General features: G+C 37.8%; 2 protein-coding genes across 2 annotated transcripts; one reads left to right on the top strand and one right to left on the bottom strand.

Moving 5' to 3' along the window:
- The first annotated feature begins 34,372 nt into the window (after positions 1–34,372).
- dmbx1b (diencephalon/mesencephalon homeobox 1b) lies at positions 34,373–41,740 on the top strand. The gene is made up of 5 exons (XM_084426533.1): positions 34,373–34,484; positions 37,100–37,253; positions 37,460–37,638; positions 38,408–38,780; positions 39,772–41,740. The coding sequence occupies exons 2-5, from the start codon at positions 37,100–37,102 to the stop codon at positions 40,173–40,175; spliced, it is 1,110 nt and encodes a 369-aa protein (XP_084282659.1). The 5' UTR covers positions 34,373–34,484; the 3' UTR covers positions 40,176–41,740.
- A 6,067-nt stretch (positions 41,741–47,807) lies between these two features.
- LOC311301050 (fatty-acid amide hydrolase 1-like) lies at positions 47,808–67,092 on the bottom strand. Its single transcript, XM_084425885.1, has 15 exons — positions 66,822–67,092; positions 66,021–66,134; positions 58,803–58,943; positions 58,582–58,715; positions 56,844–57,050; positions 55,819–55,859; positions 55,613–55,737; positions 55,396–55,521; positions 54,079–54,176; positions 53,860–53,959; positions 53,685–53,728; positions 53,176–53,215; positions 50,810–50,918; positions 49,519–49,664; positions 47,808–48,650 (listed from the first exon to the last, which is right to left on the bottom strand). The coding sequence occupies exons 1-15, from the start codon at positions 67,032–67,034 to the stop codon at positions 48,504–48,506; spliced, it is 1,785 nt and encodes a 594-aa protein (XP_084282011.1). The 5' UTR covers positions 67,035–67,092; the 3' UTR covers positions 47,808–48,503.
- Positions 67,093–72,089: the final 4,997 nt, after the last annotated feature.

The raw sequence follows: 72,089 nt of genomic DNA, 5'->3' as shown, positions 1-72,089 counted from the left end.
TCAGAGCAAAAACATTAATCTCGAGGTAAACTGAATGTCATATAAGAAGGCTGAATGATCCTGTATGATTGTATGCTTATGTGCCAGCAGAGGGTAGCAGAACCACGTGTTACATTTACTTTTTACACACACTTTCTCACAAACACACAAATATTATTCTTTACAATTACAAAAAAAGATGTTCAAAACAAAGTTTTCACAATAATAATATCTCAAGGATATTGAGATATTTGAGCCATTGCAAAATCTCAAGGCTATGAACAGCAGTGTTAGCCCGGATTTTATATCTAATAAATAATTTAATTACAATTTAATTAAAATATTTATTTTTGATTGCATTATTTATAAAATATAAGTATATAGGACATAATTTGAATGTGTGAATAAATTTAAGTTAGATTGACTCAAATTATGAAGTTTTTCTCCTGACCACACCTTCCACACAGTGCTTTGATGCTGTGACGAGTCAGGTAACGCCATTTTGTCGTGGTGTGTGTGAATTCACGGAGCTGTTGATGAGAAGTTGGACCATTTGTTTTAGCAAGTTCTATGGACATTTTTCCCGACATTTACCTTTTTATTGTTGTTTGTTTTCCTCGAGAGTCCGTTTGTGAGCAGTGAAAATCAGTGTGTGTTTGTTGTTTTAGCTAGTTAGATTTCTCACTTGCGTCCAGCGGACATCGTGTTTGACCGACTTTTTTTTTTTTTTTTTACTTCCTATTGTTTCTTTTTCACTCGAGGAGCTGTTGTTGAGACTGAAAGTGTAACTGTTTGAAACTCCGGCCAGAGGTAATTTTAAGTTAAATGAACTTGAATTAAGTTCCCATTACTTAATTTTTTTTAGGGCAAACAGTTTGCTCAAATTTAAAGTAGATACAACTTGTCCGGGATAACAATGTAATGCTTTTGTTTTCAAAATCCCAAATTCCCAGCATCATCTACCTGACCTATTTGCATTTAGACACATCTTTCCAAACCAACGCCTAAACATGGACAGTATGTGAAACAAGACAAAAATGGAATAAGTTGGTTATCTTTATGATTGGAAATCACTTTCTATCACAATGTTTTTAATGAGCACACAAATGAATCCATACAGAGAACTAGAGTATCTGACAAGCCTATTGAAATAACAAATGACGTCTTTTTCTTCTCCTGACAATGTTAATCTCATTCCTGAAAAGGGCTATATTAAAGACTAGGGGAGGAACTGGCGGGTTTTGATGAATTTATTAAAAGACCAACAACAAAACAGAAATCATTCATATTCTATCAGCCGATTGGTGGATTCATTTCCCCCTCACTCCCTCCCTCTCCTTATTTTAAGTAGCAAATTAATAATATTGTAGACACAAGATGACAACAGGCACTGATCAAGATGTTTTGTGGATGTATTCATACAGCCAGAAATGCTCATTTCTCACTGTCTGTTGCCTCGTCTCGATCTCCTCGAGGGTCTCGGGGGTGATGCAAGAGGGGCCACAGGCTCTCTAGCTGATGTATTAGTTGGCATATGCAAGCTATGAATTATCAAGGAAAAAGAGTCAATTATCCAGTCCTGAAAGAGAACCGAGCCGCTGTGGCCTTAGGGCTTTCTGCATTTATACAATCATTTCATGGAGAACAATGCTGAGGAGCCAAGGGACTCCAGACGGGTGGAGACGAGAGAGTGTCCGGACATATATACACACACACACACACATACATACGTTGTGTTTTCATGTTTTATGGGGACTTTCCATAGACATAATGATTTTTATACAGTACAAACTGTATATGCTGTCCCCTTACACTAACCCGACCCCTAAACGTACCCGGGTCAAAATCACCATAAAGTGCCTTTGAGACTTCACAATTTCCAAAAAAAAATCTGAGATTTTCCATTTAACTTCATATGTGTTGTATTAAGGAGACATTAGGCTGTTAGAAATGCATATTGGTCAAGCTCCAGCACTTTTTATAAATTAACTGCAAGCTGACAATATACGAGCAAACCATAAAATATGTCCACCCTGTCATGGACAAACTCATAGTAGAATAAATACATTTTCATTGCATAGTGATTATAAAATGTAGATCTGAGGAAAGAGAATGTGTCCCTTTCCCAACAAAACATTTTAGTTAATGGTAAAAGTATTTTGATAATAATGAAGTTACTGCTTAAATATGTATTGCCCAATAAAATATGCGATAGTTGCACATTCTATTCTAAATAAAATCTAACAACAAAGATATTTAGTCAAAATTTAAAACAATACTAACTGGCCCTCATTTGTTTATTAAGAAATCACACACAAGGTTTTGTTAACTTGTTAAAATAATTAGTTTATTTTCATCATAAAAGTTGAACATGACAGGGTGGACAACAAAATGACAGGGTGGACAACAAGACGACAGGGTGGACAAATGCTTTAATGGGTGAACTAGAATGGGGGAACATTTTAAAAACAACAGGACCTTCAAAAAAACCTTAACCAATATAGAAGAAGGAGGGGCCTGGCTCAGGCTGATTTTCAGGAGTTGCAAATGTCCACCCTGTCATGAACCATGTCCACCCTGTCATGTGACAGGGTGGACATTTTTTGGCTAAATTTAGTATTTAATGAGCACATGGTGTGCAGCAGTAAGCAAAGTGATTCACTGTTGAAGCTGACTGCGCACTGTTTAAAATGTATATTTAGAATTTATGAAAAGTTTTTATATTAATTAATATTTCACAATGACAGGGTGGACATGTTAAGCTTGACAACACGCAACTACAAACACAATATGATGAAAATTAGGAAATATAAGTGTAGATACTTTCTGTGTGTGTTGCAGATGTTTTAACCTCCACTGAAGAAAGACCAAATGGGGGAGGGGATGTCACTAAGTACATCAGTTGGTTTCTTAAAGGGGAGTTTACCCCATAATGACAGGGTGGACAGCAATCTCAGGGACACATGCAAACTGCTTAATATTATTATGAAAATAAAATATAAATAATCAAAATGACTTGTTTTATTAAATAACTTGCTGAGGACAATAAGTACATTAAAAAAGTATTATAATTGTATGTAATTTAACCACTTTTTACACTCACTGAAGTTAGCTGAGCAGCGTGCGGGACATGCCAAAATCACATACATCCAATCAAAGAAAATGGTATAAAATCAGAAAAACACATTTTAAGAGACGTATCATTGTACTTGTATGTGTGTAAGTGTTTGGCCATTTATAATAAAACCTCAGAATTTCATTATTTTGCATTATGTTCATGATGACTGAGCGATTCTGATGAGGACACCAAAGGCACTTTATAGTGATATTGACCCACCCATCACACAAAACTTTCTGCATTTTTACATTTTCAAAAAATGTCATTTATAAGCAGTATTCCTCATGGGGACCAAAAAATGTCCACACTAGGACAAGGATTTCGGATATTGCCATCTTTGTGGGGACATTTCGTCCCTATAAACAGGACTACACACACACACACACCTCATCATCACCACCCAGAAGGCAGAAAGCATATTTTGAACTCCTCGATAATAATCCATATTTATAAACAGTGATTCCTCATAGAGATTTAAAGAAAGCTTCGCGTCCCACTTCTTTCTTCTCTTTTTCCCATTAAAAATCGAAATGGTTTCTGATTAACAGTGGCCCGTCTTGTGTTGAGGATGATGGCAGCATATGGGACAGACCATTACGGTCTCATAAACCGAGACACGTTTCATTCCTTTTTGGTTAGATTTTTCCAGTCAAGCTGCTTGACTTTGAGCTAATGTAGATGCATAATGTGTTTTGTAAATAGAAATAAAATACATTTCCCTCGTGATTAGCCTGTGGGAGGACAAAAATTGAGAGGGGTTTAAGGTGACTGTAATTTCACAATATTAATGTTTTTATTGCAGCCTTTGTGAGCATAAGTGACCTCTTCAAAAACATAAAATTTTTAAAAAGTACCTTGCTATATCAAAATTATTGCCCTTATATATCTACACTATATCACTATATCTCCCCCAGGGGCCATTTCCCACATGCTGAGGAGCGTTTACCCAAAGTGTGAACTACAAGACCCCTGTGGCGGCCTATTTACAAGAGTTTTAAACTAAACAACCTTCTTTTGACAAATTGTGTTGCTCCATCAATATTCAGTATGCATAAATGCATTTTGATCATCATTACCAAACAAAAAAGCATATGTTCTGTGTGTGAGTAGGAACTTTATCCCTGTTGTACCCTTGCAACTTACAAAAATTGAACAGCAAAAAGAGCGTGCAATAGACCACACACACACACAGTGGTTAAACAGTTAGCGGTGCGAATCATTACAAAAGTGCATTATTATTGAAAGTGCTTTATTACTGCGGTGTTGTCATGCGGATTTACATCCTTTGTCGGAAGGTAAAAATGCTTGTCTCACAAGTCTATGTTTTATTTCTCGGTTTCATTCAGCGCATGCTTTCTTACTTATCCAAACAGCCGGTTGGTTTTGATTCTTCTAATCTGTCTCTGCCTCTCTCGGTACAGTAAGCATTTGAGAAAGCACTTATTGAGAGGGAAGGAGAAAGGCTTGAACCTCTCCTGAAGAGGTGAGCTCCATCTCCACTCGGGGCTTAAGTGACAGGTAAATTGCAAGTTAAGTGGGGAACACAGCCTTTTAACAAGAGGCTTCGAGCCGCTGCAAATCCTCCTTAGTCTCTAATCTGAATACAAAAGCTTGAGGCGGGGTGGATTAAATTTGACCCCTGAATGAGGTGTTTGTTCCAGCCGAGGAGCCACTTTAGCCGAGAGGAGCGAGCCAGGTTTACGTTTCCTTTTGTGCGACGCGGCCGCGTTTAAAAACAACAGGGCCACAATGAATTCTCTTCAGAGGCTCATTTTCCTCGGGACAAAGGAAAGAGTAGAGCCACCGGCTTCCCCCGCAGGCTCGCCTATTTAAACGACTCTAAAAGACTGTTTATTTAATTGGGGATGAAATGCCATAACGGGCTCTGCTATCGGTGGCGCAGGAAAACAAATCCAGCTTTCTTTGGCGACAGGCTGAAAGGGGAGAAGGGCTTCGGCGAGAGCAAGAAGGGGAAAAGCGCTTTTGGGTTGTCAACTTTTTAGAGGCTTAGAGTCAAACCTATCCGGGCTCAGGGAAGAGAAGTCGGGTGTTAGGGAGGCAAAATGACTCGTGATAGAAGGTGTTTGCGGCTCAAGTCGAGGGGAATCGTCTTCGCTCGCAGGATGAGGGTTGGACTAATTGATTCTCTGAAGTTTCCTGTCGTAGATTATGATTACAGGTACGACTGGATCCTTGAAAACACGCGTGCTCACACACACACACCGTCAGGAAAGCGGTCTTATGGAATCAAAGGGAAGATGAGAGCTGCCAAACATAGCGTGAAAATACTGGGATAAGAGGATGTGAGTGTGTGTGTGTGTGTGTGTGTGTGCGAATGAGAGGTGCTGTACTTGTCAAGCAGGTGCATTCAGGGGTCATATCAAACCTTTTTTAATATTATTTAGCTTTTTCTTAAGGTCCACTAACAACATTAGGAAAGTTTTTTTTGCACCTAAAACAGTTTCAAAGTAGTTTTTCATTACCATTTTTCAGCCTTCTCTCTGACCCTTAAACGTGCCCTATTTTGCTGCTATATAAAGCATATATACAGTATATATATGAAGAGTTCAGATGCAAAAGCCTCTAAGTGCCATCTGAAATTTTCTTCTAGAATGATAATTTTTATCAAGCTTGTATATTTAAGTTCAATAATTTCACTTAAATGACAATTAATAGGTAATTTGCATTGAAATTATTGAACTTAAATATACAAGCTTGATAAAAATGATCATTCTAGAAGAAAATTTCAGATGGCACTTAGAGGCTTTTGCATCTGAACTCTTCATATATATATATATATATATAGTCTGCATTCATGAGATCAAAAATACAAAAATAAAGTAAAGCAGTAATGTGAAATATTAATACAATTTAAAGTAACCGTTTTACATGTTAATATATTTTAAAATGTAATTTTATTCCTGCGAATTTTCAGCATCATTACTCCAGTCTTCAGTGTCACATGATCCTTCAGAAATCATTCTAATATGCTGATTTGCTGCTCAATAATCATTTATTATTATCTCAGGATTCTTTGATTGATTAGAAATTGAAATTGAAAACTTTTGTAACATTATAAATGTCTTAACAGTCACTTTTGATCAATTTAGATCATCTTTTCTGAGCAAAAGTATCTGTCCATCCATCCATCCATCCAGACTGTAAAATTTCATACTACTTTGTGCAATAACCAAGTAAAATGTGAGGGCAGAAGCAGAGGTGAAACAGGCCAGGCTTTACACGACCAACCAGCGTTAAGGCGTATATCCCGCTGTAAGCTGTCATATAAGAGAGTAAAAGGGCTTGCTTATTGACCAAGACTTGTGCAGGCCCTGCGAGAGCCGTAACTCAAGCTCCCAGCATTCCCCTGCAGCCTCTGATCCTGTACAGTAATAATTGTACTCATGTCACGCTGGTAATTATCATTGATCTACAGAGAGCGGGTCAGACGCACTTGGAAGTGATTCATGCCTGACATGGGACGGTCTCCCTCTTTCTCAGCCGGTAACAACAGAGATGAAGCACTGTTAGGGGACGCCTCTCCACCTGCACGTCCAGCATGAGACCGCATAATAAAGCATAGCTCCTGTTTCTCAAGCTGAGAGGTTTATTTCGGCCCCAGACACTGACATTCACTCCTCGAGGCCACACGCTATCATTATCAAAATCATTACAGGAAACTATAAGACCATAAAATCCCAACTTTTCTAATCACAGACATCATTGAGATGAAAAGTGTTCATTTTGAGCTTGTGGTTACAGTGCTCTGAAGAATAAAGCACAAAAGCGCTTGCTAGCCATAACTTCACATCGCAAGATTTATGAACAAAGTTGGTGAAACACATTAAGAGTAGCGTTTCAGTCAATGTAAAATAATATGCTTGTTATTCTAAGCAAAATATTTCATTTGGTTGATGCAGAAATATAGCAGGACTGGGTATATTTTCTGATTAATCACAAGTTGAGCAAGTTTTAAAGTGCATTATCTCATCCTGAAGATGTCCCAAATCTGGCATAAGCGACAGTCGCTCAGCACACAGTTTGGACGTGAAAATAAAGTGAAGCCAGAGCTTGTTAAATGCATGTTATACCTTGATCAAACAATTACGTAAACATTGAAACGTTGCTGCTGAAACACTGACCTGAGAGCTTGTGAATTGGCATTGAATGGATTTGGAAAACTATTAGTGAAAAGCTAATTTGACTTCTAGCACCTCTTTTAAAAATTATAACTGCAGTTAATCTAATGTAAAATCATAACAAGTGAGTGTGGGATTGCAGTCAAGCCAACCTGAGAAAACGTAAGATTTCATACGATGAGATTTGTACAAAAACATAAAACTTCAAAAATGACGGTGACTGGCAATCAAAGTTCAGCGTTAAATGTACACTCACCTGAAGGATTATTAGGAACACCACACTAATACTGTGTTTGACCCCCTTTCGCCTTCAGAACTGCCTTAATTCTACGTGGCATTGATTCAACAAGGTGCTGAAAGCATTCTTTTGAAATGTTGGCCCATATTGATAGGATAGCATCTTGCAGTTGATGGAGATTTGTGGGATGTACATCCAGGGCAGAAGCTCCCGTTCCACCACATCCCAAAGATGCTCTATTGGGTTGAGATCTGGTGGGGGCCATTTTAGTACAGTGAACTCATTGTCATGTTCAAGAAACCAATTTGAAATGATTCGAGCTTTGTGACATGGTGCATTATCCTGCTGGAAGTAGCCATCAGAGGATGGGTACATGGTGGTCATAAAGGGATGGACATGGTCAGAAACAATGCTCAGGTAGGCCGTGGCATTTAAACGATGCCCAATTGGCACTAAGGGGCCTAAAGTGTGCCAAGAAAACATCCCCCACACCATTACACAAACCACCACCAGCCTGCACAGTGGTAACAAGGCATCATGGATCCATGTTCTCATTCTGTTTACGCCAAATTCTGACTCTACCATCTGAATGTCTCAACAGAAATCGAGACTCATCAGACCAGGCAACATTTTTCCAGTCTTCAACTGTCCAATTTTGGTGAGCTCGTGCAAATTGTAGCCTCTTTTTCCTATTTGTAGTGGAGATGAGTGGTACCCGGTGGGGTCTTCTGCTGTTGTAGCCCATCCGCCTCAAGGTTGTGCGTGTTGTGGCTTCACAAATGCTTTGCTGCATACCTCGGTTGTAACGAGTGGTTATTTCAGTCAAAGTTGCTCTTCTATCAGCTTGAATCAGTCGGCCCATTCTCCTCTGACCTCTAGCATCAACAAGGCATTTTCGCCCACAGGACTGCCGCATACTGGATGTTTTTCCCTTTTCACACCATTCTTTGTAAACCCTAGAAATGGTTGTGCGTGAAAATCCCAGTAACTGAGCAGATTGTGAAATACTCAGACCGGCCTGTCTGGCACCAACAACCATGCCACGCTCAAAATTGCTTAAATCACCTTTCTTTCCCATTCTGACATTCAGTTTGGAGTTCAGGAGATTGTCTTGACCAGGACCACACCCCTAAATGCATTGAAGCAACTGCCATGTGATTGGTTGATTAGATAATTGCATTAATGAGAAATTGAACAGGTGTTCCTAATAATCCTTTAGGTGAGTGTATATTTTAAATTGTATTTTGCTTTTCATCGGCTGTTTATAAAGCCAACGTGAGTGTGACCATTTTTCTTCCATAACAGGCTAATTTTGCATAAAAGATGTGTAATCTGCACATTTTATTTCATATGAAAAATGATTGGTTTTAAGGGAAAACGGTACATTTTCACTCCATTAAGTGTCCTGAGTTATGAAAGGGCAATCACTGAGCAATACAATTTTCCTCTGGAATGAATTGAATATGAAAACAGCGCAACGTCTTAATTTCCCTATTTAATGAATCAGATGAATCTTTGCATTTCAGGCCTCCTTCTGTTGACGCGAGGGAAAAACCAATTGTGCATCTCTGTTTCTCTGTGTGTGTGTGTTTGGGAAGGGAGGAGGTGCAAGGTTGAAGGAGGTGAGATTGAGTGAGCGGGCCAGACAATCAGTTTTCTTTTTTGCGGCCATTGGAGCGAGGGGTGTGCATGTCACCATCAGACAGAACCCCATTTCCAGCGATTAAGCCCTCTAAAAATATTCCATTTGTCAGTGTCACGGCCCCGACACACTGCAGCCACTCATCCATGTCTGTTGACTATGTCGCCTTGCAATTTACATCAGCCACTGACAATATTATCTCACTGATAATGTCCTACGGCCTCCTGGCTCCATCAGATGTGTGTTCCAGCCCGTTTGCATGCATGCTCTGCTCACAAAGTCTGCTGGTAAGGTTGACTGGTGGTTTGTTGTCAAAATTGGTATAAAAAATTATATAAAAATCACTGCTTTTTATTAGGCTTTGATATGATTGTTGTTAGCAGTGTTGTAGCACGGTGTTCAACTGATTTCCCAATATAGGAATTAAAAGTGTTTACATGAAAATGTCTATTTACACTTGCAATTACTCTCCTTTCTAGTAACTGAATATCCAGGCTATGGCAGGTAACACTTACATGATGCATATATGCATATGTATACAATATCAGAATATGACCAAATTCATGTTAATACATTGAAATATTCTTGTGCGTAATAAATGGCCATGTTCATCAGATGATTAAAGCTTTATTCTTAAAAAGATGTCTCGGTTATTGGAATTTTTTTACTGTATATAGGCAATCAGCTTATTCTGAATAAACAAGGTAATTTCCATCCTCTTTTGGAAATACTAGAAAAGTAGTGAACGAGATTTGCTTAAAAAAACAACAACAACTGTTTCAACTTAAAAAAGTAAGTTTAGTCAACTCAAATATCCAAGTTGTCACTTAGTACAACTTCACATTTCAAGTTGACTAAACTTAAAATTTTAAGGCAGCACGAACACTTACTTTTTTTTAAGTTGAAACGATATTTTTTTACAGTGAAATAAAATGTAAAAAAGGAATTGTTGAGAAAACTCAACGCAACCTAATGCTTTCAGATTTTTTGATTTTTTGAACTATTTTAGTAAAACCATGCAGGGTTTTTCCAGGGTTGGAACTACATGGCCCACAAGCTTGCAAGAGACTGAAATACACTAGAGGACAGGTGAAATATATTTCCATCTTTATCTTCTGAAAATGTTAAGAAAAAAAAAAAGTGTTTCTGTATTAATAGGAGTCCATTACGATCTCCTGATGGAAAACCCTCGCTGTCCTGCTCTTGTGTTTTCTCTCTCCTGACAGGTAGCGACGTTCGCCCTGACTTGATGACTAGACTCAATCACCTGTGACAGAGTTGATTTGATGTCACTTGCCAGGTCTCTCCATTTGTTTGAGCACTTAAGAGGTAATTGTGTGACATCCTAGAACCGACGACTTGCTCCAGGAGAGCACGGTGGAGCTGATGAACCACACACGGGGTGGAAGAGTGAAGCTGTTATTAATGACATCTATTTTCTCCAATATCCACTGGGAGAGGCAGAGAAAGACAGCTATACTAGAATAATTGTCATAGTTCATAACAACTATCAAACATACATATTAAGGTCATGTTAAAGATCATGTTATTTACTAAACTTCATGTGGTTCCAAACCCACATGTTGTTAGGTTTTCTGTGGAGCACAAAAAGATGAATTTTGAAGAATCAAGGGGAGTAATTACAGTTTTTTCTCAGTCGCTTTGGTGCATTTCTCACATCACTATTTACATTTGCACAACAGTTAGTTCAGCCTCCACAACATTTAGTCATGTGTGCACATCATAGTAGCAGTTTCTCATTTCTTCCAACAAATTGCAAATGCTTTTGGACATGCATCAATTGCTTTCATACAACTCTCTGCTGTTTTATAACATTATCATTTGCTTATGTCATGTCAGTCAAAATTAACTATACTTGTGAATGCTGAATAGTCACTCCATATAAAACTAATAGTCCTCATTTCATTGCTTGAGTCATTACATACAAAAATGTTGAACTAGTTGTCAAAATCTGTCAAGCAAATTTTACACATTTTTTTAAATCTTTTTTTTCCCTGAAAATGTCTCCTAAATTGAACAATTTCTCTCAGGTGAATCTCAGCTTTCACTGATGAGAAGGGGTGCGTGAAGCATTAGTTGCAACCAATGAAAAGCCACTTCTCTACAATCACTGTCAGAGCTGAATCCCATAAACCATAAACTTTACAAGCATATATGAACCAAGCAGGACATATGTGTACCATTTCTACAATACTGTGACACAGAAATGGAAGGTTAGTCTCCTGGAAGAGGAGTGAGGGTGCGGGGAGGAAGGGGAAGGGGAAGGGGAAGGGGAAGGGGAAGGGGAAGGGGAAGGGGAAGGGGAAGGGGAAGGGGACAAAACGGGAAGAGGAAGAAGAGGCCAAGTACATAGGCGGATCCCTGATGAAATCAGGGCTACAATTGTGGATCATGTTGTCAATCACGATGGCTGAGGCTGGTCGAAGGGTGCAGCCAAATGTTGGGAGAACCACTGTAAATTTAATTATTCAAACATTTCGTCGGGAGAACAGGTGTGTATAAATGGACAGTAATTCAGCACTAAACAATCTGCACTGCACTACTGTCATTGTGTCATACACGAAGCTTGCAGTGGGACAAGAACTTGTCACTGTACATTTTACATTTAGACGTACAGATTTACTGCATCACACATTTAGTGTATTGTAGTGTTACAGTAAAGATTTGCCATATTTACTGTAATTTTACTCTGCACCACACAGGATTGCAAGACAACCTTGCAGAGGTGGAAGAGGGCCCCTTTTTACTCCGCAACAAGAGGAAGCCATTTGTGCAATGGTGATTGCAAACAATGCCATAAGGTTGAGAGAGATACAAAGTGCTGTTATAGAGGATGACAACATCTTTGGGAATATTGAATCTGTTTCAGTCGCTACAATTGACAGAGTGCTCAGGAGGAATGAAATGCGCATGAAACAATTGTACAATGTGCCATTTGAACGGAACAGCGACAGAGTGCAGGAGATCCGTCACCAGTATGTACAGGTAAAACATGTATGTGTTCTATGCATATTCTAAAGTTCAGAGCTGTAAACTGTTTACTTTGTGTAGTGTCATGTCATGCACTACACTTACATGACAGTTCTGTGTATGTGTATTCACAGTGCATACTGTACAATATGTTACACAGGAAATAGTTTTTCTCACTCCCTCTTCTGTAATAAAGCATGTACTGGAGCTGGAGGCCAGGGAACCGCTGCACACATTCATATACCTTGATGAGGCGGGTTTCAATCTGGCAAAAGGTAGAAGATGTGGAAGGAATCGCATTGGACAGAGAGCAACCATTGATGTCCCAGGCCAACGAGGAGGGAATATTACTATGTGTGCAGCCATCTCAGAAAACGGCGTCCTCACCCATATCCCCCGTCTTGGTCCATACAACACACAACATCTGCTGACTTTTTTAGACACAGGGACATAATCCCTGAGAATGAGAGGGGTCTAACTGGAGACCATCTGAGCAAGCATGTTGTTGTTTTGGATAATGTGCGTTTTCACCACTCAGATATTGTCAGACAGTGGTTTGCAGCACATGATAGGATGCTGGTGGAATATCTCCCTCCCTACTCACCATTCCTAAATCCAATAGAGGAGTTTTTCTCTTCCTGGAGGTGGAAGGTATATGACCGGCATCCACATACCCAAATGGCCCTGCTAGCGGCCATGGATGCAGCATGTGATGACACCACAGCAGAGTCCTGCAAAGGGTGGATTCGCCACTCGAGGAGATGCTTTCCTCGCTGCATTGCAAGAGATGATATTCGCTGTGATGTAGATGAAATGATGTGGCCAGACAGAGAGGAACGTCTGGATGTGCATGAATGATTACAGTACTATGTATGTTGTATGTTCAGTTGCAATATGCACTGCAATATTGTTTACAGTTGTGCACAGCTCTACCCAAAGGGAGTTTATGTTTGTTGTTTTTTCTTTTGCACAATGCTGTGAACAAATTAGAATTGCAAAGAGCATATGCAGTAAAAATGTGAAACATACATATTCAGTGTCTTGTACTCAGTTACTTCACTAAATACAGTAATGTGTAACTTTACTGTATTTTTCAAATGGCTGTGCAAATAGTATATAGTGCTGTCTTGAGCATGTTCAGGTAGTGTCACCAAGATCTGACTTTTTTGCATTGGAAAACATTTACAGAGTAAACTGTCATAATGAAAACATGACAAAGCCATTTGACTATCTTGTTCATAAACAATGGTGTCAGCACTTTTCATCTTGATGACACTGACACTTTCATTGACATGAATACTTGCTTTTGAGGAATGAGCTCTCCATTTTGAGCAAGTGACACGCTTTTGCAGGTTATCAACTGGGTTTTGCAGTTTGTACTAATTGTTTTGAGAACTGCATTAACTGTTGTGCAAATGTAAATAGTGATGTGAGAAATGCACCAAAGCGAGAAAAACTGTAAAAGGACAATATCTGTAAGAATTTTTATGTATTAATCGCTTTTTTATTGCCAATCACCTTTCCCGACTTCCTAAGTTGTCTAAAGCCTGCACTGATTTTTATTTTTTGCCGGGAAAATCAAAAGGATGTGACTAGAGTGCCTCTCTTTCAAAGACACATGAAATAAACGTATACAATGTTCAGTATGAGCAGAAAGAGCCATTCTGTAGACCGTGTGATGCAAACTTGCAAAGAAGAGGGATATAATAAACTCACATAGCCATATCTATAGTCTCAAATATATTTTAGAATCAAACTAACATAAAAGTGTAATCTTAATTAGGCCTACCTCATCTGTCCACATGATGCCGGTGAATTGCAGAGCTGCTGCAAGCGTATCGCTATAATCAGATGCTTTCTTAACTGATGTTTTCTACCGCTGTATTTTTGTTGTTTATTTAATTTGATATTGAGAGGAAAGAGCGCAGCACATATTTGCATATTCATCTAAACGCTCTCAGCATAGCAGTGTGGATGGAGTCAGGATGTACATTAACAATATATCGCTGCAAAGGTAGGCCTATTTTCAACTTCTTTTTACATCTAAACAAAGAACGGGAAAAAAACTTAGATAATGTTGTCGTTCAGAAGGGTATCATGTGCGTTGCGCGTGCACGAGCAGTAAGTTGCTGGCTGCAGTTCACTTAACGGCCACAGATGTCGCTAAAAACAATGGTTTCTGAATTCTACATTTAGCCCATTTAATGACATAATGTTCATTTTTTCTTTCAGTTTTTTACTTTCCCTAACACATTATTCCTTCACATGCTCCTTGGTTTCCAGCCATATTATATTCCAGGATGAAGAATGTTCGGATTAAACCTGCTCTTGACCCATCACCTCAATTGTTCAGCCGTTTTTTTGCCTCAGGCTAAAGAGAAACAAAACTATTTGAAAAGTCTTTGCAGTAAATCTGATGAGAATGGCCATGCACTGTTAAGATTATTCACAGACATGGTGCATTCACTGTGCTATGCTTTCAAATACCAGGTTCACATGCAATAAATTAGAATCTCCAATCAGCCTTTTTTTTGCACAATAAAATTAGTTAATTAGTGACCTGAGTTTAACTGTTGCAATGAAATCAACATATTAGACTTTGATTCATTAGTGTTCTATATAGAACCCTTGCGTTCTTCAGATCAAGGTTCCATATAAAAACAAACAAAACATTTTTAGCACAAAAGGGTTCTTTCACTTAAAAAATATTATTATTTACTTAGATAATTCTATAGTGGTTTTGAACACTACATTATACCTCACATCTCTTTCATTCCTGTGGACAATTAAACTTTTATGATGCAGCAGAGACAGGGTACTGTTGTAAGAAGTGTAAAAATTAAAACCAAAGAAAGAATATGGTTTATAATTTGATTAATGGTGTTAATGGATGTTAAAGGATAATGACTGAATCAGCTGTTTCTCCTTTAATTTAATTAAATTAAGACCAGATTAGTTGGGTACATATGACTTGTCACAAGAGCTGAAAAAAAGTCTGTTTATTGTCAGGTTTTCCTGAGGAGTATAATGATATAAATGTTCAATAAGTGGGTACATGATTTCCTATAACTAGATGCATTTCCCCTACAGATGAAATCTCAAACCAATGCCAGTTTATTTTCCCATGCACGCCAAAAGGCTTTTCCTCGAGACGCTGCTCTGATACATTTGTTTGCTATCTCAGGGAGGGATTTCAAGAGATTCAAAGCTGATCAAGACACAAAAGCATATAGCGGATAAAAGACACTTAGGTAATTGGTTTAGAGCGGCTCCTCAGTGTGCTAAAACTCATCCTCTTTCTTCTCACTTTGTTTTCTTTTTTATCACTGTGACTTAACTGTGGAGAAGAGAAAAGTGGGTGAGAAAGCAGAAGGGAAGACAAAGCTGGAAAGGGAAGAGGCTTTTAGGCTGAGAAGAAGCACTGAAGGCCTCTCTCTGCTTGGGTTTATCTGACTGAGAGCTGCGGGCACTTGCCATTTCATTAGTTGTATCATGTCTCATGTTAAGAGAATAAGAAAAAAAAAATTGGTTCAGGAACTGGAAATTGTGACATGCTTACTCTCTATATATCTATTTTAAAGGGTTAGTTCACCCAAAAATGAAAATTCTGTCAGTAATTGCTCACCCTCATGTTGTTCCAACCCCGTAAGACTTTCGTTCATCTTCAGAACACAAATTAAGATATTTTTGATGAAATCTGAGAGCTGGCTCACTCCTTCATAGACTGCTGAGTAATCGATATCTGCCAGCCCAGGAAAGTTAGTAAAGACATCGTTAAAATAGTCCGAGTGACTACAGTGGCTCAATCATAAGTTTATCAAGCATCGAGAATACTTTTGTGCGCAAAACCCCCCCAGAAATAAGGACTTTATTCAACTATTAATTTTCTTCTGTGTGGGCCTGAGTGAGTTCACGTAGTGTAACAGCGCAGCACTTCTGTGTTGTACGTCAACGTAGGCTCACTATTGGCCAGCATCACACGCATCACACACATGACCAGCGTCGGCCAATAGTGAGCCTACGTTATTATTAAGCATAATAATATGCTTAATTATTATTATTATATACGTTATTATTGAGCATCAAATCATCATATTAGAATGATTTCTGAAGGATCATGTGACACTGAAGACTGGAGTAATGATGCTGAAAATTCAGCTTTGATCACAGGAATAAATTACACTTTAATATATATTCACATAGAAAAAAGTTATTTTAAATTGTAATAATATTTCACAATTGTAAAGTTTTTACTGTATTTTTGATCAAATAAATGCAGCTTTAGTGAGCATGAGAGACTCCTTTCAAAAAAATCGTACCCAACCCAAACTTTTGAACAGTATCCTCTTTACTGTTAACTGAGAGATGCATTTTTAAAATAGAAAAAAAATCACACAAAATGTTATATATTTATTATGTTACAGTAATAGATACAATAAACAAGTGCTTATCACACGTGTGATACTTGAAGTTGGTGACATATTTGATTAGTTGACATATTGTTCAAAAAAGTTTTAATGACTTTTTATGACTACTATTACTCTAAAATATGACAGTAGATGTTTCTACCATTACACTGTAAAAAATTTCTAACCCTCCCAAATCAAAAATTTCAAGTGACCGATAACATCTAAATTTTTCAATTGGCCCAAGTGAAATTCTTGTTGCAATAGTCTGTTAACATTGGCTCAATGAGAAATAATACTAATTGAAAAATTTAGATGTTATCGGTCACTTGAAATTTTTGACTTGGGGATGTCAATTTTTTTTACAGTGTAGATAATATATACATTTTAACTTAAAAACCTGATGTTGAAAAATTATTTCAACTACTTTTTACCAAATGTATGTCTAATAAACACAACAAGACCACAAAAAAAAAGTCTCTCTTTTTTTTCCTTCTTTTTTTAAAAAGTTGTCTTTCTAAAAGGTTTTGTGCATTTGGACTGAAATCCTAATTAATAAAATTGGTGTATGGGGTCAAGGACACTGAGTGAAACACAGCAAACACGGTAGTGTCGTTCCTGACGTTCTCCATTATGGAAATAACCTGTGAGAAAGGTGCTTACCGAGGACAGATAACAGCAAAGATGAGCAGCTATGGATTAGAGACTGGAGGCGATTATGGCCAGAAGGAGGTGTGTGTGAGTGTGTGCGCGTCTGTGTGTGTGTGAGTGTGTGCATCTCTGTGTGTGTGTGTGTGTGTTGTTTGGAGGGGGGACTGATTCCACTGTGAGTGTGTAAGTGTGTGTCTGGGCTGCTGGATATAAAGGAATATTAATCTGGGTTTAGTACAAGCAGGACCCCACAAACGGCTCAAGCAAACAGAGCTTAGAGGAGGCCAAGCCTCACAGAAAGTCCTAAATCTTCACATTAGCTCCCCACGTTTCTTCTACTGAACCCATAAGCTCTTTTTCTAAAGGACATCACAAACAACTCGCAACCCCCCAGCACTACCCCTATACGCCACCCCGCACCCTCGCAGACCCACCAAATCAAGACGGATTTCAGAATCCAAGATTGCTGGGAATTTATAAATCCAAGACCCAAGTGTGGATCGCTCGAGATTAGACGAACCCCCTCCCGCCCCAGACCCGAGGAGGCAGGGAGCCTCCGAAAACTGCCTCTTCTCCCAACGCCATGTCCTACTTCTGCATCTGCTGCCGCTAGGGAGGCAGGAGACACTTAAGGAGAAAATGAAAGGCAGGTGCATTTAGACTATAACCTACATTCCCTTACTATTGCCATTTATATACCTCTGTTCTGCTTGACGGCAGTTTTAGGAGCCGATGGATGGACATCGTTTGGAAAATGATGAGTTCAGTTTTATAGCTTTATAGGAGCTCTATACTCTATATCATGGTGAATCCTGGTACTTTTGAATTCAGACTTAATAAAAAATAAAATAAAAAATGATATATATAAATAAATAAATATAAAATATAATAAAAATATTTGTCTGTTGTTTCAAGGCTGTGATGTTTTTTTAATGTTTTTCTTTCATTTAGTATTAACAGCTTTGTAATTGTTAATGAAAATGTTAATAAAGGAGTTTAATTCGGATTAAAATAGTTACAAATAAAAAGATAAAGTATGCTTGATTTGGAGCTGATTCTTTATTCCCATCATTAAAATTCAGACAAACACACAAATAAATAAATAAAATGTCTTTTTCAAGAATCTCATTTAATGTTTTTTAACTCAACAGTATTTTACTTTGAAATAAAAATGTTAATAAATTGCACTTTAATTCTGATTAAAATATTTGTATATAAGTATTTGGAGATGATGCTTTATACCCTATTCATTAAAATTCAGACTTAACAATAAACAAACAAATAAATAAATCGTATTTTTTATAACTGTGTTTCAAGGCCCTAATTTAAATTTAAGTTTTTATTATTTTATTTTTATTTTATTTTATTTAGTATTTAACATAATTTTACTTATTGTTAATATAATGCACTTTAATTCAGATTAAAATATTTTATAATATATTTAAAAGTTAAAGTAATCAGAATGCATGATTTTGAAGATGATGCTTACAGTAATACCCTATTCCCTTCATTAATCTTTGTATTTTAAATAACTATTCTATGATTTAAATAAAACTTTTAATATCATTTTCATATAGAACACCCCAGCAGCTGCATAGCAACACCCTGGCAACCACTCAGAACACGTCATCGTAAAGTTTTGCATATATAGTCAAACACACTCCCACTTTCCTAAGAAAATGTAAAAAGTCTAGCACTGATATAACGGCTCTATAAGAGTTAAAGTCGAGGAAAGTGTAATGTTTGGGCTGTGGCGGCACAGCAGTCAGCAGGTAGGCTGAGGTGAAGGTGTGGGATTTAACTAGAGATACTAAACCTTATTCTGTCACCTGCAGTTCTCCGGCAGGGTGTAAACCAGAAGAAGCTGCTGTCCTGCAGAGTTTCATTAACCTGCCTGCATGTCTCTAAAACCCTGCTTTACGCTTAATCAAACTGCAGCCGCTGCAGCTTCAGCGCTTCACACGCTTTTCCCAGCATGCACTGCAGGACACGACACAGTTTCAGTCCAATGAGGGTCATCTGTAATAGGAGAGAGACAGGTCTGCACTGTACTATTATATAACAGAGGTCAGACATTAATGGATGCCAGATTTTATTCCAATCGACAAAATAATAATTTACAGTAAAAATAAATGGTAACACTATTTAAGGTCCCATTGGTTAACGTTAATGCATTAACTAGCATGAACTAACAATGAGCAAAACATATTTATTCATATTTTCTAACGTTATTCAACAACAAAATACAACTTGTTAGTTCATGTTAGATCAGGTCTATTAAATAATATTAACAGATTCAACTTTTGATTTCAATACTGTATTGGTAGATGAAATTAATGCTTTAGAAAAAATTTTTCATTGTTAGTTCATGCAGTTAACCAGTGATAACAAATATTATTGTAACTAGAAATATTAGATGGATGGATGGATGGATGGATGGATGGATGGATGGATGGATGGATGGATGGATGGATAGATAGATAGATAGATAGATAGATAGATAGATAGATAGATAGATAGATAGATAGATAGATAGATAGATAGATAGATAGATAGATAGATAGATAGATAGATAGATAGATAGATAGATAGATAGATAGATATGCAATGCAAAATAGCTTACAAGCATGCATACTATGCTTACTATTTCTGTCTTACATACAGCAATAGCAAGTATGCTATTCCAATTCGAGCCATTTTTTTCATATTATTATTTTTTTATTATATCCACAAGAATGACAGACCTGCAATCCATCAGATGAGAACCAGAGATTCACCTGAGTCTTCTTAAGAGCAAAACTTTCAGACAACCGTCAGTCGTTCAAATATAATATCATTAAATATAATTTAGCATCCTATCAAACGGTCAAACCAACCCATGTTCTTGTTAACAAATGAAGAGGTTTCCCACATCCTCCCATCACGTTTAGCAGGTCTGCGCTCCGCTCCTTCAGTGATGCTGATGGTGTGGACCCTGAGGCACTGCAGTGGACGCTCACACAGATCAATCTTCCTCTGACACTTCATTTAGACTGCATTAATGTGGAATTAGGAGCCATTATGGCCATTGGCAGGCCTCGACAGTCCTGAAACGTGAGCAGTTATCCAGCCTCCTGGGAACCGGCGTGGATTTGAATGGCCCAGATCAAGCTGATCCAGCCCCCGCTACAAAGCTGAAGAAGTCATTTGATTATTTAGCTCCACATTTTCATTCAGCACTGTCATCACTGTTTTCAGCCGGCTAAAGGAATGTGCAAGGATTTTTTCTCTCTATTGAGTGTAAATGAAATGCTGGAATGATGTTATCCACCACACAACAGCAGTGAACTGTTTGGACAACAGTCGACATCCCAGTGCTGGTATCAATAGGTGTAATTTGCGGGTGGGACATGTCCTTGCCAGGGTCGATATTGCATTACCTCTGTAAATCTGTATCGTTACTCATTGGCCACTATGTTGGATTAAACAGCGCTGTACGCTAGATTTTGGAGTTGCTCAGAGTGCACTATCAGTGTTTTCAGACCTGATTTTCTTCATAAAAAACACTTACAAATTCACCTCTGAGACATCCAGTATCTGAGAGCTACAGAACCAGTCTGAAAAATAGCTAATGCTAGATAACAGCACTTTTTTGTTGTTGTCCCTTTCAGTGATGTTTTCGCCCCGTCACCTGGTAAATTTCTGACCTTGCTCTCCTGTCACAATTTAAGCCATGGACAGATAGTTTGGCTTCACACTGTTTTCTTGCCTCAGTGCGAATCCTTTTGATTTGTCCGCTTGTGTGCGTGGCGTCTTCAATCACACAGTAATTAGGATTAAATAAGCAAAAGCTATATGCAAGAGCAAAAGCACATTATATGTCTATGCCACGAACGTGGCCTGTGTAAAAATAGCTCGCCACCCCACATGAAAGCCATATGAATGGGCGACTCGATAATCACATCACGGCTATCTTTCAGACGTGAGTGTACGAGATGACCCTGTCCGCCTTTGCATTGGTGTGTTATTATAAATGCAGTGTGTTTCCCCCTCCTCCTCTCACTGTTAGTGACCAGGCGAGTGAGAGGCACACCGATACTCCTTAAGCAGCTTTGCTCTTGGGAGGAAACCTAATCTTCTCTTTTAACGCCATCGCAAAGCTCCTCGCAGACTCTGAAAAGAAGGGGTGGAGTCGCGTGTAGAGTATCTCTGTCCCCATGAGACAGCGTCGCCCTGGCCATCACACTCCAGGGAATTATCCCTATACGCGGGGTAAATCCATCCGGCCTGCCCCTGCAGCGCCTCCTACAGGGAGGGTGTATATTCAGCTCGCTTATTTGGTTTCTAAACAACTGCATCGAGAGAAAAGACACACAGGCTGAATCCCAATTCCCATACTATCCATAGTATAGAGTGTGCAAAGTTATGTTTAGTGCATCCCCAAAAAGGATACAAATTGCAAGCAACTTAATTATTCTAATTCCAATTAACCAGTTCCTTATTGATTCTTTTAGTACTTGAAAGGAGTATTTAACAAATCTGTTCACATGGTCAGTATTTTATATTTTTTGAAAGAAATTAATACTTTTATTCAGCAAGGACACATTAAATTGAATCCTGAAAATCCTGAGAAACTTGTATCATGGTTTCCACAAAATTCTAACAACATTGAAAATAATCAGAAATGTTTCTTGTGCAGCAAATCAGCATATCAGAATGATTTCTGAAGGATCATGTGACACTGAAGACTGGAGTAATGATGCTGAAAATTCAGCTTTGATCACAGGAATAAATTACAGTTTACAATATATTCACATAGAAAACAGTTATTTTACATTGTAAAAATATTTCACAATATTACTGATTTTACTGTATTTTTTTTTTTTTTTTAAATCAAAGCATTAAACAATCTTACTGACCCCAAAATGTTGAACGGTGGAAAACAATAGCCAGTATTTTGGCAATAAGTGTTAATGTTTCCAATTAAAGTACCGTTTATTATAAAAAACATTTGTTAATGTTTATCTTTAAGTTTCACCATTTTTTTCTTTGTATTTCTCTCATTGAATATTGTAGGTCCCTATGAAATGTGGGTTGCAAATAATTGTAAATGTTAAAGTAATTTAATTTTATGGTAATAATTATAGTTTTATGTAAACAAGTGGTCCCAAGTAAATGATGCTTTCAGTGTAAGAATGCAGCAATAGCACTAAATATTATTTTCTGATTTGGTTAAAGCGTTTTGAATGTTTTCCCTATAAAAAGATCTATTTCATATAATGCATAACTCAGTACTCTTATGGTGTTTATGCCACCTATTACCGTAAGGTTTTATTTATAGTTTTACAAACAGTACATAATGCACATGCATATTACTTTGTTTTTAATTGAAATGTTCTTTAAATGTTCTTTCTAGTCTCTTGTATTATATATGTACCCAGAGCTCCTGGAAACCACACCAAATTCCTTGTGTGTTTGCGCACGCTTGCCGAATAAAGCTCATTCTGTGATTGTGATTCAGTAAAAATAAAGACAGAAAAACAGAGACGTTCACAACACCAGCGTGTCTAAGACACGCGTACACAGTGCTGACAGATACAGACACAGCTCTCTGTACAAGAGGTCACGGTAAATATTAACTCTGACAGAGCCGTGTGACAATCTCAAGAGGTTTCATGGGAAGAAGGTGTGAGAGATTACAGATCCAGAGATTCCTGTGAGGAGAGACAAGTGACATAACTTTTCATCTCACAAACTCCTGGACTGACTCTCTGACCTTCTCTGCCAGTATTCCCAAAAACAAACGCACACTCAACTCTTGTGTACTTTACCCTTTACAGCTATTTAAGTAACTTGTTAGTTCGTCTCTTAAACATGCTGTGGTTGCTCTGAACATATGGCGTAGCGCTTTTGACCAGACATTTCTCGGCTGAAGATTAAAGTGACCATCCTTCTAGCATGTCTGCGTGAAAGAGAGCGCGCTTAGATGATGCTAGCGCAGGTCAAAGTGAAGGCAAACTGCAGGTATTTTTAATGAAGGTGTGACATTCTGACAGGACTCTGATAATACAGTCCTCACACTAGCTTAAGACAGACAGGAAGTATATAAGGAATTTAAAACCAAAAGAATTAACCCAGAGCAACAGCTCTGACAGCTCTACCACTGTACCCTGGAAGTATCAGCCCATTTATTCTATTTCAAACACTGCGTTTTATAAGCTTAATGTGTTTTATCATGCATAAGTGCTAAAGTTTCAGAAGGCATGGTTACACACTGTTTACTGACCGTCTGATGCATATAATTGTTATGGCATGGTTCAAAACAAAGCTGAGAAAAGGATCTGTGGGCAAGCAGTTTTATTAAAGAAAACAAAAACAATCCAAAACACTTGGGAGCCAAAAACCATATAATAGATGAGCACAGATAAAGGACTTGAAGAACTAAACATACATTGAGAAAACAAGGAACAGGTGCGATAAATCAATCAACAAATAAGTAATGGCTACAGAGGAAACAGAAACACATTTACTTACTATAGAGTTACAGTTAGGGGGTAACACTTTATTTTACAGTGTCATTGTTACATATGTTACATGTAATTACTGTAGTAATAACTATAAATTATGCATAATTACATGCAATTAACCCTAAACCAAACCCTCATCCTAATCCTAACCCTATAGTAAGCACATGAAGTTAATTATTATTATTCAGTACTGAAATGTACAATTACACTGTACTACTGACACCTTAAAATAAAGTGTAACCCAGTTAGGGTTTGGTTTAGGGTTAGTTACTTGTAATTATGCTTAATTTACTGCTATTACTATAGTATGTAGTTACGTGAAACTATTTCACCTTAAAATAAAGTGTTACCAAATTTATTTGTAATTTACTTTCTGTTCGTTATTTATTTGCCTTCTCAGTCTTTGATTGCCATTTCTTCTCTGTCTCCTGTGCCTCACCCTGAGACAAACACAAAATAGGACAAAACAATTATCTTTACAGTAAAAGGGTTAACCAGTCTGTTAAATGAATTAGTCCACATTAGGAGTCTCACAGCTGCTAATTTAATGGAGAGGCCGAGAACTAAGTTCATCAAGTGAGCACTAATAGCTCTCAATCTACCCAATATGAATATCAGAAGCGCTGGGGTGGGGCGAGGTTTCTCATATATTATTCTTGAGAAGTCTTAGACACACTTGTCACCAAACCAAAAGTAAAATACACACACACTGTACAGTGAATCACCCAGGATTCTATTTTGGGGGGAATAATAGTATTTTTTCCCCCTGCCGGAGCCTTTCATGCCTTTTAGAGAGGTGTTTAATAAGGATGGGCACTAAGAGGATTATGATCCCATTTGGCCATGGCCCCGTTGAGATGAGGGGTTGTGGGGGGGCATCCTTCTCACTGTCAAAACTCATTTCCCTCATAAATGATCAGCAAGATGACAATCCCATACTCTGGAAATGTGCTCCAACCCCCAGCCTCCTCTCCTCACTGGGTTAATGAAGAGCGAGAGCGAGCCGTCCTGATCACACCCGGTCTAAACTCACGTAAGGATGCAGAGACAGAAACCTCTTTTTGGAGATATACATTCTCAACCCTCTGGTGCTCTTTGCATGTTGGTCAAAAATGATTGAATATTTTCTTTTTTTTAATGAAATGTATTATATTGAACTTTTTTTTGTTTTAAACAACAAAACTACATTGAGCATTGTTTTGGTTGTGCTTCCGCTCTGCGTGACTCTGGATGAATATAACCCTTCACAATAGATAATGCTTCACAATGAACTCTGTTAAGAGAGATATGGCAATTTATCTGTTCAATAAAATACCTTAATCACCTGTTGAGTAATAAAAACACCATCATTTACAACATTTCAAATCCTTCAGTTCTCACCATCTCCGAAAAGCCAAGCCAATGTTGATTCTTGTTTTATTACGAGCTCTTTCTCTTTTCTGCTCTTTCTCTCCTCTGCTCAGTGTTTGTTTAAAACGAGTGAATCCTCTGAGGTTGGAGATTTAGCTGCTCCATGTCAACCTTTCTCACTCGTTGTAACAACTAACCTACGCCGTTCATGCGTGAAAGTAGCCGGAGCAACTCTATTTACGTATATGACGAGACACACACGGGCGATGTGACGCATGTACACAGTTTCCTGCGAAAACCAGGTCTAAACACTTATAATAGGAGTACCATAGTGAATCAGGGTCAGACAAAAACACCTTTTGGAAGAACGATTGGCACATTATGTTAATTTTGAAGAAGAAAAAAGTTACATTGTGTACCTTTATTCCTCTGGCCTAAGACATTTCACCATTTATCTGTTTACTTTTCTTTGCTTTGTTTGACCAGTTCAGGTAACACTTGATCGCATGGGTGATGATGTAGAGTCTGAATTAAAGACCCAAATCAAGCAGGAGCGTACCATCACTTCCTGCCCTGTGTCAGTGACCTCATGATATCTTCGCCTCTTGCTTTCTTAAGAAAAGACGCAAGCTTCATTTCCCACAGCATAAGAGTCGAGCTCTTGACTGGCTTCCCTATTCCATCCCTCCCTCTCCCTCTTTCTCTTCTCTTTTCTGCCTGCTCTGGCTATTAAATGCATCTTCAATTCAGCAACTTTGAAGTGGCACTCCAGGAAATGCACTCAATCAATTATAAATGAAATAATCTCCTTATAATATTAGAGATTTTAAAAGTGTAAGAAATGCCGCCAGATTAAGGAACCCAAATCAGTTTTAACAGTATCTAAAGTGACAGCAGGAGAATCATGGGAAGGAATGGGGAGAAAGTTAAAATGATTATGTAGATCTGTGTCACGGGCGAATGTTTCTGTAAATCCCTGCAGGATCTCGCAGCACAGTGGAAACAGATTATTCCCAGCCTTATTTAAAGAGCTGTGGCTTTTTTTCGAATGGGAAGCATTTATATAAATTTAAATGTACTGCTCTTCCTATACTTTCTCTTTCTCTGTTTGAACCAGTGTCTCACCACAGAGTTATTGTGGACAACTGGCTGTTGCACATGTTGCAAATTATTAAAATAAATGAATGTAATTTAATTGACCAAGTAAAACGTTCAAACCTTTGAATAATAATCAACATTTGATTGATGATTTATATGCAAACACTGAGTTCATTTGTACTAACAGTATGATTCACTTTTGTAGCTTTAAGTCAATGCCTGTTAACTTTGTCATCATCTATATGGTCATTTTTTAGCAAGTTTTAGCAGATAAACATTTAATATCAACCAAACAGTTGACAGGCCCCATTGACTTCCATAGTATGGAAAAAAATATGATGGAATTCAATGGCTAACGTGTTTGGTTTCCAACATTCTTCAAAATATCTTCTTTTGTGTTCAGCAGAAGAAATAAATTCATACAGTTTTGACAGAATTTCCATTTTTGGGTGAACTCTCCCTTTAATAGGGTCTTTAAATGGCCCCATATTTAAAATGTATTGTACAATAATTATAAAAAATTATTTGCAGATTGATGTTTAAAATAGTTTTAGATAATATATAACACACGGCAGGACTGTGAAAAGGCTCAGTTATAGTTTAGATAAACTTAACTGATTTTTCCAGGTGCTCCCAGAAAAAAGAGGACTCCCTTGTAAATAATGAGCGCTATTATGTGGAGCGGTGAACTTGCATGCTGTGCTTGTCCCGAACAACTGCGTCCATCAAAAATGATTTTGAAACTTTTGGATGGACAAAAAAATAACAGTGCATGGAAGCATTACATGTGGAAATAATTTGGACTGACCTCAGCTGGGTTTCACTACCACCGTATCGGTCAAAAGCTGGACTGTGCAGCTGTCCCGGGGCAGCAAATCAATTGATCATTAGGGGAAGATAAGTAGGCAAACACATCCATCACTGCTCAGTTCACTAGCACCCCGCTGCTACAGTGAGCTACAGGGATTATCTGTGTTTAGGCAAGCGTCTGAGCGGTGTGTGTGTGTTCCCCGGTCAGTCCCTCTTCTAACAGGTTGCTCTCACTCATTACATGGTTAGTTGAGCCCAATGAGGGCTCTTTCAGCTAAGTGAGAGGCAGGCTGGAGGGTTCATTCGGTGTTTGCATCTGTGAAGGAGTTAGACACACTTGGTCAGCGGTTTGACAGCCTTGACTCCACTGAAGCAGCTACTATCCCTGTGGGTGCGTGCACACACACACACAGAGAGAGAGAGAGAGAGTTTTCAAAAGAAAATGTGACTTTTTACTATAAAAAAAAATAAAATCTTTTACTTTTTACCAATTTTACTATTAAAACAACAAACTAATGCTTCGAACTAAGGATGTCTACCACATTTCTGTAATAAAAAAGGCATAAAAAGCCTTAAAATAGCCAGTTGGCCATTGCAACAAAACACTGACAAGTGTATGACTTGAATTTAAGTGAAATTTAAGTTTAAAAAAAGAAGAGAGACAGTGTTGGGTGTATATATATATATATATATATATATAAAGTAATTACCTGTGAAAATTATTCAAGCAAAAAGCAGCACAGAAATGTTTCAGTTTCAATGCATTTAGGTCTACATTGAGAAATTGTAAATATTGATGAGATTATATAATGTTTTGTTTATGTTTATCACCCTCTTTCACTATTTCAATAGTTCACTTTAGACATCTCAGAGGGTTTGGGTTAGTAGAAAAAGACATGTCGTTGCAAAGTTACTTATAGTCAGTAGAATGTCTGTTGGTGGAGCATCAAAATAAAGTATTAGCAGATATTAAGCAGACAGTCTAATGAGAGTTAGTTAACATTTAGCAAAGTTACTTACAGTTAGTATGTCTAAAATGCCTCTTAAGTGGAACACAAAAGCAGAGGTTTAGTTAGTTTAGGTTTAGCAAAAGTACCATTTATATTTTCTGTGCCAAATTAGTTTTCAGGAGATCTTTTTGTGAGGAACTGATATTCACTGATAACCTTGCGCTGTGACAGCAACACACACATCATATACATATATTGACATATTTTTTTGAATATGAAAATGACTCCAAATATCTGTTTCTTACCAAAAGCTTTTGAATGGCTAAAATTCATTAGTCATTTCAGTTTAGAGCAATATTAAAGTGAGTAAATAAAGACAGAATTAAAATTTGGGGTGAACTATTCATTTAAATTCCTCTACCTTTACTCAGATCTCCATTGTGGTGAACCTGATTTCACCAAGTGCAACATGATCCTGGATCAACATCTTTGTTGATCTTGGAACAACATCAACCAATCAGATTTGAGGGACAAGTTTAAAGTTTATTTTTCAAGTTTAGCCTTAGATCCAGGGTTAGGTGCTTCTACATCAGTGTTATTCACACATCATTTCCTTCTGATTTTAGGGATGTTTTTAGGGGTAGGAACTACTTTTTTTGGACGAGAATGTTGTTCCAGGATCAACAAAATATGTCCATATTTTCTTCTCAGACTGAAGTCTGAATTCTGGGGGAATTCTCTGAATTTGAATCCTCAGTCACACACAAACTGGAAAAATTACATTCTCACTATGTCTTAAGGAAGTGCTATTGAGGCGTAAAACACTTAAATGATTGTTTAACAATCCCATCAAGTGCTTCAAACACTCATTTGGATTAGCTTCTGAGTGCACTGATAAGGTTTTTTATTCATCAGACTGGTCTGTCTTAAGATACTTAGAAAACAAAGAGGTCAGTAGAAGCAGTTTGCTCGAGGCGTTGGTGTGTGTGTGGCTGTGTTTAGACTCCAGAGAGTCATTGCATGGCTTGAGTCAGACTCCATCAGCTCATTCTTTACCTCAATATCCTTCTGAAGGAAAGAATCAGGACTACAACGACTCTCTCGTGGAATGTTTAGTGTGAGGGAGAAAATGGAAGACTTCATCGCTAGACTCATAAAGTGGCCACTGAGGGTGAGATTTAGGAGGAAATCGTATTTAAGATTTATACCAGTTGCAGAAATCAGTCAATGCAACCACTTTTGCAACTCAATGCAACAGATTTCAAGGCCCAATCCAAACCTATTCATGCTCCAATGGAGAAGATCACTGAGCTGATCACTCAACTGGTTTTGAGGACACCAACAAACCTGTATCCCATATTTAACGTAGTCTATAGGTGGTATTTCCTTTTATGTTAAGGCCAGTTCACCTCAAGGACAATAACTATAAAGATAACGATAAAGGTATAGTTCTAAAAATAATTCTCAATATTAAAGAATATGATTTTGCTGCATTTTATAAATTGCCCTCTTGTTGATGATGATCAGCGCAATTTTTGTTGAAGAAAAACGATTTTTACAAATACAATGATTTTATTAATCATTCTGGGCTTGTAAAAGCAGATTAGATCGGCTACATACATATACACACATACTGTACACACACACACATCACTGTAAAAAAGTAAGTGTTCGTGCTGCCTTGGATATTTGAGTTGACTACACTTAAAATTTTAAAGCAGCACGAACACTTTTTTAAGTTGAAACGACTTTAAAAGTCTTTTTTTTTTTTTACAGTGATATATATACTTTTTACTTAAGAAGGGGAAAAATAGAAGAAAAAAGAGGTCATGTTAAGATACTTTCTAGAAACAAAACTAACATATTTATTGAAATAAATCCTAAAATTAAATTCTGTGAAAGTTTGAAAATGATAGTGCTTTGTTATTGAAAGAGTCAGATATCTAATGTGTGGAACTTTCTCTATGACTTGGTACTTTGTGTCACTAGAAGCCGTGAAAGCCTGTCAGAAATGCTTAGTTTCTCCAGGAAAATGGTTTGTAAGGATCTTTGCTCCGGGTCTTGCCCTGTTTCTGCACAATTTCTCTCCACCCTCTTGTTTTTTTTCCCTCCTTTTGTTTAGGTAAAGCTAGGATTAGGGAAGATTTTCCCCCTAAAGTAGTGGTTTGATGGTGCTTTTATCCCCTAGAGTTGCGAAGACGGTGGAGCCCCAGGATTAGACCAACACAAAAGGTGTTGTTGTGTCCGGCCACAGGCTGGAGGGAAGAAACTCAACTGCCAGTTTCAATATGTCAATGTTCTCAGGATGGGAAGTTGGCCAAATCAATTGAGGAGAGCTCTGGTGTCCAAATACTCACGGTTCAGACGCAGTTCAGATTTTGGGCTACCAAAGTTACAACTCTTCAAAATCCTTCTTTCAGGAAAGAATCCAAAGAATGTCCCATGTGTTATATCTAGAAAAACAAATCTTAAACAGTTCGAGTACACTTAAACATCTCTATAGGTCATCTATAAGTGCACTCCTAAAAGTTGACCAAATTCCCTTTTAGCAGATAATACGTATTTAAAGTGTACAGACTTTTTTATCTAAGAAAACGGATAGCGGTTGCACTTTATTTTACAATATGTGCACTTATGTGTATTTACAGTGTACTTACCTTTGAAATGACTGGTTAATATATAGGTAACTACACAGGTTAAGGTTAGGTTTAGGAGTATGTTCAGGGTTAGTTATAACCCAATTATTGTAATTACTATAATAAGTACATAGTATATACATATATGACTGTAAAATAAAGTGCTACCCAAATGGCCAAGAATGAGAATGTCCATACCCAAAAACCACTTTCACAAGCAAATTATACGCATAATCTATAACCTATTATTATTCACTTTAATATGCACCCAAACTTCCTGCTTCTGAAATATTCCAACACTTAAAACAAAACTGTGTTCGTTGAGCCATTTCATGGATTTTTACAGACAAACACTAGTTTCTGTAACTAAAAATCTTTTCAAAGCCATCGCTATGCCTGAGGAGAAAACATTGCCAGACAATCCCTGTCTCAACAGTAACATCATACTGTGCGTTAACATCACACAAAAAAACATCTCAACCTTCAGCTCAAAGTGCACGTTAAAGAAGAAAAATTCCAGTGCTGGTTAGCATTATTGAGGAAGGATTGATTGATGGCAAGTGTTATTTTGGCTCCTTTTAATCAGATTCAGCAGAAGCGAAAAGAAAACATTTTAACCAAATGCCTTAATAATAACACTTTTAACGGATTGCTTCTGGCAAGTTGTTTTGCTATTCTTGTCACAAGAGTCCCCAGGAAGCAGTCAACTTAGATCCATTAATCAAAATTATTAATATTGCCTATATCAGCACATGCAATACCCTTGACAAGAAACAGAGGTTCAACCCTCTACCAATGGCAAAGTAGGTTGTTTACATTCGAAACACAATAAGAGATAATTTTGCTAGCATTCCCATATATGTCTCTCAAAGGAAGACTTGTTCGAATTCCGGCCAAAAACCTTGGATGCATCCATATCCTAAACATGAAATTCGAGTAGGCTAACTAAAACCTTGCGTATTGCATTTGGCTCATTGGTTTAAAGTTGGTTTTACACCTCATTGAGTAAGCTTGCACATTTTGGCTGGTCGGTTGAGCTTTAAGAGAGGATAAAGTTTTGTTCTGAAGATCTGGCATGCGTAGAGCATCATCTCCAAGAGGAAAGACGTTAAATCATCTAAAGAGGCTTTCTGTGATGGAGCCTGTTCATAGTAAAATACAGAGATATAACAGACTAAATATGTTAGCACAGATGTGGGCTATAGCATAGCAAAAGTGGTTAGAAACGGTGGCCAGTGCAAAATAACCTCAAACGGTGGTACTCAACTTTAGCCATGCAGTTCAGACACTGCCAAATTTCATATTTTAAAAACTTTTCATCTTTCAAACCTTTGTACATGTTGGAATGCGTATTGAAAACATCTTAGATTAGTGGTGTTTACGGCAAGTGTCGCTGCAAATACTCGTAATGCACTGAATGTGAATTGCAGAGAAAAAGCAAAGTCGGAGCATTATTGCTTATCATGACTTGAGTGGAAATACTACAGCCTACAAATGCTACAACTAACTACTAGAACTAAATAAGTAACTAGAATATAAAAATATATGAGAACAAAGAAAGCTCACCATCTAATAAAATGTCATACCAAACAGCTATTTTTAACTGCTGAGCCTGTTGCCATTATGGTTCTTTATCATGATGCCAGGTACAGTCAAGTGATAGAAGTTAAAAGTTATTCACCCTCAATTTGTACCAAACCTGTATGAATTTCTTCTGCTGAACACAAAATAAGTAGCCAAACAGAAACTACAGAACTCAATGGGGCCCATCAACTGTTTGGTTATTGACATTCATAACCAAGAAAAAAAATGTTTTTTTTTGTTGTTTTTTACTGCACATTTAACTGGACGTTTTTTTTTTTTTTAAACGGACTACTGAAATAATGTTCGTAACTTAATGGAAAGTTAGCAGATCTTTCTTATAGGCTAAGACAGTTAGTTCCAATTCTTGATTCTGATTGGTCAATAGCTGTGTTTTATTGGAAAACTTGGACATTTAACTGGACGTTTTAAAAAAAAAATTATAAATGAAATAGCCTAAGTCGTAACTTAATGGAACGTTAGTAAAGTCAAGTCAAGTCAAGTCAAGTTTATTTATATAGCGCTTTTCACAATACAGATTGTATCAAAGCAGCTTCACAGTATTAAAATAATACAGCTTATTAAAGCTTTCTTAAAAATTTTTTTTTTTTTGGTAGCCTGAAGTTCAGGCCTAATTATGGTAAATCACATAAACGCAGCGTAATTCTTATTGTTTGGGTAGGACTGAGAGTTGTTATTAAAAAATGTCAAAATCTGCGAGAAATTAAATAATTTTTTGGCGGGAATGTTATTTCTTTATCGACCGACAAACCCTTCAGACGTGCCGGACGCATGCGCATTAGAGTCTGTTGAGAAACTGAGGAATTCTTCTCGCTTTAATTGCTTTAAAAGCGGTCTTTACACAGAACACTACCCAGCTTTACCTCCTATTTAACTTATTATTTCCACAGATTCAAAAGTTAATCGGATTTTTCCCCTCTAGACCTTAAGCAGATGTGGACTAAACAGGCGCTACAACGAACCGGATGAACTTCGAATAAACCAAAAAAAGGTTTTACAATTTTAAATCATTTTAGATTAAGCCGTACAGAGGAACACACTAATTCCTATGATTTAGACTATCCTAATTGCAATAGATTATTTAATTAATAAAACACATAAAAAATAGGCTAACTAAATAATACAAATATATAGGCTATATATATTTTTTGTTTCATCTATAAAGACTTTAATAATTTAGCCAAGACTAAAAATATCACCCTGAATCTCCAATTTTCCCCAGCATTTCAACAAAATATTAAGCTTTACATTGAAGGGCCTCTTCTTAATTCCAGCCTAAATGTTTCCCCCCTCTGGAAGAAAAAAAAACCTTTAAAAAAAAAAATGAGAAGAGAAGGGCATTATTGTTTTAATCCTCTTACCATCCGTCATTTTAAGAGTGTTTTAAAGGCTGAGATGGCGTCTTGTCTCTAAATCCTCCGGGCCGGGAGAGATTCTGCCATCTATTAGAGATCTCATTCTCTCTCCTCCTCCTGTGCTTCGGTCCCTCTTAAAATCAGCTTGTCAGACTCAGAGGTGTAACGCAAATAATAGTTTACAATTCTTTTCCCCTCCATATTTTCATAATTAAGATTCCAGCTTGGGAATGTGTCAAAGTTGTTCTTTATAGTAGTTTAGGCTAATAGTACATTTGTCTTTGCACTTTCTTATTGGTGTAACAATAATAAATCAAATTAATTAATTCAAAATTCTACCTAATAGAAAGATGCACTCTAAAAAATGCTGGGTTGTTTCAACTCATGGTTTGGGTCAAATACGGACAAATCCAACCGTTGGGTTACATTTTTTAACCGTTACATTTTTTTTATTTAATTTTTAAACCCAATGGTTGGTTTTGTCCATTTCTGACCCAAACATGGCTTGAAACAATCCAGCCTTTTTTTGTCTTTGTATCTTTTTGACGTTTAAAACATTTTAGCTATTTTAAACATGTTTAAAGTATTATAATTTAATAATAATTTATTTATAATTCTGAACTGATTCGGTCACTCGTCATAAATTTCTAAAAAAATTATTAAAAAAAAGCATACCGTTGCACAGGTCAGCATGAACCCGTGAAAACTGGAAGAACTGAAGGTGACGAAGAACCTCTGACTGACAGCGAAATTGGCCAATCAGGTTCCGCTGTGATCTGATCGCGCTCCCCATTGGCCGATGGGCGGGAGCTTCCAGCGCTCTGACCCGCGGAGGCTGTGATATTTTTTGAGGACTAACATCAAACATTCTTCAGAACAGAGCAGTTGTAAACAGTCTCGGATACGTTTGACTTCCAACGGGATATTAAACTACAGACAGACTGGGAAAAATCACTTCTGTTCAGTTGCTAAATTGTTGTTACAATTCGGAGGGGGAAAAACTTCTCAGCGAGGTGAGTAAACACTTTAAAAATTCATACGAGCCCGTGAAAATCAGTGTTAAAAACTGCTTTCATGAGTTTATGTGTTTTAACATACACATATAGGCTTACCTAAATTTGTTTATAATGAGATTTCAAATATTATTTTAGTTATTATACCTTCTGTATCTTCTTTCAGGTCCTAAAGACTTGAAACTGACCGTTTTAAAGTCTATTGTAATAGGCTAAAATAATTTGTTAATAAATTGAATTACAAACTGTAGGTGGTGAAAGTGTGCAATTGTTGATGATATATTTATGATCGGACCCTTACAAATGAGTTTGTCTGGTGCAACCTAATGTAGCTAATTCAGTCATATTAAATAATATTTTAAATTTATAATTTAATTGGGATTTTAAACCTAATAAAAAAAATACAGTATAGCTTAATGCTTGACAGACCATTAGTTAATGTAGCCTACATTCAGAATAGTTAGAAATGACTAAACTTGGATTTATATGGAGTAGCCTATATTTTGTAAATATTAAAAATATTCAAGTATATATTTAAACTAAATGTAGGCCTATTAAGCCCTGATTTACTCAAATGCTGGGTTGTTTCAACCCATGGTTGGGTCAAATATGGACAAACCCAATTGTTGGTTTAAATTTTTAAATTAGGCCTACATTTTTAAACCACCGGTTGTCCATAGTTTACCCAAACGTGGGTTGAAACAATCCAGCATTTTTTTAGAGTTATTTTTTAGAGATAAATTTGGAAGAAAACTAAATTGAAGACACAAAAATATGTTGCAAACACAAAATTATTTTAATCAAAATGTCTCGGAAATATTGTGGCGGGTTGTCAAAAAAAAAAAAAAAAAAAAAAAGTGCACCAAGTGTCGTCAAACACAAACTACCTCGCGTCCATCAGACTGGTTATATTTGCAGCAACATTAGGCGCATTTATAAATGCACACACACATCTCCAACAGAACCAGCCCAGGGGCGACAGAAAGAGCACCGACTGAGCTCAACACCGGGAGGGACAGACACACACAGTAAATGTTTAGCAAAGCACTTTTTGTTCAGCCGAATTAAAGTATTCCCATGTGGCTGGAATATGATTACACTGGGGAATTTAGTGTCAGTGACACAAATGCCACGGGCTCTTTAGTCAGGACTAAATCCTAAACCCCCTGGCTGCTTACACTTATTCTTGCTTCAAAAAATAATTATGACTAATAAAGAGATTATTACACTGTAGCCAATTATCACCGATTAAAGGGTGATCAAACTGCAGCTTAATGATGGAAAATCCGTACAGTCTACTGAATAAATTCAAATTCAATCATCTGCTATTATCTACTATAGGCCTAATTGTTATTTATTAATGCAGTTAAAGCGATCTTTCATTTTTTGACAGATATTGTCAAATATGCCCTCGAGCAGTTCTAGAGAATGCGTAAAAATTAATACACTTTTTAAAATGTCTTCAACATACCCAAAACGAATTATTCATATCTACTATATATTTAATTTGACAGACGACCTATCAAAAGTCAATCTGTCACGGCTGCTTGCAAACTGAACGAAAACATTCATCATCGATTGTGTTATATACGCCATCATGATGAATAAAATGTTTTTGCTCAGTCAGATTGAATAAAAGAAAAGTAAACAGCTTTTCCATATTCTTTTATTTTCACGCGTTTTACAATTTAATTAAAGTGCACACAAAAGTTATAGCTTATACCTATATAAGCTAATATTAATTTGTCAAAACGTTAGTATTTGCTTAAAATGATAGAAGAAAAACAAAGAATTACCAAGCACTTTTAGCACAAAAAATGATTCGATACAAATTAAATAAAATAGCGAAAAATACGTAGCCTGTGTTAAAACTGTAGCGAGCGTTTTACAAGAAAAATATGAAGAGAAAGTTTATGAACACACAGATGGTGTTTGTTTACGACTGATACACAACTTTTGTTGTAAGACAAAGAGTGCATGCACATATTCTGTGAAAGACATTGGCCTGGAAAGAATTATTTCTTGATTTATGAGGGAACTAATTTATTTCATTTACAATTAAATACGGTATGCGAGAAATAAATTATTAATGTATTTATAGTGAATAGTGAAATATAAGATGCATGTGGAGCAGGTACATTAGCATATAAAAAAATAGAGTTGCCTACTTTCTTTAAAATTAAGTTTCCAAGTTTTTTTTTTTGTTTTGTTTTTTCGCAGTGATTCCATAGAATAACCATTTTGAACCACCTTCCAGTGAGGATTTCTTAAAAGAACCTTCTTTCTTTTTTTTTGGTGTGAAGAACATTTTATTGATCTAAAGAACCCTTTTCCTATAAAGACTCTTTTGTGCGATGGTGAGATTGCATGGATGTTCCGTGGAACCATGAATGCCAATAAATAACTTTTTTTTTAAGAGTGTATGTTCAAATTCGGTCAGTTAGGCCTATTTATTTTTCAGGTGTTGAAATTATTTCCATGATTCAGGTCTCATATGGATATAGGCCTACTTATGCGTTATGATGCGTGAGATGCACCATGAACTCGTAAACGGAGACGTTAAATAATTATTGTAATCATGCAAGTAATCTTCTGCATGTTCTGTCGTTTATCAGATGCAGCACTACGGGGTGAACGGCTACTCTCTGCACGCCATGAACTCGCTGAGCGCCATGTACAACCTGCATCAACAGGCCGCGCAGCACGCGCAGCACGCGCCCGACTACCGGCCCTCCGTGCACGCGCTCACCCTGGCGGAGAGACTGGCAGGTAAAATGCTCACCTTAAATGTCAAACTCTTTGATAGATAGATAGATAGATAGATAGATAGATAGATAGATAGATAGATAGATAGATAGATAGATAGATAGATAGATAGGTCAAATTATTTGATTGATAGATAGATGGATGAATAGATAGATCGATAGATTACCACCATAATTCTTCATCTACAATGTGTGTGTGTGTGTGTGTAGACATCATCTTAGAGGCTCGGTACGGCTCTCAGCACCGGAAGCAGCGCCGCAGCCGAACAGCCTTCACCGCGCAGCAGCTCGAGGCGCTGGAGAAGACCTTCCAGAAAACTCACTACCCTGATGTGGTCATGCGTGAACGTCTGGCCATGTGCACCAACCTCCCCGAAGCTCGAGTGCAGGTCAGTTCACAGCCGATGGGAAATCATTTCAAGATCAAAAAGCACATAAAAGATGCCAGGGCACAACCCAACTAGAGTTTGTAGTATAGGCAGAATTATACATCGCTAATGTTACATATTGTGCACCTTAATTAAATACACTACAGACAGAAATCATAGTTTTTTTCATGCACTGGTCAATTTTGAGATTGCATTTAGCTTATTTAAACTAAATGCAAAGAAAATACACAATTAATTGTATATATTTGCATATGTAGATTTTAGTTACAAATAGGCCTACATATTAGCACTTACTATACACTAAACTTTCCTGCTTTACTCCTATCTATACTCTGAAGGTTTTTACAAAGGGGTTTGTTCATGTATAATTCACCTGTTTCATAATTTTTCCCTAAAAACATGGTGAAAATAGTTTTTTTCTTGCTGTTGATAGTATTTTCTAAATTACGGAGCTAAAGAAATATCCAAAATCCCCTCTTTAAAAAATCATGAACACTACAAAAATGAAGCAAGCGATTTCTGCATTTTTCTACATTTGTGCATACTTTAGATATTGTCTCATTTGCATATTTGAACATAACATTTCAGAAATCTTGAAATACAAAACAATTTTCTTGATGTACTGTGATTACTCATTTGGGGATGTATGGCCTATATACCTATCAGTTAAAGTTTTTACCCTATATCACCAGTGGTGTCTTGCCTTAATTCAACGATTCACTCGTCAACCTTTAAAGATTCACAAACACCAATTTCTTCACACTAACAGGTGTGGTTTAAAAACCGGCGTGCGAAGTTTCGCAAGAAGCAGCGCAGCTTGCAGAAAGAGCAGCTCCAGCGGATGAAGGATGCTGGGATGGAGAGCGCGCAGGAAGAAGGAAAAGAAGAAGCCCCGCCCATTGAGGCTCAAGCCCCGCCCTCTCCTTCAGATGGGCGTGGCCCCACGTGTGCCCCTCCCTGTGAGCCAAGTGAGGAGGTCAATGTCACCTCACCGGAACAGTCAGGGGCGGAGTCAGGGGCGGAGGACATGACTGACAGAGAGGATGAATTGCTGTCAATCAAAGATGAAACAAAAGAAGCGGGGCCTCCCCTGATGACAGGCGACACTTCACCTTCTTGCAAACCAATCAGCCCTAAATTAGGTATGAATAGCTATTTATGTATGATCTTTCTTTCACAAACGCTTTCAAATAGATTAAAGAAGTGGCATCCAGAATGAAATTGCTGTCGTAATTTACTCAATCACATCATTCCAAACTCCTCCGGAGGAACACAAAAGGAGAAACACTGAAGAAATTACCAAAAAAAGCAGCTCAACAGTAAATGATGACATAATTTACACTATAGGTTAAAATCTGGGTAAGTTGATCATTATTTAGATGTAAATAAAAGCCTAAATCAAGGGGCCGTTTACACGACTTTTTAATGCATTTTGGCCGTTCATTTACACGACAATGGCCTGAAAACGCAAGTTTGTGAAAACGATAACATTATTGTCTCCATGTAAACTAAAAAAAACCCGTGAATTTGTGAAAACGGTGCGTATTACGTGTTTAGTCTATTGGTGTTGTTTTTTTACAAAGTGACATCGCCAACTACTGGCCTGGCAGCAGAATACAGTTTTTAAAATAATTTTCTGGGATCGTTTTGACAACGTTGTCGTTTTTATGCGAAAAACGCATTGTCGTCTTTCTGTTCATCTGTTCATTATATAAAGCAATCGTATCTCTTAACAAAACTTGGATTAAACCGCTAGATTAATTTTACAAAGCCTTTAAAACCTTTTTAGATCTTTTAAGTTTTGGTTACCTGGACTTTCAATGGAGAGACAGAAACCTCTCAGGTTTCATAAAATATATTTAAATTTGTCTTACGAAGATGAACCTAGAAGTCTTGTGGGTTTGGAACAACATGAGATTGAGTAATTGATGACAGAATATTAATTTTTGGGTGAATATTCCTTTTATAGGAAGCCTATGTGTTATTTGGTCAATTAAACCAAAGTCTTATTAGTTTGGAACATCAATGACGTTGAGTAAATGACAGAATGTACATTTTTGAGTGAACAGTATCTTTAAGAATGTTGAATGCAAATGGAAACAGTATTACATTGTCATCCACCCCTCTCCCCAGATGATCCGCTTGGTTCTCCGGCTCTTCCCTCCTCCAGTGGTGGAGTGGCTCAGACTAATTCCTACGCCTCGTCTCCTCTCAGTCTCTTCCGTCTGCAGGAGCAGTTTCGCCAGCACATGGCCGCCACCAACAACATCATGCACTACCCCGCCTTCGACGTGTCCACGCCCTCCTCCTTACCCTACCTGGGCGTAAACATGAACATGGCGTCTCCGCTGGGATCGCTGCCGTGCCAGCCCTACTACCAGTCCCTGTCCCAGGCCCAGCAGATGTGGAGCGGCCCTCTGATGCAGGGCTCTGGTGCCCTACCGGCCCTCAACAGCAAAACCACAAGCATCGAAAACCTGCGTCTGAGGGCGAAGCAACACGCTGCATCTCTCGGCTTGGACACGCTTCCAAACTAACCTCTCAATGTCTTGTGTCCAAGATCTAAAGCCCGGTTTGCATGTGGTATTAAGATGTGTTTTGGTCGATCGGATCACATGTAGACGAGGGAGACACATTCCTGTTTACACCTGGTGTTTAATCCGTCTCTGTTGTCCACTTTCAACCACTTCTGTCCTGATTTCTTCAAGGGGAGGGTCTATGGGTTAATGTATGTTGTTTTTTCAGATCTTTCGATCTAATGGACAAAATAAGCTCATGCAATTTACATATGAACGCGACCGGAGACGACGGAAAAACATACAGAGAGCATCAGCTTTAGTTTCTGCTCTGACACACACAAGATCAGCCGAACGCTGTTTGTGTGTGTTAGACATCAGGAATGGTGAGAGAACATTGTGCTTGGTACATTTTTCATCTTCAAACCAAACTTGGGTCTCCAGCCGACAAAGTTTAAATCCCGTCTGGCTAGAGCTCTTCCCATAATGTTTACGCATTAGTTCAGTAGACGGAGAGTAGACGGTCTTTTGAGGCTGTTTGAAGACATTCAACCACATGAGCGTTTGAATTTGTTTCTGGAAGTGTTCAAAAGTGGACAAGCTCAAAATGTTTTACACCCCGTTTACACCTGCATTTAGTGTCGTCCACTTGTGATCCAATCGACCAATCTTATTACCTGCTGTAAACAGGGACTGCACAACATTAGTGTGCAGAAATCACGTGACATCTGGCTGAGCTGGAGCCGTTTCATTATCATTTAGCATGGCGGAGTGAAGTTTGGACGACTTTGAAATGTTAAGGTCTGGCTGCATGGCAGAGGCTTTACACTTTTCCAAACACCCCTTGCTTTGCACTTTGAAATGCAATTTTTTTTTAAATTAAATTCATTTGTCTCTGTAAATAAGCGTATTCAGGTCCACAGCCTTAGTAGAAGGTAGTGAAGCCTCCCGTTTGTATATTTGAAGAAATGTTTAACTGTCTGTGGATCTTATAAAGGGACGTAAACGTATGGATGAAGCTTCTGCAAACATCAGAAAGACTTCAGCATCACCTGGACTGATGTTCTTGATGTCATGCCATGTGATTTGTCATCTTAGAGTCTAATGGAATTGTTTAAATAAATGTGAATAATTTATCAGTGAAATGAAAGGGAATAAACCACATATATGAACCGACTCTGTAACAGTAGTTTTATTGTTTGTTGAGTCTATATTTCAGATTTTTATGTTTTTTCTTTTCCATTACACCTGTATTTGACGATATTTAATGCACACTTTTTCTGCCACTGAGTCACATTCATTTCATACAGCTATTTTAAAAGTTATTATTAGAATAATCATGCATTTCTTACAGTTCCACAATTAAAAAAAAAAAATCTGTAATTTTACGAGTAATTACAACAGAATCTAAATTGATCATGAATTAGTTAAAAAAGGTAACTAACATTAGCTATAGCTCTACAACGGCAAAAATTATAATTAGAGATTTATATAAAAAATAAAAAATAGGCAATATTTATAAAGAAATTTACAAAGACACATTGATTAGATTTTTAAGCATGCTCCTGTCTCAAGTTTTTCTCTAAAATGATTTTCTTTTAAAATCCATATGCATTGCATTACTTGCACACCATTTCTAAATAAATGGATGGAATGTAATGTTTTCTACATGTTTTTTCCACTCTTTTGCGTGCATGTTCATCTTGATAACAGATCCAGTGAAAAGCTTAAAACACAGTGGCAGAAAACGAGTGGATCACCCCACATCACCCCGGCGAGGCCGTCGCCACCCTCCTGTCAGAGGTTTGGCAGCTCTGAAGCACAACTCTCTGCAGTAAGGAGATTAACACGGGTCAGGATACCAGTGGATTAAGTTGAGGAAGAACAGAGGAATGGAGTGAGAAGACATGTCATGTTCAGACACCTGTTAACAGCCCATACTTTATATGCTGGCACTCCAAGTGAATTTAAAAAAAAGATGGATTTCATTCTCACTCCAGGCAGAAAAGGGAGGAGGAAAGACAAGATCTTTAACAAAAGCATAATAATGCATTTGTTCTAAAGTGGTGTGTCACAGACAGCATTGAAAAAAAATGATAAACACAATCAAATGTTATCATAAATAGGACAAAATAAGTATGCTTATTAACTTTTAAAAAGGGAGCAGGGTTAGTTAACTGACACTAAAACCAAAAAAAATAAATAAATAAATAAAAATGTTACTTGAAATAAAATAAACGATACCTATAATAAAATATACAAAAACTTCATCAATCCTTCTTCCAAAATGGGTTTTTGTCTTACCCTGATTCACTATGGCAAGGCTATTATAGACCTGTCTGGATGGTTTTCGCGTTCATGCTTCACTCGCCCATATCCGTAAATACAGGAAAGTTGCTCTGGCTACTTTGACGTGTGTCTGGTGTGGGAGGGAGTGTGTGTGTGTGTGTGTGTGTGTGTGTGTGTGTGTGTGTGTGTGTCTGGTGTGGGAGTAGCAGGGGTTAGTTGTCACAATGAGCGAGAAAGATTGACATGGAGCCGCTAAATCTCTGAGGAATCATATATATAAAATAATATGTAATGTCATAATAATATAAAAATATATCATATGTAAAAAATATATTTTAAACAAACGCCGAACAAAGGAGAGTCTGCTGGCAAAAAGAGGAAGAGAATCAACATTGGTTTGGCTTTTCAGAGATGGCGAGAACTGAGGGATTCGAAATGTTGTACAAGTGAGGCGGAGATGATGGTGTTTTTATCACTCAACAGGTCAGTAGAGTATCCTATTGAACAGATAAATTGCCATCTGTAGATTTAAAGAGTTCATTGTAAAGCATTAAGTCATTTCATTATAGTTGCTGCTAAAAAAAATGATCAGTGAAGTATGGTGTCTATTAATGGGTAAAGCTACAGTAACGTCTTCAGCTTGTCAGCTTGAGATCCTTTTCATCTAAACTGGTTAAATCTCTTAAGCCTTTTAGTGAATGTTTTATGAGCAGTAGATAAATCTTTTTATCTCTTTCTTTAGTTATGAGAAAGAACCATATTCATCCACACACAACCAAAACAATGTTCTTAGGCAAAATGAATGCAGTTTAGTTTTGTAAGCGCTAGAGGGCCGAAAGATACATGGTGTACTTTTAACCTTATTTTTTAGCTAGGTACCAACACTTCTCATTTTAAATTCAGTTTAGCTTGATGTATTAAAATAACAAAAAAAAATATATGTATAATAATAATAATACACTCAAACAAAATCACTCAAATTAAAATGAAACTGAAAAATGTAAAAATAAAAACTAAGTGAAAGTATTACTAAAACCTAGTATCTCAGTGATGCTAAAATAACACTGAAAGGGAGAAGAAAATACTTCCAAAACTTTTTTGTTAAAGGCTGTAAAAAAAAACAACAACAAAAAAAAAAACATTTCAAACATGAAATATGCTTCACTTTTCTTTTCACAACAAAGATAAACATGGTTTGAATTCTTGGCCCTTTAGACCATTAAAAAGAGTGCATACTAGCTACTATAATGTCAATTTTCTTATTCAGTCTATGCCATGTTAATAATGTCAAATTTTTGGGTTCTGTGCAGGTCAGGATTAAAAAACGGCAACATTCGATTTTATTTAGTTACTAAATCTCTGAGATAAAATCTGCGTCCTGAAGCAAAACCAGCTGAAAACCACTGCTTCAGTGATCATTAATGTAATTCATTTTAAGACAAATACAACATGTTAAATCTCTTGTTTGACACTTTTACAACCAACATTTAGTGTGTGCTGGTAAGTGTAAAAATTAGCAGTTTTTGGGTTGGGTGTTTTTCATCTGTGTGTGTGTGTGTGTGTGTGTGTGTGTGTGTGTGTGTGTGTGTGTGTGTGTGTGTGTGTGTGTGTGTGTGTGTGTGTGTGTGTGTGTGTGCGTGTGTGTGTTAAGCTGTTGAGGTCCTCTCGAGCTCTTTGATGTGTATCAGGGTTGTGCTCTGTTATAGGGATTTTCTGAGTTGACAGCTCCTTGAATATGTGGCGGTACTGCGATGGCAGTGGGTTAAAGAATGCTGGGAACAGGATTAGGATCATATTCTGGCAGTGGCTGTCAGTTCATCAATGGGCTCAGGTTCCCCAGTGACAGCTCTCCTTTGCTGCACGGCTAAGACCTTTAGAGGAACCATAAAAGAGTGTGAAAAGGGGCTGTTTCAATGGCATGGTATGAGTTTTGTTCTAACCTTGCTGGATGTGCATAAAGTAGAGGAGTCAGGAAATATCAGTGGGGTGCGTCTGGTTTTAACACTCTGGAGGGTTGGAGACTTTGCAAGAACAAGCATTTATTTTGAAGTATTCATAAAGTTATAAGTTTAAAGGGGTGGTATAATGCCCTTTTCGCAAGATGTAAAATAAGTCTTTGATGTCCCCAGAGTGTGTATGTGAAGTTTTAGCTTAAAATACCCCACAGATATTTTTATATAGCATGTTAAAGTTGTCACTTTTTGAGGGTGAGAAAAAAAAACGCACCGTTTTTGTGTCTGTCCCTTTAAATGCAAATGAGCTGCTGCTCCCGGCACAGGGGGTGGAGTTTTTCAAAAACTTTTACTTTCAAACCGGAGTCAGATAAAGATGGAGAGACTCAAGAAGAAGTGACAACCTGTTTCAGAAGCAACAGGACATTTCTGAATGGTTAGTTGATGAATTTATGTAGCTTATGTGCTTCTAGTCATTGATTAGCATATTCTGTCATGATAATCTATAAATCGTGCTATGGGGGCGGGGTTTATGTAAATTTTAGGATTAGTGATGTCACTAACCCGGGAGGAATGTGGTGTAGTCTCTATCAGCCGTTTGTTGTAGTCCTTAAAAAGCGATTTCTTTAAAAGAAAATATCTCCCTTTGCTTTGAACTTTGAGCGTTATAACATTTGCAGATGTAGTTTATGCTCAAACAGCAACATTACACACTAACTAAAGTTAGAAAAGTGAAAATCATAATCAACCACCCCTTTAAATGTTCTCCATCTCAGTGGGTGTAGAGCTTTAAAGGGTTAGTTTAAAGTTTAACTGCTTTATTTAAATTGTTTCCCCTTTTACATGATCATTATCCTTCCACGCTCTGACTCTTAGAATTAAATGGGCTATTTTTTTATTTTTTTTTGCTACTACAAAATGTAAACAAAAGAAGGATCTGCAGAGCTGTAGGTGCTACACTCTTAGAAAAAAGTATCAGTGGGGTTCTATATAGAACTCTAGGGTTCTTGACTCAATTCTAAAGAACACTTTATGCCAAAAAGGTTCTATATAAGGAGAAATTGTGTAATAATTTAATGTTTAATGGGTTATATACATTTTTTCCAAGTGAAAATGTGTTTATGAGCTGTTTAGCCTAATAAAAATAAAAAAGTAATTAAAATTAAAGACAAATTAAAACTAAATCCATAAAATGATGCCATGATCGGAACCGCAAAGGTTCTATACAGGTAGTCAAGCAAAATGCCACACGCAACACTCGTTCTTCTGTTGTTTAGGAATAATACTAGGCTACCTGCAATATCTGCACTTCAGGTCATGGTAGGCTACACATCTTTTTTTGCTGTGAAATCTTTACAGATTTTAATGAAGTAAACAAAAATACATTTTAGATTGTTAGCATTTCAAGATGAACACTTACTGGACTGAAGCAGTTTAGTTTTTCTTGGTTATCTTTAGAAAAAAGAAAAAAAACACGTTCAAATGTTTGAATCAAATAATATGATTCAACAGGCTTTTGAGAAACCTTTATTTGTTCGTCTCTCAATCATTAATGCATTGCTTTGCAGTAGGCCCCTATATGTCTTGAGGAGACCCGTTCCATGTAAATAAACCATTTATTAGGCTCCTGATATGACAAAGTGCAGAGAAAAGAGAGAAAATGGCTGAACTGAATTCAGTGATTCGTCCAGCAGAAAACTGGACTCGGCCACTACAGCAAAGCATTCTCTATAGGAGTGACGTGAAGCATCAAACTCCTCCACGCTCTCAGAGTTAAGACAACAGAAGAAGCCGCTCAGCAGAAATCCAGAAGGTTTAACTCAGATTTCCCATAATTCCACTCGACAGGATCCTCACTTGAAAACTCTGCAGTCTTTACCCCTTCCATCTGACCCGCCCGACGACTCACTCTGCCAGCCCTGCAAAACAATACTTTCACAATACCGCCGGACTTTTATTCTTGCCATGGCGTTATATAATTCCGGGAATTACTGACAGGCAAGGATATGCTAAATCCTCTTCTGCTCTTCCTGAAAGTGGATGAGACAGACTCTGCGAGCAGCGGCTCTCTTTTCCGCCTCCTGACTTGGTCGGTAATCCCGATACGCACTGTCTGCATTTTTACTGTATGTGTTTAAGCGCATTTGCAGAGCATTTATCTCCCCAATGTAAACCAATTTGGCTATAAGGGCTTCGGGGCGAGCTCACCGCGGAAGGAAAGAAAGGAAAACTCAAACGTAGCAGAAGCGCTGTGGGGGGTGGTGTGACGTAGAGAGAGAGAGAAAAAGACACGGCGAAAGAAAAGAAGAAAAGAAGCAGAACGGCACAGGAGAAAAGAGAATCTTGTCCAGAGGCGATGCTTCCCATTTGTGCAATAAAAACCACAAAGCCGCCAAAACCTGAATCACTGAACTGTTGAATCGCAGAAATCTTTACAGTCATCGTTATCATCGTTATCCTCTAATCCAGCGGTACGTCCCTGGCCAGACATACTTTTCAAGTTTCAGTGAGGCGTCTACTGTGAAACATCTGCACTTACAGTTTTTTTTCCCACTGCTTGTAATCTAAAAACTAAATTTTCTCTTCAGAAACCACCATGATGCCCTCGACGTCGAGTTTAGCTCCAACCTTCATCAAACTCTGCCTGTGGCTTTCTAGTAACCTTCACTCTTAAAAAAAAAAAAGCAGTGGATTTGTGAATATCACAATGATAAATAACTGATAAAATCTCTGAATGTCACAAAATAAACGCTCAAATATCCACCAATTAAATTACATCAAGTATTTTCATGAAAAGAAATTAGTATAGGACATACTTGGATATTTTGATTGAAATTGAGCACAAATATTGAGAATGGAGAAAGTATACTGATCAGTTTCAATAACTACAATTGTTATTCATTCCATATCAATATTCTTCATTTTGAACCACAATTTAAAGGTATAGTTCATCCAAAAATTTTAATTATCCCATAATTTACTCACCCTCAATCCATCCTAGGTGTATATGACTTTCTTCTGAAGTGAAGCGATGCATTTTTTAAGGAAAATATCCATATTTATAACTTTAGTAATCATCTTTTGTAACACTAAATGTCTTTACTATTGCTTTTAATCAATTGAATGCATATTTGCTGAATAAAAGTATTCTTTTAAAAAAAATGTAACCTTACTGATCCCAAAAGTAGCGTATCGTATGTCTCCATGTTACATTATTAAATCAATGTTTTTTTGAATACATTTCTTTATCCAGGTCAGAATTAGAGTTAGGGTTCATTACAGCAGTGGACCCGGAAAGACAACAATATAATGAGAAAAGGACGAGTTCCCATCCTTGATGACTAATGCAAATGAAGAATGTAAAATGTGCGCAAAACCAAGGACAGACAAATATTTACATTACACTGGAGCTGATGGTGTCATGTGTCATTAAGTCCAGTTAAAGCCTTTCCAACCAAAGTCATCATTCAGGGCAGAGAAAACGAGCAGTGCTCATCTCATACCGACAGACAAGCAAGGAACACGCTTTCAGTGAACCTGTGATGTACTGATTCATTTTAGTTTAATGAATTTGTAAGGCATTCAATTATACAAAATGATACAGATATGAAGAGATGCATTCAAATCCTCATTCAGGCTTCATGAAGCTGCATTGCTTCTATACTGACTGCAAATATTCACGCTTCATTTAAACAGTGAAGAATGATTGAAAGTTATTTGTTTATTAAAGGTGAAGTGTGTAATTTTAGTGCCACTATCTTCACCAAAAGTTATTGCAAAGAATTAAGCCCAATTTCAAATAGTTTCTCGTTGTCTGCCACTGGTTGGACAAACAAATCAACCTATTAATGTCTTTTAGTCATTTTTACATGTTAATTTGATTTAAACATCAAAAATAAAGATTAACTCAACACACAATCTCAAGAACGATCAGATGTAAACATTAATGAAATACATCATACTACAGTCTTCTTGTAGACACCCAAACACCTGATGGACAATGATCAAATTCTGTGGATGTTTCTGTGGTCACAGATTCTGCGCCGGCCCGTTCATAACTCGCCTACGACTGAACCGTTTGCAGCTCAGAAACACACACAGCTGAATTTCAGTCATCGTGTTTCCTGGTGAGTTTTGGTGAGTTTTTGGCTGTGAGCCGTTCCACCTCTCTCATAAAGCGCAGACACATTTCATCCTGCCACGGCAGAGATACACACTGAACTGACACAGGGAGACCTACACCATCCTTCACTGCCTGAAAACACACACACACACACACACACACACATTTGCATCCCATGACATATTACTGATATTATACGATGGGTTTGACTTTGTAATGCAAAAGTAATGCAAATGCAAAAATGCTAAACTTTTAATTTTGCTTAACTTTTTTTTGTTATTTATTAAAATAGCAGCCAATTAAAGTAAAACAATCTACCTAATTATTGCTTCCCCCCTGCCTGGACACAAATTATTGTTGACAATAAATAATGTGGTCTGTGCAATTACATTTGTTCACTAAGGTCGTTCCTACATTGTCCATTCAACCTGCAAACATTTTAAATTAATTATTAATATTATTTCCCCATGTTATAATGTGTGATATATTTCAAAGCATACCAAAACTAACGTAAAACTACCAGAGTTATCAAATTAACTTATTCAAATTAAATGAATCCCAAACATACTGTGACAAGGTTGAAATAATGGAGTGTATAAGAGTTAGTAAGAAAAACAAAAAAACACTCTCTCAACATATATTTGGAATACTGGGAATACTGGGGGTAATAGTTTTTTAAAAATGGGCTTATTTTCTGTATTGAAATTAGACATAAAAAATAAATTCTCCATATAAGGGCAAAATGTACACAGTCCAAATAGTCCCATATATGGCTTTCCTATTGGTTACTGGAGTTAAGTAGAGCTTTACATATATCACATGTCTGTTTTATAAAAGTACTGATCCCAGTCCTGATTCTGTATTTGTAATCGTGACTATACTGCCGCCTTGTGGTTGTCAGGCATACAACTCACAATTTATCAACACTTTAAGGTTGACAAAAACAGCCTATGGATTTAATGCAACTTAACTTCAGTGGTCTTGCACTGTGAAAACCTACCTCAACGAAGAGTTTGTCCCACACGTCTCCATAGACACCCGTATACTGACTGAGCTGTGCCTCGTCCTCTTCCGTCACTGTAGACACGGTCACGGTCCCGGCTGGGAAGTTCAGCAGGTTGTACAGGGATGTGTAGCTGAGAGCACCTTCAGGAGTGGAGAAAAATTACTGCATCTAGGTGACTGTTGAAGGCCTTATGTAATGCTGAAATCATGACTGTCGAGTTAATAAGTAACTTTAAACCGCAGACACCTACTGCATAATATCAAACAGACATTGGATCACAATCTACATCAGCCTTTTTGTTAAAGTCACCATGAAATCAAAATTGACCATTCTTATTTCTAATGGAATATTGCAGTATTTGTTATAAATGATATATCTGTGCACATAATTAGGTGAAAATCAAGCTTTTAATGTTGTTTATGTGTCTATGTGGTGTTTTTAATATGCTTTAAGACCAGCCATGTGCACATTCATAAGTCAACACCATTGCTGAGTATTTTCTCCTTAAAACTGCAGTGAACCAAAGACAGCCTCAAAAACACGGCTTGAAATCACTGGTGTTTCTGACATCACAAACTACCTTGTAACCAATCAGGTCAACGAGTGGATCTCTGAGCTGGTGTGAGTGAGTGGAGGCGGGTCATTTGCATATTCATAGAACAGATACGCTGTTCTATGAATATGCAAATGACCCCGCCTTCACTCACTCTGACTTACTGAGTCAAGCTATTTTAAGACATGAAGAATTTTTTTTCAAGGAATAAAACTTTAAATATGTAATTTTGGTGATCAAAGATGAGTTTTAAGGGATACAATTACTGACTACAGGGGGACTTTAACCAAAATAACTTTCCCTTCCTCTTGCAGGATCTCTTCTCCTCTCTGAGGATGAGGGCGGGGCAACCTGTCACTCACATGAGATCCACCAATAGCAAACCACAACCATCCAATCAATTCCTCACGGAAAAAATCAAGCCCCGCCCACATTTGTTCTTGTTCCAGAAGCCGTTTCACTCGGGTATACGACACAATAGGGAAGAAAAGTCTATCAAAACTTGTTTCAGGCTGACTTTAAGTAAATCATGAAACAGGAAACACTTTTGCTAGTCACAATTAAATTAACTAGCAATAATAAGGGAATTGAAAACTAAAAGCAATGAGACATGGGATGTGGCACAGTGATTAACAACACAAATTAAATTTCACTTCATGACAAAAAGGTTGCCGACCCCAGGTTTACAGGCACAAAGATAATGTAATAGTAATGTAAATGTGAGGTAAGTACTGGTGATACGGCCGCTGTAATGTAAATTGAAGGCTGGTCCAAGCATAGGGCACAACAAAACGTCCACATTCAGTCTCCTCCACTCTGCTATCACCTCATCAATGTATTCCTACAGATGAGAAAAACGAAAAACCTCAAAATACATACAATCATGTCAGAATAAGAATCACTTTTATACACAGCATGTGCCAGGAAAATGAATTTGCTCATCTGCAGGGAGGCACTGTCAATGTTGGGGGTAACGAATTACAAGTAACGCGAGTTATGTAATCGGATTACTTTTTTCAAGTAACGAATTACTTTTAATTTTACAACAAAATATCTAAGTTACTTTTTCAAATAAGTAACAGGTTTCTTTGTTTTCCCATGTATTGACTGACAGCTCTCCTGTCCCTGGGATTATGGTGCGTTCAAGTCCTCCTGGGAAGTTCGTATTTATGAGATGGGAAGTCGTGTTTACGACGGTATGTGCGTTCAAGTCACTTTCGTCGGAGTAAGATGGCGGTGTATTTTCTCTTAATTAATTACACAAAAATACAGCAAGGTTCTTAAACTCTACTTCTAGAAAATGAAGAACAAAGAAATGTGCATCAGGTGTTTTGCTTTTTTATGTTTTTAATTAATTTATGAAGCCATTGTAAACTTTATCATTACATATTATATTGTTATATTATAATGGCATCATATTCTGTGCACTGTGCAGGCAATTAGCTTACTTCGCTGTAAATAGAAATATCACTGCTAAACACCTTTAAATATTGTGGTATTCCGTCATAAACATCACATGCGTTTCTTTTTTGTTTTTAATGCTGAAGTAAGAGTTGAACTTTCTTCTTCTTCCGGGTCCAGAATCGCAGCACAGCTGAAAGGTTTGTTTGAGTTGCTGTACAGACGTGAATTTGCATTTCCTTCAGCCTGAGGCTTATTCACTTTTGGTGGGAAAGGTCTTTTACATTTGCCAAGAATAGATTTTTTTTCATTTTTTAAATAATTTTTATTTATTTATAAAAAAACAAAGAAGCAAACCCAGCCCAGGTGTAATATTTTGTTACTCCCTAAAAAAAGTGACTAATTGCATTAACTAGATGTACCGCATAGCGGTACAAAATATGACCGCCGCTCAGGCCTGCACGGGCTTTCCACAAAAATAAATGACGTGGAGCAATTTGGCTGTATTGCGTGTTTATGTATATACCTAAAAAAAGTAGTAGTATGTGCATGTCTGTCTGTGTGTGTGTGTATGTGTGTGTGTTTGTGTGTGCGCATGTGTGTTTGTGTGTGTGTGTCTGTGCATGTGGATTTGTATGTGTGTGTATGGGTGTGTGTCTGTGCGTGTGGATGTCAGTGTGTGTGCATGCTTGCGTTTGTTTGTATTCCTGCATGTGTGTGTGTGACAGTATCATCCTAAACCAGCAACCCTTCGCTCAACAGCACCATCTACAGGCCGATGAGTGTACAGTCACTAAATGTGCACATAAATGAATTTATTTTATACCCCCCCCATGGATGAAATTCTACAAAACTTAGCATACCCCCAGAGGATGTCAAGTTAATCATACACATGAAATATGGTGCAGTTCTGAACATCTCCACTGAAGATAGGGGCGATTAAAGCAGAATAATATTGCATTTTCATTTTTTATGGGAGGGGCGCAAATCACAAATGAGTGATTATGGGCTAGGTTGATGTGGGCCCTTAAGACCAACATACCATAAAAATTTCTTCATCCTCGGTGCCACGGTTCAGGTAGTTATTTAGGAAAAACTTCATTTTTTGGGTTTGGGGGGGCCCAGCGCGGGGGGGGAGTGGCCCCCAGGGACCAAACGAAATTTTTCCGTAAAAGTCTAGTGGGGCTACATGCTCACCAAATTTCATGTTCCCCGGTGTTTCGGTGTCCCTGGTATCGTTGACGGAAAATTCAGTAGATTGACGAAAAAAAAAAAAAAAAAAAACTTTGACAATCCCTATATGACCGCTTTCGCTAGCTATGCTAGCGGCGGTCATAATTAGTTACTTTTTATAGACAGTAATGTGTTATGTTACGTAAACATTACTGTCTATAAAAAGTGACTAATTAATGCATTTAGTCACTTTTTTAGGGAGTAACACAATATTGTATTACTCTTAAAAGTCTTCTTTTCCCAAAATGAAATGAGGACACATAATAATCTTTTTTTTTTTTTTCAGGATGGCATTTAAATGTTTCCTAGCAGGGATTATAAATGATTCCAGGAATGAAAATGAACAAACAATGTGATAATTCAGTAATAGGCTTCTATTACACTGTGATAATCATCTCTACAATCTCAGTGGTGTTGATGAAAGACCACGTAATATTAATAAAATCAAAATAATAAAATTCTACCTCAACATTTACATGATGTCTCCATAATTCTGCTATAGACCTTGCAAGAGAAAAAAAAAGCTATTAAAGGAATGGTATCATTTCAATTCTGCTCAGTTCTATTGTGAAATATTATTACAATTTAAAACAGCTGTTTTCTACGTGAATATATGTTAAAATGTAATTTATTCCTGTGATCAAAGCTGAATTTTCAGCATCATTACTCCAGTCTTCAGTGTCACATGATCCTTCAGAAATCATTCTAATATGATGATTTGATGCTCAAGAAACATTTATGATTATTATCAATGTTGAAAACATTTCAGATTATTGTAGAAAACATGGTAGATTTTTGTCAGGATTCTTTAATGCATAGAAAGTTCAAAAATTCACAGTTTGTAATAATGTAGAGGTCTTTACTGTCTTTACTGTTTAATCGTAACTTAAATTACACTCAAGAACACAAGATTTATCAGCATAATTATATTCATTATGCAAATTAATATTAACAAAAAATGTCTGTAGCTTACCCAACTCCAACACTTGTTTTCAGGCTTGCAGACAACCGCGGATACTGGAGAAAGTAATCCAAACATAAAGAGTTATTATACATATAGAGTTATAAAACATATTAGCTTGAGTAAAACAGATTGCTTAATTACAGTAGATGCAAATGAGAAACAGAAACAACATTTACAAACTCACAACAGGCTTCAGAACAACAGAGAGTAACTTCTTTATGAAGCCTGGGATCCGCAACAGGGCGGCCTGATCCCGGATACACGGATCAATGGGGCCTGACTTCCTGAAATCACACACATATGAATACAAACATAATGTGTGATTACTATGAATCTACAGCGTCTTTAATGAGGCCAGAAACACTGGAATAGTGACGTGTGAATGTGCTGATACCAGACGTACAGATGACTGTAGAACGTTCTGCCTCCATCAGCCATGACCCCTTTAAAAACAAACTCAAAGAAGACTTCGTAGAGCCGTAGAGGTGGGAAAGGAACCAGCTGAAATGTGAACAACACACTCAAATTTGGAATTTCTTAAGAACTAATCCATTTAAATTATATTAAGCCTTTAAGTTCTGCATAATTAAGGGCGTGGCCACTTGAGTGACAGGTGGATTGCCGCTGTTGTCACTACTAGCCGTTTGTCTGCTGTCTGTTAGCGTCACGTCACCTCAGATAATCCGCCTCTTTGTCCATTTTTCGGTTATCCACTTTGGGCATCAAAAATGCTCTTCAGAAACCTACGGGTGACGCCATGAACACTACGTCCATATTTTTTTTACAGTCTATTTTGATAATAAAATAATCTGACGATTATTGCTTCAATTAGCAATGTTTTTTTGTTTTATTAATTTCTATTATCTGTGCAAAGTCTTGTTTTGCCTTGGACATTTGGATTTGTGGACATTTCTGAGCATTTATTTTCCCAGTTTATCATTTCTGTGTTGTGACACGCGGACTGTTAATCTGTTTATGACTGCTTGTTGACCTTCCTCTGTTTGCTGTCACTCTCTGTTCCTGATGGTTAGCTGACTGTCCTGTCCTTGGCTGGTTGCTGACCCTTGACTGTTTGTTTGATTCTACTGTCTTCAGCTGAATCATCTGGAACATGGATCTCAACCCAAGCTCGTCTGAGTCTGCGTTACAGCTTCCCATTTTTAAACAGAAATTAAAATGACTAAATTAAAAAATGATGAACAAAAGCAAAAAAAAAAGCTAACTTGTACAAGGAATTTATTAACATTTATTCTTTATTAAAAAATCTATTAATTTTAACCCATTATTTAAAATTAAAAAAATATTTCACATCCTGCCCAATGTTGTCCTCCAAACAGTGTGTGATATAATGGATATAAAAACAAATATACATACAGAAACACACTCATTTGAACATAGTTATTAATTATTACATTCATACAACAACAATAGTTCCTGCTCTCATAAAAATACAATTACTGGTGTTACATGTGGAATTTGAAAACTACATTTAAATTCACAAGATAGCTATATGTATATTTTAGTCATAATTATTATTTATTTTAGATCTTAAAAGCCATTCAGACTCACAGTCTTTGTCCAGCAAAAAATGGGTGATCTGTATTTTACAAATACATAACTATTTGTTGCGTGTTAATGGTTTGAAAAGGGCATATCCTTTGCTTGCCAACAAACTGCCGATGGCTAATATAAGAACTATTAATGTAGTGTAGTTGTGTACCGTGTGACCCGCTCTCTCCAGCAGGGCTTTAGTCTCCCTGAAGGCCCTGGCCATGCTTGGAGACGGCTGCTGGAAACCATCGTTCTCATAATAACCAATCCTCAGGGGCTCTGAGCTCTCATACACCTGTTTCATAAGAGGAAAGTATCATAGATTCTGTATTTCACCTATAATTGACCCATAAACAAGCATTTGATGTGCTATATTTATACAGGACCTTTTGGTTGAATGGTATAGGAGGAACAGTGGGATCCAATGTGAACATGTCTTGGCAAAGCAGTGCCCGCATAAACAGAGCCACGCTCTCGGCGTCTCTTGCCAAAGGGCCAATAGAGGACAACACTGTAATCCAGCACATAGATTATGTCTTATATTTATTTACAGTTCAAAACTAGACCAGCAGTTTGATAAACCTGATCTTACCTGACTTCTGGCCTTTGACAGAAGAACTGATTTCTTGACCACTAAACAAGGATGATATAAAAAATAAAGCAAATCAAAGAACAAGAAAAAACAAGTAGATTATATGCACAACATCTCAACAAAAGAGCTACAGGTGAATCTCACAAAAAAAATGTAAATCCAAAATCAAAAGAAAGAAATAAGAAATGCTATTATGACAATATTTACAGAAATTGAGCACATTTACTGTGACTTTTGTGTCCCTCATTAACATATAAACGTTTTTATTTTCAGATATGTTATTATAGGCATTTAGCCCTGTGTTACCAAATTCCCCTTTTTATATTAGTAAATACGCTCATTTTAATTATGAAAAAAAACATATGCAAGCAAATTCTAGTATTTTTTTTCTTTCTTTTTAGATTTTTTTTTAGATATTAATAGATATAATGCATTATTCAAAATACTTGAAGTTGTTTTCCTATGTTATGCATCCACCCTGTTGCCATTATAACTATCCCTTAATGACCATAATCATACTCTTGATTATGAGATTATGTGTTCTTAATCATAATTTACACACAAAAAATTATGACGACATCATCATCACTATGAAGTGACACCTGTACGCTGTAAATGTGTTAACATGTTTTTTCAAATGTTGTTAGATTTGTCTCTTAAATGATCAACTCTGTTGCCTTGATTTTCTATAGTAAACAATATGGCAAATATGGGCATTAAATTATATTTATATTAACACCTTTTAGTGTCATGACCTTGAGCACAAGGCTAGTAATGGCTCAACATCATGAAATGTTAACCCTGTTACTGTTTAAACATAGCAAAATCTCAACAACATACATTAATTTACCTTGAGGTGGCACAAGGCATTTTATAAAACACTTATTTGTCTGACAGAATCTTTAAAAGCTTTGTTGTCATTTACTGTAGCAAGAACTGCTGTGAACCCTTTGCTTTGGAAAATGAAACTTTTCCTCACCATATACAGTCTCCTCACACAAATGTGACCAAAGACACATACGAACCTTAGCCTCTTCGATGTGGGCTTAAATCCACAAATCCCACAGAAGGCTGATGGGATACGAATGCTCCCTGCAATATCAGCGCCAAAGCCCAGGATAGATCCGCCTCCTCCGATCAGAGCTCCCTCTCCTCCAGATGAACCGCCAGGCGTCTTCTTGAGGTTGCAGGGGTTCAAGGTTTGCCCATAAATGGGGTTACTGCACTCATAACTACAGTACATACAAATACAAAGGGGTTGGGTTGGTTACAATTGAATAGGGGTGTAACAATATATCGTGTCACAATATATCGCAATACAAAAATGCAACAATAGTGACAATAAGTATTGTGTATAGTTCACCCAAAATGAAAATTACTATGTGAGAAAAAATTCAAGTTTACAGCTTTTTAGTGTCAGTACTACATTAAACTACTATATATAATGTTGAATATAATGTATAATAATGCAATGGAGGATCATGTGAGGGTCCTGATAATGCCAAATGTCGTATGTTACCAGTAAAAAAGTATTATTTTTGATATCTAGTCAGTGACAGAGTGCAAGCATATTCGTCTAAAATAATTCTGTTTTTTCAGCTTCAGAATCATGAATATTTGTATTCTGGTGTCACTATTGTCCTGTGCATCGGGTTATCAGCACCAAGTCCAAGCCTATTCATTTCCACCCCCAATATACTGTATAACCAAATTTAGCATTTTATTCAACAGTAAAACATTTTTTTAAACCTTTTACCTTATGTCTTGGAGTATCGCAATAATATCGTATCCCTACAATTGAACTAATCGAAAAAATCTCAGTGGATACAAAGGTACAAAATCGCTTTCCAGAACCTTCACTCTCTCAGTTCCTCTGTGGTAGAACAAGCTTTCAGCCTCTACCTGATTTCCTGAGACCATCACAACCTTCAAGAGACAACTGAAGACACATTCTCACTTCTGCTCTAGTTTCTGTACTACTCTAGCTGACCCCTGAAACTTGACTTTTGTCTAATTTCAACTCTCATAAAATGTTTAATGATTGTGGAGCCCCAGGTGTTTATGACTGAAGATAAACCACTCTTTTACTTATTTTGCTTAAACTTATCTTGAACTTATTGAAAATCATGGTTCAGCATAAGTTAAGCCTTACATATCACACATTTCCCATGTAATTACAGCCCATAATGCCATAATACCATAATTTTAACAGATGCTAATAAGACCTGTCATTTGAAGAGCTCTTTTGTGAATTCTCTGTTATGAATACTGAGGTCTGCAGGAGAGAAATGAAGTACTAGTATATTAGACTAGTCCTTTTAGAAACAGCATACTAGCTTTTTTTTTTTTTAAAAAAGGCTGAAATAGTACCAAATAAATTGCTTTGCGAGGTGAAAAGTTCAATTTCATGAAGAAAGGTCACTGCAAAATGAAAATAAAAATGAGACATTACCTTCATTAAGAAAAAATGAAAGAATGAAAAAAAAAAAAAAAACTCATCTTTAGGAGCATTATTATTATTTTTATTTTATTTTATTTTTGCATTGTGACAATGTTGTGACATGCACACCCCGCCCCATTAATAATGTCAGAAAAATACAATTTAACTTTATTGACTAAGCTCCAGTAAAGGAGTTGCTAACTGCACGGTCTCTTCATACTCTCTCATTGGCTTAAGATTCATTCCCATGGCTCGTCTTGCTCTGCAAATCATCTGATATCAGCAGGTTTTCCCCACAGGAATGATGTGCAGTGTTTACTCACCTGTGAAGGCCTTGTGGTATGTTGGTCTTGATGAACGGGATGGCGCCCTGTTTCTTTAGCACTGTAACCACCACACTGTCCTTGTCCGCAGGCTGATCCAACTTACCCACAACACCACATGAAGAATCATGACCCTGCACACGCAAACAGGAAGTTACGTACACCACAAACAGGAAGTCACCTGTCTTCACCTGCGTAATCCTCTGTTCTCTTATATTGACCTTATATCCAACGTTGTCCTTGATGCTGATCGGCACTCCATACAGAAGACCTTTCTTCTGAGTGTTGATTTCTGTCAGTTGCTCCACAGACTCCATTAAGATCTCAGTGCTGCAGTTCAGATTCTTGTTCACTTCCAGAGCCTTTGAAGTGTGACATTACACATCTCAGTTTGTGATAACAAGTGTTTTAATTCAAACAGACCTCAACAATAAGCACTGATAATGGCTTAATGTTTGCATTATTTTTTCTGCTGCTTTTCTGCACTTTTTTCTATCATCCCAAAGTAAAAAAAATATATAATACAAAAATATATATAATTTTTTTTATTATTATTATATATATATATATATATATATATATATATATATATATATATATATATATATATATATATATATATATATATAAAAGATAATTGCAACTTTTTATCTCCCAATTGCTAGTTTACATCTCGCAATTCTGACATCTTTTCTCAAAATTGTGAGCTATAAACTCGCACATGCAAAAGTGTGATCGCAAATCACACAGCAATACAGTAAAGCATAAAATACCCACAGTCTCTGAAACACAATAGTAAAGAAATACATTTAAAACAGTTCTGGCAAATTGTTTAAAATCGAAACAGAAGTCGGGTAAGAGTTTCTGAGTCTTTTGGACCTGAATCTGGGCATGGAGTTCCAACGGCCTGAGGGAAGCATAGCTTAAACTGGCAGGACAAGGGATGGCTAGGGCCAGCTGCAATAGATTGGGCCTTCTTTGCCACTCTGTTGGAGTAGATGTGGGAGAGAGAGGGGAAGTTGATGCCTACAATCTTGCTACATTCTCACAATTCTGACTTTATAACTCATAATTGCGACTATATCACGCAATTGTGAAAAAAAAGTCGTCGTCAGAATTGTGAGATAAAAAGCCGCAATTACCTGTCACAGTGTCTGGTTGTGTTTCCCTGGGGTTTACTAGAGGTCCTCGTTCTCACGGTGTCATTCACATTAGACTACATTTCCCAGCATTCTGTTCTGTCAATTATCTGATTATTGCACTCAGCTGGTTCCCATCACCTTGTTAGTTCTGTGTGTATATATGCCCTGTCTGTGTTAGTGTTTGTTACGGAGTCCTTGTTATGTCTCACACTTCTTGGTTTGTTCCTGCTTGTTCCTTGTGTTCATCGTTCTCGTTTAGATTGCTTGTATGGTATTTGACACTTGCCTGGACTGGATTACGTTTCACGGATTACCCAATAAATATCTGACTGCACTTGGATCTACTGTCTCCCTCATGTGTGTCGTGACAGAAGGACTCCGTCACAATGAATAGATCCAGCAGTTCGGGATTCCGTAACCCTTCTCCTGTGTATGGGGAAGGAAGGGGACCACAGAGAGGGGGTTCGCAGGTCGGGGAGGAAGCGCCTCGACTAAACATTTTTCAATGTTTTGCCTTATGGGCCCAGCAGACTGAGGAAGCAGCAGCGGCTAAGGCTTCAGCGAACTCGTCCATCAGAAATGGTGAGTCGTTTCTGGGGACTCGTCTGGCGAAGTTCTCCGGAACTCGGGGAGGTTGCAGGGGAGGAGGTGGTCGACAAATTCCACAACACCGTCCTCCGCCTTGCCATTCTTCTGATCCGGAGCCGCCGGACTGGTCTAGTACAAGATCCTCGCCGCTGGTTCCGCCCAGCACAAGATCCTCACTGCTGGTTTCGTCCAGCTCAAGGTCCTCACCGCTGGTCCTGTCCAGTTCAAAGTCCTCGCCGCTGGTCTCGTCTAGTACTGAGGCTGCACCTCGCCATCAAGGACGAAGGAGGAGGAGAAGGGCCTCTTATCTCCCCAACGCCCCGGTGGTCGTCCCTGTGCAGCATGCGGTCATTTCAGAGGCCGTCCCTGTGCAGCGTGCGGTCATTTTGGAGGCCGTCCCTGTGCAGCATGCAGTCATTTCAGAGGCCGTCCCTGTGCAGCGTGCGGTCGTTTTGGAGGCCGTCCCTGTACAGCATGCGGTTGTTTCAGAAGCCGTCCCAGTGCAGTCCGCTGTTATCCCAGAGACCATCCCAGAACTACCCGTTATCTCTCCTGCCACGGTCAAGAAGGTAGTCTTTCTTTTCTACTCATTGACGGTGTTACATGCTCTGAGGAGGTTCAAGATGGCCGCCGCCAAGCCTGTTCACGTCACGCCTGCCGAGCCTGTGTCCCCTGACAAGATGGCCGCCTTCAAGCCTGTGTCTGTTCCTGAGCCGGTGGTGTCTGTTCCTGAGCCTGAGCCGGTGGTGCCAGTTCCAGTGCCTGAGCCGTTGGTGCCAGTTCCGGTAGTGCCAGTTCCGGTGGTGCCAGTTCCAGTGGTGCCAGTTCCAGTGCCTGAGCCGGTGGTTCCAGTGCCTGAGCCGGTGGTGCCAGTTCCAGTGCCTGAGCCGGTGGTGCCAGTTCCAGTGCCTGAGCCGGTGGTGCCAATTCCAGTGTCGGAGCCGGTGGTGCCAGTTCCAGTGCCAGTTCCGGTGGTGCCAGTTCCAGTGCCAGTTCCAGTGCCTGAGCCGTTGGTGCCAGTTCCAGTGCCAGTTCCGGTGGTGCCAGTTCCAGTGCCTGAGTCGGTGGTGCCAGTTCCAGTGCCTGAGTCGGTGGTGCCAGTTCCAGTGCCTGAGTCGGTGGTGCCAGTTCCAGTGCCTGAGTCGGTGGTGCCAGTTCCAGTGCCTGAGCCGGTGGTGTCTGTTCCTGAGCCGGTGGTGTCTGTTCCGGTGCCCTGGCCGCCCGAGGGGTCGTCTCCGCCCTGGCCGCCCGAGGGAAGTTCTCCGCCCTGGCCGCCCGAGGGAAGTTCTCCGCCGTGGCCGCCCGAGGGAAGTTCTCCGCCGTGGCCGCCCGAGGGAAGTTCTCCGCCGTGGCCGCCCGAGGGAAAGTCTCCGCCCTGGCCGCCCGAGGGAAGTTCTCCGCCCTGGCCGCCCGAGGGAAGGTCTCCGCCCTGGCCGCCCGAGGGAAGGTCTCCGCCCTGGCCGCCCGAGGGAAAGTCTCCGCCCTGGCCGCCCGAGGGAAAGTCTCCGCCCTGGCCGCCCGAGGGAAAGTCTCCGCCCTGGCCGCCCGAGGGAAAGTCTCCGCCCTGGCCGCCCGAGGGGTCTTCACCGCCCTGGCCGCCCGAGGGGTCTTCACCGCCGTGGCCGCCCGAGGGGTCTTCACCGCCGTGGCCGCCCGAGGGGTCTTCACCGCCGTGGCCGCCCGAATGGTCTTCACCGCCGTGGCCGCCCGAGTGGTCGTCTGCTTCGCCTGGGCCGCCCGATGAGCTGTCTGCTTCGTCCTGGCCGCCGGCTAAGCCGTCACCCCCTGTTCCTGTTCCCCTGCATGGTCCTGGCCCTCCCATCCCTCCCTCGGATTTTTCACGTTCCACCTTCCTCTTGGACTCCACTTGTATTGTCTTGTTTGCTGTCATGGAGCGTCTGGTAGCCGCTCCGTAGAGGGGAGGTTCTGTCACAGTGTCTGGTTGTGTTTCCCTGGGGTTTACTAGAGGTCCTCGTTCTCACGGTGTCATTCACATTAGACTACATTTCCCAGCATTCTGTTCTGTCAATTATCTGATTATTGCACTCAGCTGGTTCCCATCACCTTGTTAGTTCTGTGTGTATATATGCCCTGTCTGTGTTAGTGTTTGTTACGGAGTCCTTGTTATGTCTCACACTTCTTGGTTTGTTCCTGCTTGTTCCTTGTGTTCATCGTTCTCGTTTAGATTGCTTGTATGGTATTTGACACTTGCCTGGACTGGATTACGTTTCACGGATTACCCAATAAATATCTGACTGCACTTGGATCTACTGTCTCCCTCATGTGTGTCGTGACATTACCTTTATACATTTTTTATTCTGTGGTGGAAACAAGCTTCCATATATTCTATATATATATATATATATTAGGGCTGGGAAAAAATTAATCGCGATTAATCGGATCCAAAATAAAAGTTTGTGTTTGCATAATATATGTGTGTGTACTGTGTATAATTATTTTGTATATATAAATACACACATATGCATGTATATATTTAAGATTTTTATTTATTTATATATAAATTATTTATATTTATATATATAATATAAATTATGTATACATTTATATACAGTATATACATGCAAATATTTCTAAAATAAATACATGCATATGTGTGTATTTATATATACAAAATAATTATACACAGTACACACACATATAATATGCAAACACAAACTTTTATTTTGGATGCGATTAATCGCGATTAATTTTTTCCCAGCCCTAATATATATATACAGTGCAATGCATAAGTGAATACACCCATGCTAAAGTTGACTAAAAAGAGGAATAAAAAATCATATTTTGGAAATTGAACTTAATGCCTTAATTTAAAAAATTTGGAAAAATCCAACCTTTAAGGACACCAATTTTCTTTGTGAATGAATAATGTATCATAAATAAATAAATGTTCTTCCTTAAAATACATGGTGCATAAGTGAGTACACCCCTATGTTAAATTCCCATAGAGGCAGGCAGATTTTTATTTTTAAGTATTTAAAAAAAAAAAATTTTTAGGATACTATGCATCCTGATAAAGTTCCCTTGGCCTTTGGAATTAAAATAGCCCCACATCATCACATAGCCTTCACCATACCTAGAGATTGGCATGGTTTTATTTCAGTTAGCCTAAAAGCTAGTTTGATTTGCATTGAGAGATGATCTTATGGAAAGTACCCCATGCCAATCTCTAAGTATGGTGAAGGCTATGTGATGATGTGGGGCTATTTTAATTCCAAAGGCCAAGGGAACTTTATCAGGATGCATAGTATCCTAAATTTTTAAAAATAAAAATACTTAAAAATAAAAATCTGCCTGCCTCTATGGGAATTTAACATAGGGGTGTACTCACTTATGCACCATGAATTTTAAGGAAGAACATTTATTTATTTACGATACATTATTCATTCACAAAGAAAATTGGTGTCCTTAAAGGTTGGATTTTTCCAAATTTTTTAAATTAAGGCATTAAGTTCAATTTCCAAAATATGATTTTTTATTCCTCTTTTTAGTCAACTTTAGCATGGGTGTATTCACTTATGCATTGCACTGTATATATATATATATATATATATATATATATATATATATATATATATATATATATATATATATATATTCTTTGTTTTTGTGTTTTTTTTTTTACCACATAAGTATACACTACTGGTCAAAAGGTTTAGATCGGTAAGATTTTTTATGTTTTTAAAAGAAGTCTCTTCTGCTCACCAAGGCTGCATTTATTTGATAAAAAACAATAAAAAAAAAACAGTAATATTGTGAAATATTATGACAATTTAAAATGACTGTTTTCTATTTTAATATATTTTAAAATGCAATCTATTCCACAGATGAAAGCTGAATTTTCAGCATCATTACTCCAGTCTTCAGTGTCACATGATCCTTCAGAAATCATTCTAATATGCTGATTTTATGCTCTAAAAATATTCATTATTATTATCAATGTTGAAAACAGTTGTGTACAATTTTTTTTCTAAATTCTTTGATGAATAGAAAGTTCAAAAGAACAGCATTTATTTTAAAATAGAATATTTTCTAACATTATAAATGTCTTTACTGTCACTTTTGATCAGTTTAAGTCCTCCTTGATGAATAAAAGTATTGATTTATTTTTTTTCTTTCCCCCAAAAATAAAAATAAAATTCTTACTGACCCCAAACTTTTGAAGGGTAGTGTTTATTGTTACAAAAGCTTTCCATTTCAGATAAATGCTGTTCTTTTGAACTTTCTATTCATCATAGCATCAAAGTTTTCAACATTGAAAATAATCATAAAAGTTTCTTGAGCATCAAATCATCATATTAGAATGATTTCTGAAGGATCATGTGACACTGAAGACTGGAGTAATGATGCTGAAAATTCAGCTTTGATCACAGGAATAAATTACATTTTAACATATATTCACGTAGAAAACAGCTGTTTTAAATTGTACTAATATTTCACAATATGACTGTTTTTGTTTGTATTTTTAATCAAATAAATGCAGCCTTGGTGAGCAGAAGATACTTCTTTTAAAAACATTAAAAATCTTACAGATCTAAAACTTTTGACCGGTAGTGTATATGCACGCAGATATATGATTTCAATCATGAAAACTCTCTGAATAGTTTTAGCATGTTACTGAATATGGCAATGTTAATGTATTTGGTCTTGGCGGACTCGATTCTCCTGCTGATATTGCTGCTGCTGCACAGTAAGTATGGACTTGCTACTAATAATAGATACACAGACAAGCTGCTATGAGAATGTAAGATATGCTGCTGCTGCATAAGCAGACATACGCAAATCCCATAGCAGATCTGGGCAGGTGGAGCTGGGGAGGTGGAGGGGTTCAGACTAGCCTACAGCGAACACTGAACCAGGCTATTTAAATGTTGAGCAAGCAATCTCATTGGCTGCAGAATCAGCAGAGACAGAGTCCTGCACGCGGGCCACTGCTAATATTTGATGTAACAGGTAGATTAATATTTACATTGTCATTTGCAGTGCAGGTGCGGGCCGGGAATCAACAGGCACGACGGACTGCGGGTCCAATAGCTCAGACTATTTCAACTCAATCCGGTACCCTCTTATAGGCAGGAAATATAAGATCGGCACTCTATAAGGTATTATAACGGTCCCGTGCTGGTTTGTGTTCACACTCTCTGTTAGTCTGAAGAAGGCTATGTTCTTTTCATTTATAGAGACTGTAATTTACAAGCGTCTTCATAGCCTGTGATTTATGCACATTTGTTCAAAATAGCCTGTATGGGCAGATTGTTCATATGATCCAGGCAAAAGTTTAGTATTTTTTACACGACGGATAAACGCTCTTATCTTTTTTCTGTTAATTATTACTATGTTGGGCTGCATGTCTATTTTTCTTAAATGCATCAACTCAGAATGCCTAATGTTGGATTGATTTCCCACATTATGACCAAATCAATTCAAATTAATTATTTTCCATGTACTATAACTGCAATGTTATATTTTTAGAAATTAGAACTTTTCTTTCTTGAAGAGACATATTTATTTACTTATTTAATGAGATTTATAATTCGAGTAAAAATTTTAACTATTAGTAAATGGCATCTAGAAAAGACAGCAAAAGTATTAAAAGTTAAAAAAAGTTATTTGTAAACCTCTGAAGCTGGGAATAAACTCATAAATCCCATGAAGAGTTATCGACAGGTAAAATATGGCCGCAGTCACAACCTTTTCCATGTAAGCATGTAGAACAGCATCCGGCTGCAGGGATCCGTCCTCGAGTTTCCCGGTGAGCTCCGACAAAGACAGAGATACTATTGAACTGCTCTCAAAGTCTGGGTTCTGGAAAGATGCAAGAAACAAACATCAGATGTTTACATATTCACCTAGGGGAGACTGGGGCTAGTTGTCACAGTGGCTTGATCTCACTAACTTGAGGAAAAAATCCAGTTACACAAATGCTTATATTCTCTAGAGGTGGTTTTCTGTGTTGGTTTCCAAACATTTAGTCAAAAATATATAGGGAAAGTTTTCCAGTATCATAGCATTTTTTGTAATATAATATCTGTTAAGATGAACACCAAACTCACATACATTAGGTCAAAAGTCAACAATATAGTGAAGATAAATTAAGGGTTGTTCTCCATAAAAGTCAGATGGGGGAAAGTTTTAATTGTATTAATTTATTTAAATTCTATGGATTTATGGATTGATTACTTAATTTAATAAATAATTTAATTGTATTTAATTTGCTTTAAATGTATTAATTATTATATCATAGAAAAAACAATGGATTTTTGTCACGCTTCCACTTTTACAGTAACATAAATTTTGCTAAAAAAATTCTATTCAGCAGTGGCAGGTTCAGCTGTGACAACTTACACAATATAGTGACAACATGATCATTTCAGAGTTTCAAAAGCCGTGAGAACCATGACTTCTAAATGCATGACATGCATATTCATAAACACTTACGCTATACATAATGCATATTTCATTAATAATTGATGCATGTTAGATTTTTATTACCTGTATTTTAAATTGTTGCACCGCTTGTTCAGCCCGTTGAAGTGATTCATCACGTCTCTTCTGTGCGTTTAGTATTTTCTTCTGAATCTTCTGGTTATTTCTCCATTTCCAGAAGAGAATTAACGCACCTGTACCGCAAACTATGGCTGCAAACATCGGCGTCCAGTTAATATTCATATCTGAGGTAAGTTGTTGCAAATTAAAACTCTCCATAACTGTTGCTCAATGTTGTTGTGACCTGTTGAGACAGTGTGTAGTCTGTCTCTAGGTCTGTAAGAACCAGAGGCGGCCTTAGCCTACTTATGTTTCACCCGTTTCAATTGAAACAGGCCCCGCCCTCCAACAGACCAGCAAAATCCCATTCATTTTCGCTGTAGGATATTGATTTTCAGCCATAATGTCTAAACCATCCAAGTTAGATTGACCACGAGCTACGAGGTTGTGAAACGAACGTGTCTGCTCCTATAAAAGCCACAAGGTATAAAAATCAACCTTGTTATTTGCGATCTTCTGGAGAAATACTACACTACCCATAATTCTAGGCAAAACACTGATGTCTCTCTTACCACGGTCGACCTCGCGCCTCGGTTACCATGGCGACGTTTACCGCCTCCGCGAGCGGTGATCGGTAGTTTAGGGCTGCGTCCGAAATCGCGTACTATGTGAGTAGGTACTACATTTAAATTACGGTCACATCAGCGCGAAAATTTAAAGAGCCCGTTCCACTGACTGCAATGTTTTTAGTTCTTCTTTCCGCTTTCGCTGCGTTTTTATGTCGTTCGTGCTCACAATTCAGAGTCGTCGGTCAGTTGCTCGCACACACACACACCTGTGAACAATGACAGATGTTGATTTTTGGTAAGGAAAAAGTAATTTATTTGCTTGTGATATTACCATCAATGAATAAACATGAATGAATCAATAGTATGCGTGTGTTTATCTCTGTTGATTCATTCATGGATGGCAATATCACAGTGTGTGTGTGTGTATATATGTATGTACTATGTAATATATATATATATATATACACACACACAAACACACAGTGAACAGTAGAGTAACACACTGAGGTCAGATACACACACACACACATTCATATACATGTGTATGTATGAAGACTTCAGACGTAAAAGAAAAAAAATTCTTCTAAAATGAGCATTTTTATAAAGCTTGTATTATTTAGGTTCAGTAATTTCACTTTAATGACAATTAATAGGTCCTTTTCATTGCCATTAAAGTGAAATAACTGAACATAAACATACAAGCTTGATAAAAATAATCAAACTAGAAGAAAATTTCAGATGGCACTTAGAGGCTTTTACATCTTAAGTATTCATATATGTGTGTATGTGTATATATATATATATATATATATTACATACACACACACATAAGAAATGGATCATATACATATAATACATACATACATATTATATTTATAAATAATCCAACACAGAAAACAAGTATCTTGTCGATTCAAATTGTATTATAAAATAAACTATAAACACGTTTACAGATTGTGAGCCCGGAGCTGACCTCCACCCCGACCTCCGACTTTCACGGTAGTCCATCCAGTCACTGATTGCAACCATGGGTGGAAAAAATAGGACATCGAGGAGCTGGTGTTCTAGCTACATATCACATATTCGAGCTTTTTTTTTTTTTTTACAAATTATTTACTTTAAATTTGGGTAGGAAAAATTTAAGTGGAAATCCAAAAATTACCCAGGGTGTAAAGTCCTCATCTTGTACACATGCTTTTAAAGAAACAGATTTTGATTTTAAAGTGATGCCCAACAAATGAGATTGTTAGTAAGAAAGTCCCTTTAGATCTTTTAGAAGGTTACCTTACTGAAGCTGCTGAAGTTCATTTTCTTCCCTCAAGATGACACTTTAATTTAAAAAAAAGTTTTAAAACTTTTGCTTTTGGTGGTGCTTTAAGCTCTATTATACTACTTTGTGCCAAAGTTTTGTGATTTTGTTTTAAGCTTTGTATTCTGTATCCATTTAAAAGTTAAATAATATACAAAAATAAAGCATTTTAAAGGTGTCTGGAGTGTGGGTATTTCTCTTCAGTGTGGCACTCATATTTTTCAGATGTACCTGCAATTTGCTTGTTTCAAAAAACATCTGTAATCTGCCACTAAATAAGTGCACACACAACACCCTTTAAAAATATGAATTACTCAATGCCACATATTAAACACTTTACAACTGACAATCTAACTAAATCCCTGGGAATTAAGTGTTTTGTAATAAAACTTGCTAAAACAGCATTACAAAATGAACTTGTATGAAAGTTGTTGAGGTGCGGATCTTAAACTAGGTGACAACCGTTACAGATTGTTCAGGCAGAACAATAAATCACTTGGTCCTTGATCATAAAGTTTTTTACTGTTGTCTTTGCTTCATACATCAGTATGAGTGTGGTTCTATAAATGAACAATAATAACAATAATGAATATACAGTATACAATGAGGCAGAAACAGTACTGAACAAAATAAAAGTAATGCAATAGCATAAAGATAAGGACATATTATAGAGTCCAGCAGCTGTGCATTTACCTCAGGTTTATACACATATTAACTTTAAATAAACTATCACCTAATATTACATCACATAATATTCAAAAGGTAACATTCGAAGTCTAATTCAGCGTGTTTTAGGCTGAACTGAATGTGCGATCGAGCTTGTGTGCATTGACTACCTCAAAGGAATAAACAAACTTTTTAGAAATGCAATATAATGTAGCAGCAACTAAATCTACCAAAATATACGTGAAAGAGAATTTAACTACTTACTTTTAAGATGTACGCACACAGTATGAGCAAAAATCTGCAAGAAATCGGACCAAATCAGCACGGAGATCACTACAAAACTGCCGCGACATTTAGCAACATTACATGTCTCGGCATGAACACATTTTGATTGACATTCAGTTCTCCCGATCTAAACCAATGAAATTACAGGAATGACAGTCAGGTGATTCAGAAATAATATAAAGTGCAACAAATTAAATGTCCAGCAGAGGGCACCAGCGTCATTAAAGCTTAGCCTTTTGTACAGCCGCCCCCAAATTTGTTTAACAAATTTGTAAATACAGAAAAGGCTCATTAATCTTTGTTGGTGTCATCAGGTAGGGCAGGCAGTTTAATCAGACGAGCCACAGGTCTTGTGTAACTTTTGTCTTTGACATTCACTACAGCTGTGCGGACTCGTCCATCTTGTCCAGGAATTACTTTGGCTACAGTACCTATTTGCCATAGGGCTCTGGGTGCTTGCTGGTCCACAATCATCACAACTTCACCAGTTTGAAGGTTTTCTGATTCTCCTTGCCATTTTTGTCGTCGTTGCAATTCTGGGAGGTAATGCCGTATGAAACATTTCCAGAAGTTTTCAGTTAGAATCTGGCTGTGACGCCATCTCCTACGACTGAGCATTTCTGATTCCGGATAGACAACTTGTGGTAAGGCAGAATTTGGACGTCCCATGAGGAGGGAATTAGGTGTCACTGGGTCTATATCTGCTATGTCTGAGGAAACATATCCCAATGGTCTGGAGTTTAATATTCCCTCTATTTCCACAAGTACCGTGTTCAGTACTTCTTCTGGAACAGATTGAGAACCAAGAGAGGTACGTAGTGCTGTCTTGATAGACCTAACCTTTCTCTCCCACGATCCACCAAAATGCGGTGCATTTGGTGGGTTTAGACGGAAATTAATCTGTTGAGAAGCCAGATTCACTTTCAAGGTTGGGTGAAGTGCATTGAAGGCATTCTGAAGTTCTGTAATACCTCCTTTGAAATTTGTGCCATTATCAGAGAGCACTTCATATGGTTTCCCTCTGCGAGCTATGAACCTTCTTAACGACCTAAGAAAGGAGTCTGTGTCAATGCTCGATAGAAGTTCAATATGAACAGCTTTGGTAGTAAGGCACTTGTACAGTATTCCCCAACGTTTTTCACATCTGCGTCCAAGCTTAACCTGGAAGGGGCCAAAACAGTCAATGCCTGTCGAATAGAAAGCTGGACGAAACAGTCTAAGGTTGGACTGGGGGAGATCCGCCATCATGGGAATTTCTGGTTTCCCTCGCCATTTCTTACACTCAAAGCAACTGCGCTGGTGTCTTTTTACTGCCTCTCTGCCTCTTATGATCCAATATTTCCGTCTCAGTTCTGCGAACACGCGTTCAGGTCCAGGATGTAACTGTAGGTTGTTGTAATGTTGAATCAGAAGCTTTACAAGAGGGTGAGCAGGATCTAAGACAATAGGGTGGAGAGTGTTTGCGTCCAAGTGCTTACATCTGCGGAGGCGTCCACCTACTCTGACTAATTTGGCTTTGTGATCATACTCTGGGGCTAGAGTTAGAAGACGACTAGAGCGAGATACAGGTTTACCTAACTGGAGTTGGGCTGTTTCTTCTGGGAAGCTTTCAACTTGAGCACGTCTCAGAAGTTCCTGTTCAGCTTGTGTATAGTCGTCAGCAGAGAGTTCACTTTCGTCTGCCGCCCCATGAAGGTAAATAGCAGTAGCCTTAATCAGATCTTGAAGTGAATTGTATTGAGAGATATCTGGAATATCAGTTTGGCTGGAGGATAGCGCTCCACAGAAAGTAGAACTGCGGTGTTCTTGGATATCATCGACTGCAGCATCAAGTGGCTGTTTGGGCCAAATACTAACTGGTTGAGTTAAGAACTGTGGACCTTGATTCCAGCGGCTTTGTGTTGTGAGTTTAGAGAGAGTGAGTCCTCTGGTAATGTCGTCTGCTGGGTTCAACTCTGAATTGACATAACGCCAGGCTTTTGGGTCTGTAAGGTCTTGTATCTCAGCCACACGCGTTCCGACAAACACCTTATAGTTGCATGAGTCTGATTGAAGCCAAGTCAATACAGTTGTGGAGTCAGTCCAGTATAGTTCTTGATCAATCTTGATGTTCAGTTCTTTTCTCAAAGTAGCAGCCAGCTGAGCACCAATGAGGGCAGCACAGAGTTCAAGCCGCGGTATAGACTGTTGTCGTTTGGGTGCTACTCTCGATCTCGCAGCAACAAATGAAATCTGTGTTTCACCATGTTTATCACATGTACTGATATATGCAACCGATCCATATGCACGTTCTGATGCATCACAGAATATATGCATGGTTCGTTTGCAAACTGATAGTTCAGTAGTTACTTTGGTGTAACATCTTGGGAATGTGACATGTGGTAGTTGTATCAGCTCACTCTGCCAAGTCAACCAAGCCTGAAGTAGATCTTTGGGAAGATCTGG

This window comes from Rutilus rutilus (assembly GCF_951802725.1).
Source record: "Rutilus rutilus genome assembly, chromosome: 12".
Classification (NCBI taxonomy): Eukaryota; Metazoa; Chordata; class Actinopteri; order Cypriniformes; family Leuciscidae; genus Rutilus; species Rutilus rutilus.
Note: the sequence above shows the minus strand (reverse complement) of the source record. Positions and strands in the feature narration are given on the sequence as shown.

Bases quoted from the DNA above. Each gene is read 5' to 3' on its own strand.
- dmbx1b (XM_084426533.1), top strand. From the start codon at position 37,100: ATGCAGCACTACGGGGTGAACGGCTACTCTCTGCACGCCATGAACTCG. The intron at 37,254-37,459 runs GTAAAATGCTCA...GTGTGTGTGTAG, and splicing joins CCTGGCGGAGAGACTGGCAG to ACATCATCTTAGAGGCTCGG. The intron at 37,639-38,407 runs GTCAGTTCACAG...TCACACTAACAG, and splicing joins TCCCCGAAGCTCGAGTGCAG to GTGTGGTTTAAAAACCGGCG.
- LOC311301050 (XM_084425885.1), bottom strand. From the start codon at position 67,034: ATGGAGAGTTTTAATTTGCAACAACTTACCTCAGATATGAATATTAAC. The intron at 53,960-54,078 runs GTACGTCTGGTA...GTGTGATTTCAG, and splicing joins AGAACGTTCTACAGTCATCT to GAAGTCAGGCCCCATTGATC. The intron at 48,651-49,518 runs GTAGGTTTTCAC...GTGTGTTTTCAG, and splicing joins GGGACAAACTCTTCGTTGAG to GCAGTGAAGGATGGTGTAGG.